This window comes from Pan troglodytes, chromosome 11, assembly GCF_028858775.2.
Source record: "Pan troglodytes isolate AG18354 chromosome 11, NHGRI_mPanTro3-v2.0_pri, whole genome shotgun sequence".
NCBI lineage: Eukaryota > Metazoa > Chordata > Mammalia > Primates > Hominidae > Pan > Pan troglodytes.
In genome coordinates this window covers 48,729,952-48,801,817 of record NC_072409.2, presented here as the reverse complement: position 1 = coordinate 48,801,817, position 71,866 = coordinate 48,729,952, and the positions used below count along the sequence as shown (strand labels likewise).

Below are 71,866 nucleotides of genomic sequence, written 5' to 3'. Positions count from 1 at the left end.
CCTCCTAGTGTGCCCTTTCTTAGCATTTACACCCCAGTGTGTACATCCAGTACACATGGTGCGCACAGCCCCCCGTGAGCAATCCTTTCCCCAGTGTGCAATCCTTCCCCCAGTGTTCACATGCTCCAGTGTCCACAGCCCCTGGCCAGCCTTGTCCAAGGCATCTCTGCAGGCTCAGCCTATGTAGGCACATGAGGACAATGCAGCAGAGTCAGAAGCTGCCTGTGCTGAGATGATGATAAGGACACGATGCGGAGCACATGGCCCCCGCTCTCAAGCACCTTCTAGTCCCTGGGGTCAGAGTGCTTAGACTGGGGAAGGCTGCTGGACAGGGCTGAGGGGGTCTTAGCTGAGTGAAGATGCTCCATCAGTGAGGGCTCCTGTGGGGACCGAGAAGGCAGCGCTCCCCTCACTCTGGGTCAGCTGATCTGGTGAGTTCATTGCACAGGGCTTCAGGGACAGGGCAGTGTTGCTCATGCTGCTGATGGGAGGAGTCCTGGGCTTGCAGCGCCTGCCTTCCCCGCCCAGCAGGCAGCTCGGAGTTCTGCCCAGCAACCAGGCCCCCTCCATCTGCCGTCTGGGATAATGAGCTGACCCTGAGGCTGCTGGCACAAGCCCACTTTGTGTCTTCTATTCACTGGGATTACCTTTCAGCTTCCCATTGTTCTTTGCTAATGGCCTTAAAACATGCCTGCCTGTTACCTTCCCTAGCCCTGCTGGCTGCTGGAGGAAAGCCTCATCTCCTCCAACTTGAAAGGCCTCCTCCACTCCATCCTGGCCTGGGCGGGTGGTAGGAATGCCAGCCTGGGCACAGGGATGTAAGCCGGCCACCCAGCCTTCAGCTGCAGCCATTAGCCAGGCCTCAAGTGTCACAATATTTTATGGGACGCCTCTCCCCGCCCTTGGTGAACTGGCCGGGTTGCCACATGGCCCAGCTTCTGTGCTTTCCAAGCCCTGCCTCCACTGAGAGCGTGGCTGTCCCCGTGTCTGGACAGATGGCTGAGGTGGGCTGGAGACTGCTGGCCTCTGGCCCTGGCAGGAGCTCATTCACTGTGATTATCCAGTCGTCACCCTGCAAGGGCAGAGGGGACAGGGCAGCAGTGGCTGCATTGACTTTTAACCCTTTCCAGAGTGAAGGGCTGGATCCTTGGGGGAAAGAATTCATCCAAATTGGATGAGCCCTTCACACTCGGCCTCATTATTATCCACGTGTACAGCAAAAAGGGGGAGCCAAATGTCTCCGGTTATTTACACTGCATCTGGCAAAAAGATAATTCGCTTCTTTTGGAGGCGTTTGAAAGCTCAACCGTAGTGGGCTTTCACCTAATGCAACCATCAGCATTAAGATGAAGCAGCATATGACAGCGTTATTAAAACATGGCCACTCATTTCCTTTTTGCTTAGCTTTAGAGATGATGAAAACATACAGTGATTCCTTGTTTGAAAAGGAAATGTCAAAGAACAGATGCTATCAGGGTCTGATTTATAAAAGTGTGGGCTTTTATAAAGTGTCCAGGTTTCCTGGGCAGCATCTTTAGGGGACTACTGGACACAGCTCAGGGGGCTGACCCCCTGGCCACTGCCAAGCTACAACCTTCTCAAGGCCCTGAGTCACAGAAGACAGTCTGCGGGTGGCAGTGTCTGTCGCCCGTGTGTGCACATGTGTGCCTGCTCCTGTACAGGGCCCCGGCACGCGTCTCAGACGGGCTGCCGGCTTTGTTGTTGGAGGCGCAGGCTTCTCCAGATTGGCTGGTCTTCAAAGCAATGACATGCCGTGTCAGATCTGCCATAGTCCAGGCACGTGGCAGGCGTCCAGCATGCAAATGAGTCGGACGCTTTGCACTGGCCTGGAGCGCCCTAGACAGCCGCCCCACACCCCTGGGAGGCCCAGCAGGTGCCCATGAGGCAGGTGTGCAGCTTGCCATATGCTCTGCTGAGCGTCGGGTTTCTGCCAGCATCTTTCAATGACCTACCAGGTGAGATAAAGTGAGTGGAAAGGGGCCCGTGCCAACCTGTGGCTGCACAGGCCACTTCTGGGTAGGGACAGCCCTGAAACCTGGGCAGGGCAGGCAGAGGAGGGACAAATGTCAGGGTGGATAATTGCTTTAAAAATCCCCTGCATTTTAGAAACAGGGAAGGTTTATGGCTAAATTAGATATATACCTTCCAAATGCACTGTCTGTCTCTGCAGAGCCCAGATTTGGAGCTGGAAGCCTAAGAAAGGGCCCCAACTTTTCTCCCCGTCATGGCCACCTGGGGAGCCTTAAAAACCCCCATGCTCAGGCTGCTATCAGAGCACTTAAATCAGACACTCTGGAAGTAGAACCCAGGCATCTGAATTTTTTGTTTCTCATGTGATTCAAAGTGTGAAAACCCATCATTTAGAGCTGTGCTGTCTAATGCAATAGCCACTAGCCAGATGTGGCTATCTTAATTTAAATGTATTAGCATTTTTAAAAGTTAGTCTGTTACGTGTGCAAGCTGCATTTCAAGTGCTCAGTGGTTGTGCTGAACAGTGCAGACCCTGTTCCGAGAACCTTCTCATTATTGCAGAAAGTTCCATGGAGCAGTGTGCTGTGGAGGGTCCCTTCAGCCCCTTGTCCTCCTCCCTGAGAAGGTGACCTGCCTTGCTCCGGGGCACACTGGCAGTGCAGGGCAGTACTGTGCTATTCTATTCTCATGCCCTAATGCCTTAGGCTGCTGGGGGCACAGGTGTGCCCAGAGAAAGGCTCCAGAAAATCAAGCTACCACGTGCTTTTCAGCAAAGACTTAGCATGCAAAAATGAGGTGTCCCCCAAACACCTTCATGGAGACCCCTCCCGGGTGCCAGGCCAACTTTGGTTGACTTCGGTAATGTGTATTTCCATGACATCCTCTTGTCCCCTGGTCATGCATGCCGGAGTCCCAAAAAGCATGGATGTTCCTAAACAGCCCCTGCAGCCCTGCCTTCATGAATGTCAGCGTGGGGGGCTCCGGCAGGCCCACGTGGGCATGTGCCGGTGAGTGTGAAGCCTCTGTCTGCCTGTCTGGGTCCCCTGTAATTCATCAGATGCATGTTTGTAACAAAAGGATCATGCCACACGCCAGGGATCTTTGAAACTGAAAGTTTGGTTCTTAAATGAGCCCAACTGCAAACCAAATGGTGTGTGGAGTGCTGAACGGGTGGGGACAAAAATCGTGGTGGGGGAGGTGGCTTTTCTAGCAGGGCAGCATTTCACAGCACGTGCTGCCAACTGTTGCAAAAAGAAAAAAAAAATCCTAAGAAGAAGAAAGAGAGAGAGAAATGTACATATTCCTGCAGCCCTGCAAGTGCCCTTTCTTCTTCATTGTTCTCTGGAGCAGGCAGCAGGCCCGGCCAACAGCTGTGCATTGCGTGTATCACTAACAGCTGCTTTTTCCTGGGGTGAAATTAAAAGATTAGGGGATATGGGCACGTGCTGGCCTCAGGAGCCCAAACAATGCTTGATTTAGGGTGAAACTTGTCTGGGGAGACTGACAAAGGAGGAGGCTCCGAGTTGGCCAGGGGTCAAAGAGGGGAGCTGGCTTTGACAGAGACAAAAGGAGGGAGGGGGTGGGAGGCAGAGGGCTAGGGGAGCCAGGCCAAGTGAAAAGAGGCCTCGCAGCAGCTGCTCCTGCCCCAGAAATTTGAGACGGGTCTTTTCACAAACACAAATGCCTGAGAAGAATAGGGGGCCACGCTTAGCTGAAATGGCTCGTTTGCAAATGAAAAGGAGATTGGGAGCCCTTACATTTTCCAAGTTTTCACCTAAGAGGATGGAAAATGATTAGTGTAGGCAAGAAGTGTGCAGAGGAGCAGATGGGCCAGCCACCCTGGAGCTGCGCTCTGTGTTTACAAAACAATCATGCCCACTGCCGGGGTGCAGAAGCCCAGGCCCCCTAAATGTCCAGCAAGGACACTGGCACCCCGGAATTCGATCAGTGCAGTTCCAGCTGGGACTCCACAGGACGTCTTTGCTACAGCGTGTGTGGATATTAATTTATGTGCTGGGTAAATTAAATACACTTATAGCCATGAAGCGGCAAGGTGATTGCAGCAGGAGGCAGGCTGGCAGACAGCACGCCGGTGTGGTTGTTGTCCCTTGGCAGGATGCCTGACTTCCCAGACTTGCTGTTTCTTCTTGGCCCCTGCTGAGAACATTGGAGGAGAACCCCTGGCCTGCACTTCACCGTGTGTGACGAAAAGGGTTTTAACCATGAGCAAACACAGGGTTGGAAGCCAGTCCCCCAAATCAGGCAGCACAGGAGGAGGATAGCAATAGCCATCTTAGTAGGAAAAGCACCTGCCACACCTCAGGAGCTTCCCATGTGCCTGGTGGGGTCCCACAGCAGCTTCGTGGGTTTGCAAGGGTGCCCAGAGGGCAGCGAGGCCTCGATTCTAGAAATATTCCTGACAAAAATGCACGACCTGAGATAATCTTGAGAAAACATCTGACAAACCTACATGACCTCTGCTCTGAGTTGGATGCCAGGGTCCTGGAAGACAGAAATTTTGGAGACAGAGAGGCAGGCCAGCTGTGAGCAGCACACACTTGGGATGCTCTTCTGTGGTAAAAGGCATTGTCGAAACAACCGGCAAAATCGGAATCAGTTCTGCAGATTAGACAATACAATTGCATCCATGTTCATTTCCAGGGTTTTAGGACTGTACCGTGGTTACATAATAGAACGTCTCTGATTTTTTTTAAGAAAATAAACAGTAAATATTCAGAAGTAAAGAAGCATCATGCCTACAACTGACTCCCATATGGTTCAGAAAAAAATTACAACTCTCTCTCCTCTCTCTCTCTACATATATCTACATTAAAGGGTGGCGGAGGAAGAGAGAAGGCAAAAATGGTACAACGTCAACATTTGGGAAATCCGGGTGAAGATTATGGCAATTCTTTGTACTGTTCTTGCAACCTTTTTTCTAAGTCTGAAATTATGTCAAAATACAAATGTTAAAAGGGCCAAATGGGGCAGTGGAGGTGTAGACCATCTGTGTGGTCATCCTGGTTCCCCTCCCAGGTAGAGACACATCTGGAAGTCGTTAGTTCCGGGACATTTTGGCACCTCGCTCAGCAATCCCCTGGGCCCAGAGCGGCCCTGGCCCAGGCCTGGTATTCTTATCAGCTCCTAGTACATCTGTGATGGACAATGCCTGCCACCTGGGATTATGTTGTCCAGTGTTGAGTGTGTGGAGGAGGAGACAGGGCTGCTGTTTTGGGCACGAACACTCTCCTGGGCCAGCCTGAAGGATAGAGTGTCCTCCCAAAGTTGACTCAGTTGGAGAGGTCTGAGTCTCTGCTCTGGCTGTGGGAGGCTGTCGAGTCACCAGGTGGGAAGGTTTCCCCGGGGCCAAGAGGACAAGTCTACAGCTGACCTGGTTGTAGTGGCAGAAGAACAAGGGGCTCAGCCAGCAAACAGGAGAAAGGAGGCCCACTCCCAGAGATGTCCCCGGGCACTGTGGTGGTGGCCACCTCTAACATGCTGGTTTTTTTTTTTTACGATGAGCTGCTCTTTTCATACACTGAGTGATAACTGGATCATTGCATTAAATTGACTGCTTCTCCTGCTAGGTATTAGCTGATATTTTTTTCTTTTGGCCCTCCCTCTTGCCTACACATCTGTATCACCTGGAGAGGTTATTAAGAGTTGCCCAGGCCTCATCCATCCCCAAATAGCTGTATCAGAATCCCTGGGGATGGGAAAAATGTGGAAGCTGGGTTTTATTGTGCTGTAAAAAGTAATGATAGGGATTTTGAGTGTGTTTTCAGCATCGCGAAGGGCTGCCTGGTAGGTTGGACTCAAGGACCTAGCTGTGTTCTCAAGAAGAGTGTGGGCTGGGCACTGTGGCTCACATCTGTAATCCCAGCACTTTGGGAGGCTGAGGTGGGCAAATCACGAGGTCAGGAGATTGAGATCATCCTGGCCAACATGGTGCAACCCCATCTCTACTAAAATACAAAAAATTACCCGGGCGTGGTGGTGTGCGTCTGTAGTCTCAGCTACTCAGGGGGCTGAGGCAGGGGAATTGCTTGAACTCGGCAGGTGGAGATTGTAGTGAGCCGAGATCGCACCACTGCACTTCAGCCCAGCAACAGAGTGAGACTTTGTCTCAAAAAAAAAAAAAAAAAAAAAGAGTATGGATACAGGTACCTGCACATGCACCTTGCTGCCAGAGAGGTCCTGGGGGCCAGAGTCAGGAATGGGGACATGCTGACCCGTGGCTTCAGGAGACAATGCTCCCACCTCGGCTGTCGAGAGGCTGGTGTTATTTCAAGGTCTCTATTCCAACCCTGGTGGCTGGCCAGGGCCAAGGAATGCATAGAGACCACGGAGCTCGCATTGCAAGCAGCAAAGGGTGAAAGCACACACACAAGACGTCGATCGCAGGAAGGTGAGTGTCTTCTTAGATCATGATGGTGCAAAACCTAGAGATGTCCCACAACTCCTGTGAACACTCATCAGGGCCCCATGGGTAGGGCTGGCATAGATCAAGAGCCACAGGAATGCTTCATGGACCTGTGCTCTCAATTGAAAGGGCTGGCCACAGTTATTTCAGCAGTCAAGTTTCAATCACTTCCTTTCAGGACTTCTGGGGTATACGTGTGCCATCTTTGCTTTCTGTTCAGAATGTGCATGATGCATAAAAACCTACCACTTGCCGTACGTGTTTTTACACAATGTCAGATGCAGCAGGGCTGTTTCCAAAGCATAGACTGGAACTCAGGAGACTTGAGATGTCCTGCCAATTACTCGGCTAATGTTAGTGGCAACAAGTGCATGCTCCAGCTTTCTGGGGACTGCAGGGTCACCCAGGTGTGTCTGGAGGGGCTGTAAGGACACTGCCTTGGAGTCATTTATTTAGAAAGGAACATATCTGAAGGCATCTGCATAAGCTCTGTGCCTCCTCTAGGGGAACTGGTCTGTCTCTGGTTCCAGAATTCATGGAAATGCACTCTGTCTGCAGGAAGATGAAGAGGCGTGGCTGTTGAGAAGAGCATCGAATAACAATTGAGGTCCCTTGACTCAGCCTTGGACCAAACAATGAAAGGGGCTTGCTGGATGGGTTCCCAACTGCTCTTCATGCAAAGAAGCTTAATTATATATATGATATATTGTACCATATATATATGATATGATATACGACATGAGTATATGCATATGTATTGTATGATACATATGATATCTATGATATGATTAAATTTATATATATATATATATATATGAAGAGGCAAGTGAAGAACAGAAACCCCGAGAAGACTGCCTGCCTGGTCACATGTGCCCCCAGCAGCCCACTGGCTCCAGTGTAAGCTCCAGAAGGCAACATTGGAACTCGGCCTTCCAAGGGCCAGTGGAGCCGAATGTCAAGTACAGGAGATGTGGGAAAAAGTCGTTGGAGCTGTTCGCTACCAAAGTGAAAAAAAGTTAAGAAAAGTTATGAACCAGGAGAAAATTATTTGGCTGCTCTTTGATAATGTCATTTCAATTTCTCTGAAGGCTTTTGGTGTCATAGAATACATGGCATTGAAGTTTTTCTGGGTTCGATGGCCAGCCCTGGTCTCTCTGGAATTCCTTTCTTGCTGAAATACTGCTTGAACTGCTGGGAGGAGTTATGTGCCCAGTGTGAAGAGTCAGCCTTAAAAAAGAGGGAAAGCCTGTCATTTGCGACAACTTGGATGAACCTAGAAGACATTATGTTAAGTGAAATAACCAGGCACACAAAGGCAAATGCTGCGTGATCTCACTTGCAGGTAGAGTGGAGAAGTGGGACTTGCAGAAGTAGGGTAGAATGATGGTTCCCAGGTGCTGGGGGCCAGGAGAACAGGGAGATACCGGTCAAAGGATATAACACTGTGCTTAGACAGGAGGAATTAAGTGCAAGAGATCCATTGTATATCATGGTGACTCAAGTTCATAACAATGTATTGCATACTTGAAAATTGCTAGGAGTAGTTTCAAGTGTCTCACCACAAACAAAACAATTATGTGAGGTGATGGATATGTTAAACAGCTTGATTTAGCCATTCCACAATGTATCCACATATCAAAGCTATACATCACGTTGTAAGCTATAAATAGATACAATTTTTACTTGTCAATTTAAATAAATAAGTAAATTTTTAAAAGAGAAAAGATGGCTGGGCACAGTGGCTCCCACCTGCAATTTCAGAACTTTGGGAGGCCAAGCCGGGAGGATGGCTGGAACCCAGGAGCTCAAGACCAGCCTGGGCAACATAGTGAGACCTGCTCTCTATTTTAAAAAATAATAATGATAATAAAATAATTTTTAAGAAGAATGGGAAGAGCTAATGCAGACAAAGTCTTTCCCCAGTCAGCTCTCCACCACGCCTCCACGGAGGGGTGGCTTTGGTGAGAAGCAGGTTTCAGGGTAGCAAGCAGCAGTCAGTGACCGTCCTGGTCGCTTGGCACTGGCATCTGCCTCGTGGGCTGGGGGAAGGCAGCCGGGGGTCAGGTGCTTTTGCGGATCACAGGGCACCAGGGGCCTCCGGCACAAAGGCCCAGCTGCTGGGGATAACACGGCCGGCCGGAGGCTTGTTTGTGATGCTGTGGTTTCTGGCGTCTTGGGAGGCAGGTGAGAAAGGCTGACCCGAGGCTTGTTCACCCCCAACCATCATAGGGTGCCCCAGCCATAGGGGGGCCCCCTGACAGAGTAGCTGCTTCCAGTCCAGATGTGGCCCGAGGACGTGTGCAGCGACCTGCCCTCTCAGCAACAGCTTCTTCGCAGTAAAAGGGTTGCTCCGTAGGTGGCTTCCCCCATTTCATTCTCCATCTGAATCCAAACTTTCTCTCTGTCCCACGATATTTGTGCCGCCTGAAAGCTTGGTTGCGTGCTGTCTCATTTTGTGCTAGTAACCCTGGAGTGAGTCCGCATACTCAATGTAAAAATAAAAAGCACAACTGATAAAAGACAGAATTCAGAAGTGGCACACTGTCCTGCAAAGTCAGTGAGCAGGGTGGCCCAAAGCAGGGAGGGTTACCTGAAATTACATGCCCTCTCTGAGCTTCAGTGTCCTCATCTGTGAGCAGGAATAGCCTCACCACCATGTGTGAGCACCTGCAGGGTGCCTGGAACCATGCATGGCTCCTCATGGCTGCACATGCTTGTCTGCTGAGTATAAGAAAAAGATCTGAAAGAAATCATTGCTGTTCAGAACAATCTTCACTCAGCACATGGAAACAGGCCGGGGATATGCTCATGTCCATACATGTGTCCATGCACATGATCTGTGCTCAGGAAACTGGGGAAAGAAACTGAAAGTAAGCTAAAAAAAAAAAAAATAGCATGTTCTCAGGGCACACTATCACACACACCCGAACTCAGCTGACTCCTGTGTGGCTTGCTTGTGGCCCAAATCACCTGTTTTCCTCCTACTTCCAACCTTCCCGAGGTTGGAAGGTGCTAGTGAGAGGTGACACAGTGCTAGCAGTGCTAGCAGCCCTCGCTCACTCTTGGCGCCTCCTCGGCCTCCGCGCCCACTCTGGCCGCACTTGAGGAGCCCTTCAGCCTGCCACTGCACTGTGGGAGCCCTTCTCTGGGCTGGCCGAGGCCGGAGCCAGCTCCCTCCGCTTGCGGTGAGGTGTGGAGGGAGAGGCACGGGCGGGAACCGGGGCTTTGCGCAGCGCTCGCGGGCCCGCTAGATTCCCGGTGGGCATGGGCTTGGCAGCCCCGCACTCAGAGTGGCTGGCCCTGTCGGCTCCGGGCAGTGAGGGGCTTAGCACCCCGGCCAGCAGCTGTGGAGGGTGCCCTGGGTCCCCCAGCAGTGCTGGCCCACCTGCGCTGCGCTCAATTTCTCACCAGGCCTTAGCTGCCTCCCGCAGGGCAGGGCTCGGGACCTGCAGCCCGATATGCCTGAGTCTTCCCCCCGGCGGCCGCCCCCGCCCCCCTGGACCCCCCCGCCCCCCCGGGCCCCACCCTGCTGCCGCCGTGGCCCCCGCAGCCGCCGCCCCCCCTTGCCACCCCGCCGCCACCGCCCCCCCATGCCGCCGCCCCCGCCCCACCACCGCCGCCCCCCGCCACCGCCCCCCTCCCCCACCATGGGCTCCTGGGCTGCCTGAGCCTCCCCAACGAGCACCACCCCCCCTGCTCCACAGCGCCCAGTCCCATCAACCACCCAAGGGCTGAGGACTGCGGGTGCACCGCAAGGGACTGGCAGGCAGCTCCACCTGCGGCCCCCCTGCCAGACCCACTGGGTGAAGCCAGCTGGGCTCCTGAGTCTGGTAGGGACTTGGAGAACCTTTATGTCTAGCTCAGGGATTGTAAACGCACCAATCAGCACCCTGTCAAAAAGGAACAATCCGCTCTCTGTAAAACAGACCAATTGGCTCTCTGTAAAACGGACCAATCAGCAGGATGTGGGTGGGGCCAGATAAGAGAAGAAAAGCAGGCTGCTGGCGCCAGAAAAGAGAATAAAAGTGGCAACCCGCTCCGGTCGACTTCCATACTGTGGAAGCTTTGTTTTTTCGCGTTTTGCGGTAGATACTTCTACTACTCACTCTTTGGGTCCACGCTGCCTTTATGAGCTGTAACACTCACCGCAGAGGTCTGCAGCTTCACTCCTGAAGCCAGCCAGACCAGGAACCCACCGGGAGGAACAAACAACTCCAGACGCGCCGCCTTAAGAGCTGTAACACTCAGGGCGAAGGTCTGCAGCTTTACTCTGGAGCCAGCGAGACCACGAACCCACCAGAAGGAAGAAACTCTGAACGCATCTGGACATCAGAAGGAACAAACTCCGGACACGCCGCCTTTAAGAACTGTAACACTCACGGCGAGGGTCCGCCGCTTCTTTCTTGAAGTCAGTGAGACCAAGAACCCACCAATTCCAGACACACTGGTAGAGAGTCGTTTTAGCAAAGTGTCATTGCCACACAGAGGGTCCTGTGGGCAGTGACGTCTTGGGGAAGGCGCTGCAGAAAGGTCAGCTGTAGCTTGCTTGCTCCTGGGTTTTACCTCTTCTTCTGCAGAGATTCAGAGCTACAAAAGTCAGACTCCTTGCCACAGGTTTCAAGTGCCGTGGAAGTCCTGCTTGGGGACAGGCAGGCTCCCTGTAGTGCAAGGCCTCATGACATTTTGGGACACAGCCCTTGGAGGTAGAGGGAGAGGCCACAGACACCCCCAGAGAGAGCACAGAGCCCTCGGCAGCTGGCCTCACCAGGCTCTGGAGGAGGTGCCTCGGCTTGCCTCTTTCGAACTGGTGTCTTTTCCAAGGCCCAAGTGACTTGCAAATCCACTTTCATCTGCCATAGCATGTTAAAAGTTCTCAAAAACCACAGGGCAGGCCGGGTGCAGTGGCTCACTCCTGTAATTCCAGCATTTTGGGAGGCCGAGGTGGGCAGATCATGAGGTCAAGGGGTCGAGACCAGCCTGGCCAACATGGTGAAACCCCGTCTCTATCAAAAATACAAAAATTAGTCGGGTGTGGTGGCGCGGGCCTGTAATCTCAGCTACTCGGGAGGCTGAGGCAGGAGAATCCCTTGAACCTGGGAGGTAGAGGTTGCAGTGAGCCTAGACTGTGCCATTGTTCTCTACCCTGGGTGACAGAGCAAGACTCCGTCTAAAAAAAAAAAAAAACAAAACAAAAACATGGGGCATCTGAAGGTACGATTTCCAGATAATTTAGCAAAAGAGAAAGGTTTCAGAGTAGGAATTTAGCTATGATTTTTTTTAAATTAAATTTTTTAAAATGTGAAAGCACATATTGTGGTGTCTCTTAGCCCCAGAGCCAGAGGGCAATTAGACTCTAGTGTCCTCATTGTACCCTAAAGCAAAAGCTAAGCGTGCTCCTGGCAGGCACAGGCCGTAGCAGGGCCTACAGGCTGCCCCTTTCTTGGTAGTGCAGTGATCCTAGCCAGATCCAGACATATATACTTGGCCCACGGTGAGGGGCTGGCAGGGTTGTGGGAGAGGGTCTGTGTGGCACATGCTGAGTGGTGGATTGTTCTCAGAGTGAAGTGTGTTTTTCTTCTCCAGCACTGCCTCTCTGTAGATACACGCCTGGCCAGCAGCAGAAGCTCCAGCATTCTTTGTTATCACCTCTCTGGACTAAGTGAGAAGAAGTCCACCCGTCCTATCCCTCTTTACCTTCCAGTTGGGGTTGGGGCCAGCGACTGCTGCATACTGTGGGTGGCAGTTTTGAGATGCACCCACACATTCTTCAGCACCCCTACCCCTGAGGGGTGAGGTCTGCCTCCTCCCCTGGGACCCAGGCTCATCTTCAGGACTGGCGGATCCACAGTGTCCAGCAGACAGTGTGTCTGCTGGGATGGTGTCTGACTCCTGAGGATGAGCCCTCAAAGGCACTGCAGCTTCTACACTGAGCGCCGCTGGGAGGTTCTCGCTGGAGCCCTGAGTGTTAATAACACCCAACAAGTCCTGCCACCTGTGGCCGCCATACTGCCAGGAAGCACAAAATATCCCATGGGGAGAGAGCACATGGGAAGGGTTGAGGCGGTATGATGAGATGCCTGGCCAGCCCCTGACAGCTCCTGTCACTGTCTGACTACACCGCAGAAAGCCCTAAGCCAGAGCCACCCAGCTGAGCCTTCCTGACACCAGGAGTGAGCATAAAATAATTGTGGTTGTTTTAAGACACTCAGTTTGGGATGATTTGTTACACAGCAGTAGACAATGAGGATACCTGATGCTCCCTGCTATTACCCTTCTCGCTCCAGACTGGGAAACCCCATGCTTCCTGGACAGCCCATGGATTCTTAGAGAGACGGCCCAAGGGTTCTTCTCCTGCCATTTCCAGCTCTCGGCCCTCAACAAGGCTGCTTCAGATGACGAGGCACAAATCCCAAGCCTTATGCTTGCTTACTTACAAGTGCCTCTGCTAATTTACTTTTAATTCCTCCCTTTCTTTCAAAGGGCTTGCAGGTGCCTTGGCATGCTCCCACAAGGAGTTAAAATGAAATCAAGGACATTGGCAGACTTTAGTAGAAAAGTGGGGAAGAGAAATGAATATATCAGGAATCTAAGATAAAGTGGATGCTGGCATGGAGTTAATACTTAACTCTCATTTCTTGACAGCTAAGGGTTTTTTTTTTTTGAAGTGCCAGTTTAAAAAAAAAAAAAAAAAAAGAAAGGTAGAATAGTTCCTCCAGAGAGGCAAGTTATTTTCCTGGCATTTTTGCCCAGAAAAATAAAGTATTTAAATATACAGCATAGGAAATAACATAACATTTAATGTTTCCAACAAAATGTGTTTTCAGAGAAATAAAAGTCTCTTTCACGTGGTAATTTTTCGTGTCGTTGCATAATAAAGTCCTTGGGCAAAATGTTTTGTCCTCCTCTGGGCACAGCCTATCTTTTGGCAGCTGGACAGAGCTCAGAAGACCCGGGAGACAGAATCTGCCTTGGCGGGCAGGTCCCTTGTGGACATCGGCAGCCCTTGCTGTGCTTTTAGCAGGAACAGGGTGATGTCCCACCAATGCCAGGGGCAGATATTCTGGGCCGTTGAATGAGGCCAGATCCACATGCTCTTGAGCTTTCCAGACAAAGCAAATGCTGACATTCTGTTCCACAAGTCCTGTCGGGACCTCTGGCTCCGGTGGAGAGCCAGGGGACCGTGAGGGCCAGTCAGCGCCTGCTTCTCCCTTAGAAGGTTTGTTGGGCTGGAATATCTGGACGGCACTCCATGGACTTCTCTGGAGCATGAGACAATCTGAATAGGGACAGGTGGTGCCTTGGATGTCTGCTGTGTGAATCAAGCTGCAGGCTGGAGGTTCTTCCTGGAGACAGCTCGGGCTGCTGTCCTGCTATAGGAACTGGCCAGGCCTCCCTCTGCAGGCACCAAGTAATGGCTTTGCGTTCTTGTTGGTCACGGCTAACATGTATTCATGCCACACAAAACACAGGCACGTGCGGTGCGTGGGTTTTTATGCCTTATCGCCTGTACCAAAAATAAATCTTCCTTGTCAGGCCTGACTCCAGAGCATGGGAGTGGGCACAGCGTCAGTCGTCTGGCACTGCCTCCCTTGTCATCCTGTGGTTGCCATCATGGAATGGAACTGCTCTCTGTCTGCTTTGTCTTACTCCTCCACTCCAGTGTGTACCCACAGAGAGGAATGGCACAGGGGACACAGATTTCCCTGGATGTGGGACATCTGCAAGGGCTCTCTGTGTGTCCCTCCAGCAGGAGGGCTGTGTCCTGTTCTTTGGGGGAGCTGGGGATCTGGTGGGTATAGATGCTCCACCTCCGGCTTCCAGCATCCTAACAGAGGCTGCGCCCATTTGGGCAGAAGATTGGACCCGGGGCAGGGTCCGTGAGCACTGGGAGGCTCGCCAGTGGCTTGGCCCTGCGTAAACCTGGACAACTTGGACAAACTCTGGGGCAGGGTGGGGAGAGGCCCAGGAACTACCCTGGTGGAAATTCCCACCCATGTGGTGTGGGGGATCCGGCTCTTGATATGTAGGGAAATGAAGAATGTGCAATTTTCTGCTCACCTGAGATCCACGCTGGCCATAAGAGCATTATTGTTTTCTGACAGGACAATAAAAATGCTCCTTTCTCTTACCATCTAGCTCTATGCACTCCAGTTAAATCACACCTAGCTGGCTGCTGACTCAGCCTCTTGCAGGACGTCCAGACAGATGTTCCAACATTACCTGGTCACTCCTGCCTGGAGCTGCAGCCTCCCTGCTGGTTCCCATCCCCAGGGAGCCGGCCTGCTCTTCCTGCCCTGACACCTGTGTTGCTCCAGGCTCAGCCCTCATCCTCGGGGAGCATCAAGGTCAGAGTCAGCAATGCTCTCACGTGGTTCTGAACAACATGCCCAGGCAGCTCCCAAGAGCAGCTCTGCCAGATTCTACCATTCCCATTCTCCTGTTGGTGACTATATGCCTTCTCTTTTTATAAAACTATTTTCTTCTCCTTTATAGGCAGCTCACTCAGTTTCCTTATGCCTGAGTTGCCCCCTTGGTAAGTGAGATATCAGATGTAGGATGCCTAGAAGCCCCTCTACAAAGGACACTGATGACTATGATACTGATGATGTACAGCTTTCTAGAAGCATTGGTGGACCCTGCTATGCACTCTAGACTCCCTTCCAGGAAGACCTTGCTGCCCAGCTGCAGGGATGTGGTCAGCAGACAGCCCCCAGCTGGCCTTCCTCCAGGCTCAGGGTCACCTCAGCTTCCTCAGCCACTGCACCCATCCCAAGTGGCCACCTCCAGCGCTGGGGTGCAGTCCAGGAGGCAGTCGCACAGGGCCGGCAGCTGCCTAACGGGCAAATCTTCAGTGGTATCCCTGACCTACAGCCCCCTCGGGGCCAGCCCAGGCTGGCAGGGAGCCTGCATCTTGCTGTCCTGTACCCTGCCCTGCGCTATGGATCCCAGGGTGCTCCTTCATTCAACCCTGCATGCCAGCTCTGTGAGAGTTGGCTAGGATGGGCACAGATGTCAAAGCTGGGGGGCCGGAGAGTTTACTTCCAGCTCCCTCTTTCAATAGGTGAGGCGCAGCACGGCTGACCTGCAGCTCAGCCCCAGCCTCTCTCTGCATATTAATTGGGACAGCAAACAGGAGGCCAGAGAGCCAGTGCTTCCGACAGAAGCCAGGGAGGCCTGTGGAAAACTGTACCTTGTGGTTTATACAATGAGAACACTGGTGTAGAGTTCCAGGCCCCTCCACTCTGTAGGGCATTTTATTTCTTGGCTTCAGTGTCAGAGGACAGAATGACATTAGCCGCATTCAATATTTCTTTCATGCTCTCAAGGGAGGCTGCAGGGCTCCACCTGCCCATCCTGTATGTCTGTAATTTTTGCTCCTGGTTTATTACTTACCCACATGTGCAATGTAAACACGTGCCTACTGAGTGGCCAGGCCGGTCACAGCACCCACCTCCTGAAACCTGTCAGGAGGGACAGGAGGGGCTCAGAGCCACTTGTGTCCTGGGAGCACAGGACTGGGAATCAGATGGGCTTAAAGTCTCCCCACTGACTTTTATCAGAGCCACATGACCTAGAGGGCTGTCTTAGTCCATTTCCCATTGCTTGTAACAGAATACCTGAAACTGGGTAATGTATAAAGAAAGGGAGTTTCTTACAGTTCTGGAGGCTGGGAAGTCCAGGGTCAAGGGCGTGCCTCTGGGGAGGACCTGCTTGCTGGTGGGGACTGACGAACATGCTCAGCAAGGCATCACATGGTAAAGGGGCTGAGCGTGCTTTCCTTTGCTCATAAAGCCACTGAGATAACCCTTTAATCTGTTAATCAATGAAGAGATTAATCTGTTCCTAAAGGCAGAACCCTCATGATCCAATCACTTCTGATAGGCCCCACCTGAGTCTCAATATTGCCACATTGGGGATTTAGTTTCAACACCAGCTTTGGAGGGAACATTCAAACCATACAAGGATATACACATTCCCGGTCCTCATACATAAACTGGGCGGGAGAGCCTCAGGAGCTGTAGTACTGCCCCCTCAAGTTTCCCTAAAAGCAGCTGCCTTTCTTAGAGCTCAAGGCTGAGGGCACAGCACGGCCCAACTAAAGCTTGGCTGCCCTATATTCTGACGGATCCTTATTGATAAGGCCTGGAAAAGAGATATCTAGGGGAAAAGAACCCAATAGGAAAGAAATTGTGATTCAGGGCCTGGAACAATTTTGAGACTGTAATCAAGCCAAATGCAGAAGGAAAAAACCCACAAAAACAAGGTAACTAAAAACAGGGTAAAATGATAAGCACCCTAAGAGAGTTGTAGTGCAAATACGAAACCAATAAAAAGATGTTATGAAATGAAGCCATGAGGAGCTATAAGACAGGAGGAATTAGTTGATCTTCATGCCGGGAATATTGTTCCTGGCCTGCAGGATGGGAGAATGGCTCTGCAGAGAAGGAAGCTCATTCCTAGGGTGGCTCTACTTGGGTCAGAATTGAACAATAGTTCATAGTTATAATAATGTGAATGTAATCCCGGCACTTTGGAAGGCCAAGGCAGGTGGATCACCTGAGGTCAGGAGTTCAAGACCAGCCTGGCCAACATGGTGAAACCCTGTCTCTATCAAAAATACAAAAAAATTACCTGGGTGTGGTGGTGCATGCCTGTAGTTCCAGCTACTTGGGAGGCTGAGGCAGGAGAATTGCTTGAACCTGGGAGGCAGAGGTTGCAGTAAGCCGAGATCGTGTCACTGCATTCCAGCCTGGGCGACAGAGCAAGACTCCGTCTCTGGAACAAAAAATGTGAATCATGTTCATTTGTCTCTAATTGTTAGAAATTATTTATAAACAGAGCACATGCTGTGTGTTTGTCACTAAAGTGAAGATGGTCAAAAGTAAAAGGCAGGGGAAAAAGGGACATTTAGAAAAAGGTAGGAAAGTCAAGCAAAGGTGGGAGAATTGCTATTCTCATTGCTATTCTTTCATCTTGGAAAATAAGGTGTCAGGAATTACTCCTGAAAGCTGATAAAACAGATACTGAAATATATTCTTAGAGTTCCAAAGATAACAAATAAACTAGCTAAAGTCATAAATATAAATGCCAGACATTGGGAAAAGAGGGTAGCATAAGTTAGCAAAATATCCACTTTCCCCTTTTTTTTTTTTTTTCTGAGACGGAGTCTCGCTCTGTAGCCCAGGCTGAAGTGCAATGGCACGATCTCAGCTCACTGCAACCTCCGCCTCCCAGATCCTGGTTCAAGCAATTCTCCTGCCTCAGCCTCCTGAGTAGCATAGGCATGCTCCACCAGTTATTTTTGTATTTTTAGTAGAGACGGAGTTTCACCATGTTGGCCAAGCTTGTCTTGAACTCCTGACCTCGTGATCTGCCCACCTCGGCCTCCCAAAGTGCTGAGATTACAGGTGTGAGCCACCGTGCCTGGCCACAAGATATTCACTTTTCAACTGGAAAGTCAATTGGTGTTTCCCACAGCTGATAACTTGTCAGAACAGAGGCATCTATCACAGGCAATCACAGATGACTGAATCCAGGAACAGCTATCAGATTTTCCCCGGAGAGGTGGAGAGGGGAGAGTGTAAGACCTTTGCCTTGCATCATAGCCTCTTTTGTTGTTGGTTTTTTCCCCCCTTTGGCTATCAGGTGATGTATTACATGGTACAAATAAACATTTTTAAAAAGCAATATGTCTTTGCAGAAAACTTGGAAAATATAGAAAAGCAAATAGAGAAAAGTAAAATTACTGGCAATCAGGGATAACCAGTTAGGATTCTTATTGTTGGTAGATTTCATATTCCATTATGGTCATTTTTCTTAAATAATTATTGTGTACACATTTTTGACATTTTCTTTTCTTTTTTTTTTTTTTTTTGAGATGGAGTTTCGCTCTTGTTGCCCAGGCTGGAGTGCAATGGCACCATCTCTGCTCACCAAAACCTCCGCCTCCCGGGTTCAAGAGATTCTCCTGCCTCAGCCTCCCAAGTAGCTGGGACTACAGGCATGCACCACCACGCCTGGCTAATTTTGTATTTTTAGTAGAGACGGGGTTTCTCCATGTTGGTCAGGCTGGTCTCGAACTCCTGAACTCAGGCGATCTGCTTGCCTAGGCCTCTGAAAGTGCTGGGATTACAGGTGTAAGCCACTGCACCCGGGCAACAGGAGCGTGTGATAAGTTTAGATTTCTTTGAAAATGAAGTTTTAAATATTATGTATTAATATTTACATATTATCCTCCATCACCTTATGTACCACAACATATAATAATTCCCCTAATATGGGATATTTGGGTTGTTTGCAGTATATGTTATGACAAATTCCAAGGTAAGCTTTTTTTTAAACATAAATCTTAGTATTCTTAAAGGTTTCCTTAGGATATATTCTTAGGGGATTACAGGGTCAATATGTATAAAGATGTTTAAAGCTCTATGTTGCAAGAATGCTTTCAGTAAGACTCCACTTAATTTCCTTTTCTTTGAAGGTCTACTAGTCTACCCATTGTCATGATTTGTATCCTTTGGACCTATAGGTTATACTGAAAGTTAACATGTAATTATCAGAGATTTGCTATTTATCTGGGAGAAATTCCATTATTATGTGGTGTTGGTAGCACACTGTAAATATTGACCTCTGTAGCTAGGTGTAAAACCATAGGATTTGTGAATTCAAACCACTAATGAGTCCTGAAAATAGCAACTCTAAGAACTGAGTATAGGGCTGACTATCGTGCTGAGAGCAGGAGGGAAGTATTGCTGACTGTGCGAAGACTAATGAGGTTTGAAGATCAACCTCAAACTTTACCAGCTTATATCTTCCTCCCCTCCTCTCCCTTCCCCTCTGTCCCCTCCCCTCCCCTCTGTCCCTCTCCTTCCCTCCCCTTCCCTCTCCTCTCCTCTCCTCTTTTCTTTTCCCACGATCCCTCCATCCTTTCATCCATCTGTCTATCCCACCAAGTTTTTTTTTTTTTTTTGAGATGCTGTCTCACTCTGTTGCCCAGGCTGGAGTGCAGTGGCACAGTCTCGGCTCATTGCAACCTCCGCCCCCTAGGTTCAAGCGATTCTCCTTCCTCAACCTTCTGAGTAGCTGGGATTACAGGCGCCTGCCACCGCCCCTGGCTAATTTTTGTATTTTTAGTACAGACGGGGTTTCACTATCTTGGCCACACTGGTATTGAACACCTGACCTTGTGATCCACCCGCCTTGGCTTCCCAAAGTCTCATCAAGATTTTAAAAAGCTTCTTCAAAGTACTACTGCAGGCCAGGTGTGGTAGCTCACGCCCACAATCCTAGCACTTTGGGAGGCCAAGGCAGGAGGATCTCTTGAGTCCAGGAGTTCAAGACCTGCCTGGGCAACTTGGAGAAACCCTTGTCTCTACAAAAAAATAAAAAAATTAGCCAGGCATGGTGGTAGGCGCTTGTGGTCTCAGCTACTTAGGAGGCTGAGGTGGGAGGATTGCTTGAGCCTGGGAGGCAGAGGTTGCAGTGAGTTGAGATTGTTTCACTGTACTCCAGCCTGGGTGACAGAGTGAGACCCTACCTCAAAAAACAGAGAAACAAAAAAACAAAAAACAACCAACAACAACAACAACAACGACAACTACTACTGCAGCAATCCCTTTCAGTGCTTCAAAAGATCAGAACTTTACCACGATTGACTCCTATGAAACTGAAGCTCTATGGGGCATTTTGACTTCAAAAGCAGCCACACAAAATATACCTCAAGTAATCCAAGGACACAAGGACACAGACGATGTTTGTGGGGAGGCTCAGAAATACTCCCCAACTTCTGAGAACATTAGATATTTTTATCTAGAGTGAAGAAAGCAGAAAATGACAAAAGATAAAATTCAGATACCAGAAGTTTAAGAGCACCATATAGACCAAATCCATTTTGTTCCGGGTGGGGCAGAGAGGTGCTTTTATAGAGAATTTGAAGGCCTCTAGAAGCTTCCAGTAACTGTGCAGGTTAGAATTTGAAAAAGTGCAAATAACTGAGAGGGAATCCATCTTAAACTGTAGTGCCTTTTCAAACTTTTTGTGGGTGCTCTGGTTCTGATCTCTCTCTTGTGTTGGTGACAGCTTTGCTGAGACAGAGGCTTTCTTCCTGTCTTGAGAAGGGAGCATCTGCACCATTATCAGTTCCTCTGAGTTGCTAATTACCTTTTGGTTTTGTGATTCTCTCAACAAAATAACATATCAAGAGAGGATGCTGCCAAGGCCTGGCTTTACAGTTGCATTATGAATCTTCTTGGACTGTCCTCTGAAGTTGGCCAGGCTCATCAAATATTTATAAACTCAGTACCTAATTCCACAGGGCACCTCGAAACATACACCATGAATGAGGCTATGGGCCTGGAGGCTGGGATCTTCAAGCTCACTGAAGCCACAGGGTGTCCTTATGAAAGAGCTTCATAAAAATGAAAATTAATAATAACAGTAGATCATCACTTATTCAACCTCCACTTTGAGGATCGTGGGCCATAATTAGGAGAAGTGCCAAGAACTGAGCCCCAGGAAGTTTGTAACTTTTTTTACTCTGGGGTCTAAGGGACATCATGGGGGCTTTTTGAGTTGAAAAATAAAGTGAAATTTGTGTCTCACACTACACCTACAGTTCCTTCTTGTCTCGATTGCCAGGAGGAAAGACTGAGATATAATACCTATCAGAGAATACTGACTGAAAAATAATTCACATTAATTCAACCTATTTATCCATCATGCCATTTTAATCATTAAAACACGGAAGACTTGGCCGGGAGCAGTGGGTCACACCTGTAATCCCAGCACTTTGGGAGGCCGAGGAGGGTGAATCACCTGAGTTCAGGAGTTCAAGACCAGCCTGACCAACATGGCGAAACCCTGTCTCTACTAAAAATACAAAATTAGCTGGGCATGGTGGCTTGTGCCTGTAATCTCAGCTACTCGGGAGGCTGAGGCAGGAGAATTGCTTGAACCCGGGAGGCAGAGGTTGCAGTGAGCTGAGATCACGTCACTGCACTCCAGCCTGGGCAACAAGAGTGAGACTCCATCTCAAAAAACAAAACAAAACAAAACAAAACAAAACAAAACAAAACAAAACATGGAAGGCTAGAATGTCAGAGGTAAAGTTTGGTGAAGTTACTGGGTCAGCTCTGTACACTAAAAAAAAAAAAAGGCTTGAAAATCATCCAGGATGTCTGCTGGGCCATCTGCAGATGGAGGTGGTGTTCTTTGGCAAGTGGTAGTCAACACAGCGGGAAAAAAATAGAGGAATAAAATGGATGGTGGTACAAGATGATGGCCTACAATTAATGGAGAGGGGGCGACACTGAAAATCTTTGGGGGGCGAGTAAATATTAAAGGTGATTGGATTTTTTAAAATGAGAGAAAATGTAGAAACAAAACACAATGTGAGGTTGAGTAAGATGGAGATGATAAGATAGAAGAAATCTGGGTGGGGACATGAAGCTGGAGCAGACGAGGGGAGTGCAAGGCCCAGAATGTGCTTTGGAGATGAATGGAGAACTTAGGGACAATAAAGACTGTGTAGAGAGAGAAAGATGGAGTAAGAAAAAGAGAGGGACTGGCAGCTGCAGTGGCACATGTGCACTGAAGCAAGCTCGTGGCTACTGCTATACCTCCATCTCTCTGGCTCTCTCTCCTCCTCCCCAGCCTCCAAGGGGCCAGCATGAAAATGCAGAGGACAGAGATGTGTGCTAAGCACGGCACTCATATGGTGTACCCCCAGTTGGGAGACTAAAGCTGTGCTAGTAGGGGCATAAGATAGCTGAGTGCGCTCTGGTGTGAATTTGGGGTAGAAAACTAACCATCTGACATAGCCGTAGTAGGTACATTGGTCGCCTTTTCCTTCGTGTGCTTGGAGGTAGAAGGGCGAACTGTTTCTGAGAGTGGAGAATGCCCTTTCCATCCTTTCTCTACCATTGCATGACAGGGCATGGGCAATGCTGTTTTCTTAGGCAGGAAGTCTATGTCCAGGGAAGGAGCATGAGAGAGAAGGGGACTCCTAAAGGGAGGCCGGAAGGAGAGGATTCTGGGGTGGGGAAGAAGCAGACGCCTCCATCGGGCTGTATGCCAGCCCGAGGTATGAAAGGCTCACCACAGGGTCATGCTCAGAGGATGGCCGGTCCTTACAAGGGCACAGAGCTGCTGACGGGGTACGCTGCTATGTGGGAGGAATTTGCCAAATGACAACCTTGGATGAAGAACTGCTCAAGTCTTTTTTTGGTGTCCCTTGTGAGCTCACACAGAGGAAACCTACCTACCAATGCAGAAACTGGATGAACAGGGGAGAAGTCAGAAAGCCCTTTATTGTGGATCACGGGGCAGTGAGGGGTGCCCTACCCACACATGGGCATCCAGCAGGCAACAGTACCCTGACCTTCCTCCCAAGTTGTAGCTAGACATCCCTACGGAACAAATAAGAAAGGGCTCTCACATGGCTATATATTTAGACAAATACACAGATCAATTGACGTATTCATCAATGGATGCACAGATGGGCACATTCATACCTGGAACCTAGTGGGGCACACATTTTGAAAACACATTTTTCTGTAAGGTGATCTTGATAACATCCAGTGGTCACTGAGGGCCTACTTGGACATTATGTTGAATACTTCACATTTAATTGGCACAATACCCCTTTAGGTAGAAACCGTAAGTTGCCCCATGGTCTGGCTTGGGCAGTGATGCACTAGAGTTTGAGCTCCTGCTCAGGGTCTCACCACCGGGCATGTAGCCAGATACAGGGCTCTAGCCCTCAGTGCTGCAGGGCCTACCCCGGAACAAACCACCCCCTCTCCCAGTTTAATGCAAACAAGGAGAGCGGCTGGAGTGAATGGAAAGCACCATCACACTTTGAGGAAGATGAACCTTGATGAAGATGAGCAATGAAATGTATTGTGGGAAGTCAGTGATGCTAAGGAGCCGTGGCTGGAAGGTTCTGCCGAGGCAGCAGGTGTGGAGGCTGAGGCACTGAGGGGCCACACCTTGCACAGGCTCCCCAGTTTGTCTCCACTGGATGATGTACCCCCTCTGTAAACCTTGTTTTGAACACACCTCTCCACGTAAGAGATGAAAAAAATATTAAGAGAAGCTCTAGTATGTTCTCCCTGCCCCCGCGGCCCTCCTTGTGTGTCCCGCCTCACACCGGGGCATCTGGGAGCTGCAGAGACGGGGAATAGGAAAAGCGATTTCGGGTCTATTGGCTCAGGCTTAAACAGTGAAAGAGAAGTTGGATAGGCGGAACTTGTATAAAAAGGTTTAAGGGCTTTCTCAGTAAGAGGCTTAATGAGGGCTAATATATGCCATCTAATATGGAGCATCTATTTTTAGGGAAGCTTGATTTTGCTAAGTGTCTCTGAGATGTTAGGATTCAGATGGTAGGGCAAATGACGGCTTTGGAATAAGGTGTTCTTATGTAAATCCCCAGGCTCTGCAGCCAATGAGATGACCCATTCCAATTACAAGGGGGATATGGGAGGGGGTAGAGGCCCCAAAGGGTAGGATCAGGGGCCGGCTGTGGAGCCAGCTCTGCCCTGAAGGGGCTGAAGCCCACCCGGCCTGCAGCTGCTCCCTGCTGCAGGACAGCCCTGGAAGGTCTGCAGCTCCCGTCAAAGGTATTGTCTCCCTCCGTGTCCACTTTGCTAAACTGTGATGTGATCAGCGTAATCAACCTGAAAATCTGCAGACATATCATGCCAGAGACACAGCCTGCAGCTTAATTTTAAGAATGCTTCACTCCATGATTCCTTTGATTCAGCTGGGGTGGGAGCTGCTGGAAGGTGATATGCAAATTTATGCAAATGAGAAGCAATTCAGAGTAGCTCAGAGTCCAGATCCCTTTTGTTCTTGGCTGTAGTGGGATTGGGTTCCTGGGCTGAGGATAGCAGGACTGTCTTATGAACATCTTGCCCCTGAGGGTAAATGCTATAGTTTCTCAAACCTCTGCTAGTTGTTAAATAGTCTGCAAGTATTTTGACCTGGTTGAAGCTAATTTGAATTTATAACTAACTGTAACAGGGCACTGAAAAATTAAATTAATTGCAACTAAATTGACTTAAAAAAGAATTCACCAGGTTTTAGTTCCATTTGGACGTTCAGTCCTATTTTGATCCGGTGTGACCTATAGTCTCTGTCACTTTTGGTTTTTTGTTGTTTTTTGAGACGGAGTCTGGCTCTGTTGCCAGGCTGGAGTGCAGTGGTGCAATCTCGGCTCACTGCAACCTCCACCTCCCAGGTTCAAGTGATCCTCCTGCCTCAGCCCCCCGAGTAGCTGGGACTACAGGTGCGCGCCACCATGCCCAGCTACTTTTTTGTATTTTTAGTAGAGATGGGGTTTCACCATGTTGGCCAGGATGGTCTCGATCTCTTCACCTCATGATCCGCCTGCCTTGGACTCCCAAAGTGCTGGGATTACGGGCATGAGCCACTGCACTCAGCCGTCTCTGTCACTTTTAAAAATGACACCTGGGACCTTGACAGGCTGTAGCCCTGAGGCAAGTGCCATACCTTTAGATGGTCTCCAGTTCTAGGTTCTACTAAAAGAAGACCGGATAAAGTGGCTATATTTTAAATTCTGGAAAGCCTGGCCACCCCACGAAGTCCCTGGTGAAATCTGCATGTCACTTAGGTTGGCAATGCCTGCGCCCTCCCTAGTGGTGCCAGCAAGGCAGTCATTTCTCTAACTTACCAGCTGCTCCTGTGAAAAGGGAGCATTCAGTGCAGAAAACTAGGAGGGAAAGGAACTCACCTCCACTTCCTGGGTGCTGATGAAAGATGCTGACATCTCCCCTTCCTCTAGGTGCAGAGGGTGCAGGCCCATTTCACAATGGGGAAGACTGATGCTCAGAGAATAGCCACTATGCTTGATCATACCGGTGGCATGTGGCAGAGAAGGCTGAAGTCCAGGTTCTACTGTTGGCAAAGCTTGGGCCCTTTCCACTCTGCTGTGCCTTCCTCACCACCACAGTGACCTGGACATGAAAGGCCCTCTTGGATGAACTGGTAGTGTCACTGGCAGCAGCTGCTAGGCTACCAGGCCGGGCTGGCTTGCCATCCTGGCTTCCCCACTGGCCGGGTATGTGGACCTGTGTGATGGTGGATTGTATGTGCCAACTTGGCTGGGTCATGGGGTGCCAAGATATTTGGTCAAACATTCTCCTGGGTGTTTCTGTGAAGCTAACTTTAAATCAATGAACTGTGAGGAAAGCAGATTGTCCTCCCTAATATGGGTGGGCCTCATCAGTTCATTGAAGACCTGAATAGAGCAAAAGGCTGATCTTGCCCGGGAGGAGAGAGTTGCCTTTGGACTTCTCTGCACCATCAGCAGACAGCCTTCAGATGCCTGCAGTGTCAGCTCTCCTGGGGCTCCAACCTGTGGCCCACCATCCAGAGTTTGGAACTTGCCAGTCTCTGTATTCATGTGAGCAAAGTCCCCTAGACTTTCTCTCTCTATACACACTTTGCTGGCTATTTTCCTCTGGAGAGCCCTGACTCATACAGTTGCACTGAGCTTTTTGACTTTTTGGATCTCCCACTTTTCTGTGCTCTGCAATAAATCACCCTTGAATCACAGAAATGGGATGATGAAGGCTGGTGGTCTTTAAACTTTAGCAAGAACCACAACCATTCAGAGGTTTCTTAAAACTCAGATTGCTGGGTCTCAACCCAGGAGATCCTGATTCAGCAGGTCTGGGATGGGGCCTGGAATTTGCATTTTTACATGTTCCTGGGTGGTGCTTTGAAAACGATTTCTGTCAATGACAGTTCGGAACAATGACTGACCTGCTCTAAGCATCTGATAAACAGTGGCTACTGTGCGTACTGACCCATATGTTCTGAGAAATGTTTCTGTCGTGGGAGGGCTGGCAGTCTTGTTGGGATTATTTGGTGTGGACGCAGCTCCCAGGTATCCCTGAACTCATTTGCAGGAGTGGTGACTTCGGGGAGACTATAAAGGAAGAACTTGGTACCCACAGACCCACCCTAATCAAGCTTGTCATGGTCTCTCCCTGCTTACAGCACAGATCTTCATGGATTGCAGCATTCAGGACCTGAGTCCATGCCCATGCAGAGGCCCATTGCAGTGTTTGCTTAGCATAGCTGCATTTCCAGAATGCAGGCAGGAGAAGCTGTAAAAGATTCTCACCCTGCCATGCACACTGATGGCTCACATTCTAAACAGTCAGGTGAGTGAAGTTTAATTGGACTTTGAAGACTGAAAAATTTTTATGTTTGGTACTTTTTAGAATAATTGAGTGTATTCTGAAACTCTGATCAAAAATCGTGGCTGGTTTAAGGGATTATGCCAATCTGGATTCTATCATTTCAAAAAGGGAAGAAAATCAAAGAGGCTAGTCTGAATCTTCAGACTCTTTGGAGATTGAGAGCCAGGGCCTATGGTCCCAAATTTGGGAGAAAATTCTTTTGAGATGACACATTTTATTTTAAGGTGCCTTTGTCAAATTCCACAGGGCATCAGGAGCAGTGTTCTGCACCCTGAGGGTGGGGCGTTAGCTGTGCCTGCTGCTGTGGGATTCCTATCACAGGGGACTGGGTCACCATGGAATGACTGATGAGCTCCTTCTCTCCTCTGTGTCCGGAACATAGGCAGCAATGGCACTGCATACACAAGGGTAACTCACACAGCTGCCTGCGACCACCTGCCCTTCACAGCCCAGATGAGCCATCATTTTACATTAGTAACTGCTTTACTTCCCCACGCCAAAGGCAGCACTAGAGTGCTGAGCTGCAGCAAGTGACCCCAGTCCCATCCAAGCCCATGGGCGACTCAGACGCGGGTGGGCCTGGGCAGCTGCTGGCCTCCACAGTGAGGAGAGGGACAGTGAGCGGGTATGGGCAGAGAGCCCGTGGCAGTCCAAGGACCTCAGCCCAGGGCAGCTCCCTTGACTTCAGGGTTTTTAACTGAGCCCATTGTTGGGAAGAACCCTGGGACAGTTGATGGACACAGCCTTGGTCAGTGGCTGCCCAGCTCAGAGGCTCTGTGGAGGCTCCTGGGGATGGGCAAGGCTGGGCTGCTCGTGCCACGCTATCAGGGACTCAGGAGGGGTGTAGACCGGGATTAAAACCCCCTATTTGATTCCTGCTCTCTTCCCAGGCAGGAGGAGCTTGGATATCACTCAGGGTCGATTATGTTTAGGATTAAATGGGGATGCTATAGTCTTTTGGGGAGCTGGCAAGAATGAGGACTCTGACGCAGCAGGTCTGGGGTGGGGTCTGAGGGTTTGGCTTGCTACCCAGCTCCTGGGAGAGGTTGTTGGTTTACAAGCCACACTTTGAATAGCAGGGTTCTAGTCTCCATGGATGCTCCTCTTGATAGAGACAAAAGCCAACTTTGTAATCCTGGATGTAAATTCGAGTAGGGAAAGTCTCTCCTTGTTTTCTAACTTCCGTTGGCACTGATTTTCATCTCTTAATGGCAAACTCTGTACTGTTAGGGGCCATATGTATGTGTGGCTTCAGCAGTGCTTGGCAAAAATGTCCCTGTGTACATGAACTCTTGATTGGCTGAATGAAAAAGGTCAGTGATGTCTCCCACTAAAGCATTTATAGGAGCAAGGCACATTTTCCAGTTTGGTAAAAGAGGAGGTCAACCTTTGCATGTGGGTCTCGTGAGAGATTTCCAACTCGTTCCAGCGACAGGCCCTGGATTCTTAGAACGTCTGCCTGGTGACTTACCAGCTTGAATTTCTCAGGCCTGCCCTCCAGGCTCTCCTAGTCTGACGCAGAACATGTCACCAACTTCGTGGCTACCATCTCCATTAGAGGCATCGATTGCTTCAGATGCTCACTCCTGATGGAAGCCAAGGGTCATAGTCCCAAGTCCATACTTTCTCTCCTCTCTCAGTGACAATCCAGTCCCAGTAGGACGGTGACCCTGGGACTTGAGCTGTGTTCAGAGTCACCTCTTTTCGCTTTGATGTGCTCACTTTGCCTGATTTGAATTCACTCAGTCTTCCTCTTTCTCTGGCACATTCAATGCTTTGGGTTCAGTTCGTCTTGCTACCCAATTCCCTCCAGGGCCGACCATTTCCAAACCTTCAACCCTCACTCCCTTTCTCCCAATCCCACTCCAGCCTCACCTACTCCACAGACCTTTCCAGGGGACGTTCAGCTGCTGCCCTTCTCTGTCCTCCCATGGACATACATTACCTTCTTCAGTTGCAGCTGAGGTGTCTTCACATTGCACTGTTTTCTCTAGTGTGTTTGTTCACGTGTCTTATTTTTGGCTTTCTTTATTAGCTGGAAGGGCCCTGGTGCTCCCACATCCCTCTCCAGAGAGTTCTATCTGGTGATTTGCACATGTGAGGCCAGGAGAATTGCCATGTAAGGTCTGAGTGTCCACCTCTAGCTCTTTCTTGTCTCTTAAAGAAACAAAATACAGGGGCCGGGCACAGTGGCTCATGCCTGTAATCCCAGCACTTTGGGAGGCCGAGGCAGGAGGATAGCTTGAGCTCAGGCATTCGAGACCAGCCTGGGCAACATGGTGAAACCTCATCTCTACTAAAAACACAAAAACTAACCAGGTGTGGTAGCACGTGCCTGTAATCCCAGCTACTTGGGAGGCTGGGACACGAGAATCACTTGCACCTGGGAGGCGGAGGTCGCAGTGAGCCGAGATCATAGCACTGCACTTAAGCCTGGGTGACAGAGCAAGACCCTGTCTCAAAAATATAAAATTAAATTTAAAAATAATAAAATAAAATAAAATAAACAAAATACAGGGATGGGGGTGTGTGTTGATCCATGTGGCACCTCTTCATTGACAGTGAGACTGCAACAATCCCTTGATCCAGAAATAATCCCTGCTTCTTGCCCCTACATCACAATTTACAATATGGCACAATTTTTCTGTAGCATTTGCATGTTAAATGGGCAAGAAAACTTAAAAAAGAATTCATTGAATGTCTCTGGTTAGAAAACAAAGACTCACCTCCTTTGTCAGAGAAGTGACCTTTAGAAACCAGGCTTGCAGATGATACAAGATAAACTAAGATAAACTTAACACCTGCCGTTTACACTGACATTCACATTTGCTAGCCTTAGGGACTCTCTCCAATGTTGTGAGGCTTTTCACATCACTTGAAAAGGAGCAAGAAAGACCTAGAATTCTTGAGTTTCATTAGGAACCTCCAGGGATGGAGGGGGCTGAGTATTTCTATCAGCCTGGTGGCTTGGAGCCCTGAGCTAGTGGCCCTCAAATATTTTAAGGTGGATTTGTGTCTGTCCTGAACCTCATTCACATGCAAATTCTTTTTAAATAGAAATTTGTAAATGGCGTGCACACCTCTAAGAGCGCTGCAGCTACTTGTCCAGTGTCTTGCCTTCTTTCTGAGTTACTGTTGGAGCCACGGCCAAAATTAGAGAGGCGTTTTCTGTAATGCTGAGAAAAGCAGGAAGCGGTGAGACGCTTGTAGCAGAACACGCAAAACTGTTTGGCGGTGGCCCCCCCTCCACCTCCCACCCACCGCTCTGTAATTTCCCCAGGCAAGGCTGAAGGAGCCTTTCTTGGAAAACCCCTGATAACGTTGCTACACAAAGGTTGGGAGAGTCCCTGACAGCCTGTGAGGGACCATGTGGGGCTGGGGGTGGATAGGGGAGCTTGACTCTGCAGTCCCCAGGGCAGTCTGAGTCCCCAGTGCCTGGCGTGGGTGAGCTCAGGGCTGCTCCATGTGGGGGCATCCAGGCCTGGCTGCTGATGCCCTGTGGCTGAGGACACCTCCATCTGCATGAGCCAGTTTGGAAGTCCAGCTTGCCCCCCAGGCAGTGGAGGCCAGTAAGGGCTTCTCCCCAGATTGACCACTCAGATCGAATTGATCCAGGTGTTGAGCCAGAATTGGCCCCATTTTCTGCTAATTTCCATTCCCTGATTGTGCTGCCTGCTACAGGAGTCATTTTGGATTTGGGCTGACCTGGTAGACTTCTGAAAGACAGTGCTCTGGGTTCAAGTTGTTCTCAGGTAAGTTATTACCTAATTGCCTCCAGCAGCATCCCGTTCCAAACCCTCACTCCCTCTTCTTCCTTTCCCACTCCAGCCTTATCTTCTCCACGGTCCCTCTGCAGGTTGCGTCCAGCAGCTGGACTCTTCTAAGAGTGTGGTATCAGTGCAAGATGCTATTTGGTGCTTCCTAGGTAGATACTGTAGTAAGTCCAGGTTTTATGGGCCTGATGCTGGGGTGCCTGCTATGAGAAAGAACACAGAATTACAACACAATTTACATTCCCCCCACCCCCACCTCTAGGAGGGGTTAGAATGTGAACTGCTGGCAGACTGAACCCACTGCAGTTCAAACCCCTTACTTTGTCAAATTTAAGAAAAGGTATAATAATGGTTATCTGTTGCTAAGGCACCTCTCAATACCATGAGTGGCCTGTGTAGGTGAAGGGTCTTTAGGCCTAGTCATCATCAAGGCATGGAGGGGTCCGTGTCATAGCTAGTAACATGGTTCTAGAGCATTTCAGAAGCACCAACACCATGCTTTGGCCATGGCATTTATTTTAAAATAGTATCCCCATATGTGATAGCAATACTAGAGGAAATACGTAACAGAAGGGATCTTCCCACATTCCATCATTCTGGCAAAACAGCTGCTCTCTTCTCAGTACGAATGCATGTTTTTAAACAGTTGTAATGACAACCTTGGAGTGAGGAAGGCCTTTCTAAGAAAGACACAAAAACCTGGAAAAGATTGACACACATAAAAATAAAATAATGTGGGCAACGCATTTCCAAGTCTAAAGACAAATGGAAATGTGGGAAAATATTTGCAACTCATATCGTAGACAAGGAGCTAATTTTCCTAATTTATGAAGAACTCCTATAAATCGATAACAAAAAGACCAATAGTTCAAAAGGATTAAAATATATTAATAAAAGTTTTCAGACAAGGGAATACAAACAGCTTTTAAGCACATGAAATATGTAAGAGCTATATTGAAATTTTTAAAGAGCAGGGTTTTTTAAAATTTTATTTTTATTTTTTGAGACAGAGTTTCATTCTATGGCCCAGGCTGGAGTACAGTGTCGCGATCTCTCAGCTCACTGCAACCTCCACCTCCCGGATTCAAGCAATTATCCTGCCTCAGCCTCCTGAATAGCTGGGATCACAGGCACCTGTCACCACTCCCAGCTAAGAGCAGGGTTTTTTGTTAACGTAGGAAGTCCGAAGGCCCAAATTCTTTGTGGAAGAAGAATAAAACTGGACTACTCACTCTGTCCGAAGGAAAGATCTGTTAGAAAGCTAGAGGAATTAAGACGGTGTGATGTTTGCACACGAATGGACAGATCAGTGTAAAAAAAGACATTGCTAACTTAAAAATCACACAATCTATAAGTTTGGAAAAGGAGACTTGATGGTTACAGCCATCAACGTGGCCATCCCTTAGGCCAGGAAGCTTGCCTTTGGCCAAAGCCAGAGACAGGCACTCTGAAGGAGAGATTAGGGCAGCAGCTTTGTGCTAAATGGGTTGGATAAACATGCATATTCAACAGGTTATAGGAGGAGCTAGGAGTATTCATGAGGTGGTCCTGATGCATGTGTGCTGAACCCACATGTATGTAACATACAACTTATGTCTACCTTGGGGTGGAGACTGAACATTTAAATGTATTACAGTCAGGCCCTATACGTCAAAAGGTATTTTCAGGACATGAAGGGATTCAAGTGCGCAGCCTCTGTAAACCAGCCAGAGCCATTGCTGTAGTTGTGGCTGGTGGAACAGGCGTTCAGTTACTCAGCCTCGGTGAGCTGGATGGGTTGTAATTGCTTTAATATTGCTTATCTCAAGGCTGGAGCTTGTTTAGCTGCTAGAGAAAGAGAAAAACCTTGTGGCAGTTACAACATAGTTCATTCTTTTTTCTTTCTTTCTTTTTTTTTTTTTTTTTTTGAGATGGAGTCTCGCTCTGTTGCCCAGGCTGGAGTGTGCAGTGGCGCATCTTGGCTCACTGCAACCTCCGCCTCCCCAGTTCAAGCAATTCTCCTGCCTCAGCCTCCCAAGTAGCTGGGACTACAGGCGCCCGGCCACCGTGCCTGCCTAATTATTTGTATTTTTAGTAGAGACAGGGTTTCACCGTGTTAGCCAGCATAGTATCAATCTGCTGACCTAGTGATCTGCCCGCCTTGGCCTCCCAAAGTGCTGGGATTACAGGCGTGAGCCACCGTGCCCGGCCAGTTCATTCTTTAAGTGGAGCGGGTATGTGACTTAACCCTCGTCTGGCACGGCCTTAGGTCCTGTTTATAATTTGGTATTTTATTGCCACAAACAGTCTATTCTGTGAGTCTTATGATCTCTATTTTAACATTAGTGCTGGTCAGTTTTTGTGTCTAAACCCCAAAAGGAAGAGAGTTTAATGAGGCGTGTCTGACCACCTGTCCCATCATGGAACTTAGTTTTTAAGGTGTTTCTGGGGTCTCCTTGGCCAAGAGGGGTTTGTTCAGTCATTAAGGGGTTTAGAATTTTATTTTTAGTTCCCAAAAATAGGGTCTAGGAACAGTTATGTATGGTTATTTGTATGGATACTTGATTTATGCAAAAAAGATACTATAGTACAGAGGGAACATTTTCTTCCCTCAATAAATGAGGAATAAATTTTCTATCCATATAGAAAATAGTTCATCTGACTCCCACCTCCTTTCAAACTCAGAATGAATTGCAGTTCTAAATGCAAAAGGCACAAACAACAAGACTTTGAAAAATAGAATATTTTTATGACCTTGGAGCAGGCAAACATTTCTTAGTCAGGACACAAAAGGTGCAAAAAGGGGAAATGTTGATAAGTAGGACTCTATTAAGATTGAGCATTTCTATTCCTCCGAGGATAACATTACGAGATTTAAAAGGTAACCTCAGAATGGAAGGAGATATTTGCAATACATAAATCTGACAAAGAACTCTTAATCAAAATATACAAAGAGCTCTTACAAATCAATAGGACAAGACAAAAAAAAAAAATCAATGTGAAACATTGGCACTGCCCAGAAAAGGAAATCCAAATGTCCATGAGCGAAAAGAGGTGTTCAGCTTCATTAGTCACCGGGGAAAACCACAAGGTGATATCCTCATGTACAGCCACAAAATTGGCCAAAGTGAAAAAAATCCCAAAACTGACAAGGGCCAGTGTTGGTGAGGGTGTGGAGCAGCCAACCTCCATCCACTGCTGGTGGAGGGTATGCACTGGTGCAGCCAACCTTGAGGCTGTTTGGCAGTTTCCACTAAAGCTGGGCACACACCTTCCCTGTGACTAGGAGAAACAGTGTCTGGAAGGAATCAAGAATGTTACGTGAATGGGTTCACTTTGTGCATGCCTCAGTATGTAGGATATACTTCAATAAAAAGTTTAAAAAAAAAAGACTAATGAAAAAAATCAAACTTTGCAGAAGTTTCAGAAATGTTTTAAAAATGTAGTAACACTTGTGTAGGGAAATAGGCATTCCCATATATTGCTTAGTATAAATAGTTTAAACAAAAACACTGGTCACTACCCACTAATATTTAAAATGGGAGTTTAAAATGATGCACCAACTGAGAAAGGTCATTTGGCATTCTCCATCAACGTAACAAATGCAGTTCGACCCCTAGTTACCTCTAGAGAGACTTGTGCAAAATGATGTTGAGGAAGAGTCCAACTCTGTAAAATATTTGAAGAGATTTATTCTGAGCCAAATATGAGTGACTGTGGCCTGTGACATGGCCCTCAGGAGATCCTGAGAACTTGTGCCCAAGGTAGTCGGGGCACAGCTTGGTTTTACTTTTTTTCTTTTTTTTTTTTTTGAAACTGAGCTTCGCTCTTATTGCCCAGGCTGGAGTGCAATGGCGCAATCTTGGCTCACTGCAACCTCCGCCTCCCAGGTTCAAGCGATTCTCCTGCCTCAGCCTCTGTAGTAGCTGGGATTACCGGCATGTGCTACCACACCTGGCTAATTTTGCATTTTTAGTAGAGACGGGATTTCTCCATGTTGGTCAGGCTGGTCTCCAACTCCCGACCTCAGGTGATCTGCCCACCTCAGCCTCCCAAAGTGCTGGGATGACAGGTGTGAGCCACTGCGCCGGCCGGTTTTACACATTTTTGAGAGATATGAGACATCAATCAAGTGCATTTGAGGTGTACGTTGGTTTGGTCTAGAAAGGCGAGACAACTTGAAGGGGTTGGGGGAAGTGGGGAGCCCTTCCAGTTACAGGTAGATTTAAAAGTTTTCTAATTATCAATTGGTTGAAAGAGTTTATCTAAAGACCTGGAATCAATAGAAAGCAATTGTCTGGGTTGAGATAAGGGATTGTGGAGACCAAGGTTCTTATTATGCAGATGAAACCTCCAGGGTAGGAGGCTTCAGAGAGAATAGATTGTGAATGTTTCTTATCAGACTTAAAAAGGTGCCAGACTCTTAGTTGACTCTCTCTTGGATCAGGGAAAAGGTCTGGAAAAGGGAAAGGGCATTCTTTATAGAATGTAGATTTTTCCCCACAAGAGATGACTTTGCAGGGCAATTTCAAGATATGGCAAGAAAATATATTTGGGGTTAAAATATTTTGGTTTCCTTCCTTGTTATGTGTTGTTATGCCAGAGTCAGGTTGCAAAGTAAGCCACCACGTTATATAGGGTTAAATAAAATCCCTCTGATGAGACTTTATGGTTTGTAGAGTGTGACTCTCCAGGCCCCTTGAGTAGGAATTTGGGCAAAAGAAGAAAAACAGTCAGCGTTTAGTCTTCAGTGATGTCACTTTGTGTGTAAAGCAAAACTTTGAAAACAACTTCAAATGTCTCCTGTTAACTTAGGAAGATTCATTGAATAGTTCTTCATTTTGCCCCTACATGGGAAGAGGAGCTGAGCTCAGTGTGTATAGTATGGTTTTTGGGATAGATTTCCTGTAATCATAAATGTCTTGATTCTCTGGGTTCTTTCCAGTCACTAAAGGCTATCGTGAGTGTTAATAATTTTGAAAATAGATTAGTTGTGTAAATGAAAATATGTAAGCCAAACAACTTGGAAAGGGGTGTTTGAAAAATTTAACATATATGCGTGTGTTATGTTGCTAAAAAGATTTTCCCTTCCTTGTAAAATGACATAGAATTTTCAGAGATATAAATTGATTATTTTTGAAATTAAAAAAATCATTCTTATATAAAGTTTGGTCACAAGAAATTGCATTGTTTTAAAATTTTTTAAAAAGTCATCTGAGGAGCAACAGAACATTACATCTTGCAGAAGATTTGAAAAGCATTTGGTGGACATGCATTTGCTGAATTGTCCCCAGGGAAGATCTTGGGGAAAGCACTGACTATAAATCTAGGCTGCAGTTAGTTTCTGTTGACAAATTTAGCCCTATTTGCTACATTGAAAATTTGTCTTCAGTGCCCCCTTGTATTTGCATCTGGATTGTGTGCGGTGAAATGCCCATTTTCATATGTTAAACTTCCCCAGGGAAGGGTTGAATCATGAAAGGCAGAGCTGGGAGGGGTGTAGATTGCTCTGGGGGTTCTACCTGGTGCCAGTTCTGTGACAGAGGGCTGGGAGCTGGGGCTGGTTTTGGGAAGTCCCACCCTCCTGCTTCTCCTCTTTGGGTTAGACGACACTAGCTTGATCACTGGAGGAAGAACATTTCCATCTCCTTATTCTTCCCGGGGCCCAAACCAGGGGGAGCTTATCTGGCCCAATGGTGAGGCACAAGCACAGAGGGAGGTGAGGGCTGGAGCGTGGGCCAGGTGCCTCCCTGAAGGCCAGGTCTTCCATCCTTCTCATCACTGTGGGCTTCAGGAACAGGGTTTTAAACTTTTGGTTCAGAGCCATTAGTGGGAAGTGACCAGTGTTTTTGTTTTTGTTTTTTTAATGTGTGGGAGAACAGAGCAGAGTAAACACCAGTGCATTCTGCCTGTGGGAAGTCCGTGTTTTGAGCCCTCTGTCCTTGGCGGACAGCCATGTCTGGAGGTGCCGGCTGACAGGCAACATGCATTTCTTTCTTTCTTTCTCTTTCTTTCTTCCTTTCTTTCTTTCTTTCTTTCTTTCTTTCTTTCTTTCTTTCTTTCTTTCTTTCTTTCTTCCTTCCTTCCTTCCTTCCTTCCTTCCTTCCTTCCTTCCTTCCTTCCTTTCCTTCCTTCCTTCCTTTTTTTTTTTTTTTTTGACAGAGTCAAACTTCAGACTCACCTGAGACTCACCCTCTGTCGCCAGGCTGGACTGCAGTGGCGCGATCTTGGCTCACTGCAACCTCTGCATCCCGGGTCCCGGTTCAAGCAATTCTCTCATCTCAGCCTCCCAAATAGCTGGGATTACAGACTTGCGCCACCATATCCAGCTAATTTTTGTATTTTTAGTAGAGACGGAGTTTCACCATGTTGGCCAGGCTGGTCTTGAACTCCTGACCTCGTGATCTGCCCACCTCGGCCTCTCGAAGTAAGATGCAATTCTTTATGGGGCCAGAGAGAAGTTCAAAAGCCACTGTTCTAGAAAGAGTTCTCCCTGGCATTTTATTGAAGCAATTGCAAGTTTGAAGTCAGTGCTAGCAGTGTTTGGTAGTCAGGCCACCAGTGAGAACTCAGCTTCATCATTCCGGAAGCCTCTGTGCTTTGCTCCCCTCCATGGAAGAGCCTCACCAGTGAGCCATTTGGGTTCTCTTAAAATGAGACAGAACGTCATTGCTTGGTGTTGATCAAGGAACACAACTCTGTCCTTCCTCCCAGGGAAGCAGTCGCCATAGGCTGGCACAGACTGGTGGGGTCAGCCCTGCATGGTGAACAGTATGGGTACCCACCCAGTGCCCCCGCCCAGAGGCCTGTCATCAAGAGAGATCAGCCTCTGAGCAGCCAGTTCAGGGGACATTGGTCATTGAGGAGATGAGGTGCCACTGCCACTTCCCCACTCTGCACCTGGGTGGCCTCCCAGCTCCCACCTCCTTCTTTACCCTCCAGACCTAATCCATTCCCCACTGGGTGTGTCCATTCCCCACAAAGCCTCCTGCTTAAAGCCTTTCGCAGGCTCGCCACTGCTCCTAATGCCTCCCGGTGAACTCCTTGCTGCTGTCCACATGGCCAGCTCCCCTGGCCCCTTCTGACCTGCTCACTGTCTCCCCAGCTGCCCACCCGACCCCAGGCCAGCTCATGCCGCCTGAGCAGCTCTGCCACACTGCTTCTGCACGCTTCTCCTCGCCTTTGCATGCCCGGCTCCTGGTCACCTGCATTTCAGCTACACAGTGCCTCTTTAGAGAGCTTCCCTCCTCCCATCACTCCTGAAGTCCTGTCCTCTCACTGACTTGTTGTCCTGTTGACGCCCTCTTCACTGTTCTGGCTGACTATGGCTGCATTTAAAAGCACCTCAAAGCTCAGTGGCTTAGAACAACAATTTGTTATTCACTCCCATGGTGCTGTGGGTAGATTGGGCTTGGCCACACCATCCTCACAATGGTGAGGCTTCGGATCCAATCAGACAGTGCCCAGACCTGGAGTCTCTGAAGCCTCTGCTGAGCGGATGTCCAAGATGGTGCCTTCATCTATGTGCCTGGCCAAAGATGTTGGCTTTCAGCTGTCCTCTCGGCCTGGCATCTCAGGAGTGCCCATATGAGACCTCTCCACTCAGCCTCTCCTAGCATGGTGGCCGGGTCCCAAGAGGGAGCATCCCAAGGGCCAGGTCCCAAGAGTTGACAAGGAGCTGCAAGGCCTCTGGATAGTCTGGGCTTGGAAGAATCAGAACTTGTATTGGTTGACAAAGTCACAGAGGTTGGCCCAGAGTCAAGTGGGAGAGATGAGGCCCTTGAAAGGGACTGGCAAGGCCACACCGCGGAAGAGACAGTGGGATGCTAGATGTTGTTCAGCCGTCTTCGGAAAATGCAACCTGCCGCTTCGGACTCACCTGAGGTCATTGCTTACACTTCTTCCACTTCTTTTTCTTTCTTTCCTTCTTTCTCTTTTCTTTCTTTCTTTCTTTCTTTCTTTCTTTCTTTCTTTCTTTCTTTCTTTCTTTCTTTTCTTTTCTTTTCTTTCTCTCTTTCTTTCTTTCGCCCACTCCAGTGGATTGGAAGCAAGAGCCTTGTCTAAATAACCCACAGTTGGGTTCCATCACCTGGAACATCCATGCTAAAGTGGAAAAAAAAAACCATGAAACTTTCCTGTTGAGTTTGACAGGGATATAAACTCTATCTGATTAATATCAAAGCAATACGTCTCTCGGCCTTAGTGCCATCTTCTTGGAAACCTCTGCACCGCAAGAGCCAAGTGGAGAAAGAAGCAAAAGCGCAGACTGAAGCTCAAAGGAAGAAAGATGAGGCAGAGGTCCAAGTAAACCGCTAGGTTTTTGCACCCATGGAGGTGCCAGGAGCAGAAACATGAATGCCAGAGGCTGGGGATGCTGGTACAAGTTGTTGGACTGCATGCTGCTGTCTAGAGCTTGTTTCAATGCATCTAGAACTTCATTGCCATCTGATCACCAAGACCACCTCTGAGACCCACCTTGCTCATGTCCATAACTGTCCATGTTAGTCCTTTGCCCTGGACCTGTGACACTCTGGACTATTTCTGTGTTCACTTGTGGCCGAGTGTAACAACCATAGACTAAATCACCTCTTCTGCTGTCTTAGCTGAAGAAGCAATACGTTTGGAAGGAGAAGCCTAAGTAGCCGGGATTGCTGTTAAATATTTAGGAGCAGATTGCGTCTGTATCCTCATTCATTCTTTTCACTCAATGCATAGTAAATGACATTCCTACCACATGCCAGTAACAGCACTGGGTTCTAGGGATTAAAACAAATGTGAAAGAGCCCCTTTCCCACCCCTGTTCTCTCTGTTGGTGAATCTCATGTGACCTCCATTAGTGACATTACTTACCCTTTATCAAGCATGTGCTCCATGCCAGGCATTGCACTGAGATGGGCATGCACATTGACACTGGTTTTTTGAATTCTGACAACGAGCTTGTCAGTTGGTTGTCAACATTTCTTTATAGACATGGATCGTGGCCTTTAGAGAGGTTGAGTGATGAGCTCAGAAATCTACAGCTCATTTTCTTTACGTTACAGCATGCTGCCACCAAGTACTGGTACCCCCGTCAATGGTAGCTGTTAGTGTTATCGGGCCTGCTGAAGTCACGTGGCCTCTGCTGCTACCCTGGGCCATGCACGCCATGTTCGCATGGTGGCTTGGTGGGGGTCCCGTGGGCAGTAGGTCCAGTGCAAACTCATCTTATTTCAACAGTCAAGAGTCAAAAGAAAAGAGTCCGAAAAGGAAATCCAACCTATGACTAAGAAGTCCACAAAGTCCGTCAGGGGCTTTGTGTGAAAAACTAACCTGCTTAGTGTCAAGCTTGTTTATTCTTGGCTAAAAATGACTTCCTGTTTCTAAGAAAAGAGGCCTCTGGTGGATAGAAAACATTTCTTACAAAACAACTTTTGCTGAGCTCAGGCCCAGTGACTCAATGCCATGTGGATTATATTTCCTATAAAATGCTCTGGGCTGAAAAATCAAGGGTAAAAGTATTGGACAGGGGCTTCTGGAAGTGGGTTGTCCCCAGTGTAGACGGGGCTGTTTCCCCACACTCCTTCCTGGGGAGATGGAGTGCCCGGTCAGGGGAGTCCAGGCAGCGAGGATGAGAGGCCTTGCTTTCCCTTTGCTCTGGGGGCCTGGGGTTGTCTTCATCTGCTAGGGTCTCTGCAACGAGCACCACGGACCATTCAAGGCAGCTTAAACAACCACGTCACAGCTTAAACATTCATTGTCGATCGATGCTGCAGGTGAGATCAGGTAGGGGCTGGGGCTCTTACTGAACTTGTACCCTGGCCTCTTCCCCTTCCCTGCCCCGCACCTCTCCCTCCATTTGTGCTATCCAGGAGCAAACCCTTTAGAAATCACATGAATCCATGCTTGAGCTCTGCTTCCAGGAGCTGGATTTATGGCACCAGCGTGATGCCGGGCACAGAGTAGGTGTGCAGGAAGTTCCTGTGAGTGAACGAGGAGGGGCACTTGCTCTCTCAGACACCAGGCAAGCTTCTCCCCACATGAGAGCTCTCGGATTCCCCACAGGTCCTGCAGGTGAGCAGTTTGTCCTCACATTACCAAGGAGGGGTAAAGGAAAGGCGAGCCATTTGGCCAGGCTGTGGCAGGCCAGGGATCTCAACACAGGTCTGTGTCACCACACCAGCTGTATAGCTGTCCCCATGGCCTAGGTGAGGGACTTCACCTCCTTGTGCCTTGGATTTCTCATCTGTAAATTGGGAGCATTGTTTGTTTGTGACGATTTAGTGCAGAACACATAGCCCAGCAGTGACTGCTAGCCCTGAGCGATGGCTCAGCACGCTGGGGAGGACTAGACCAATACCTCTGTACACACGCACACATATGCGCACACACGCCACTCACTACACACCCATGTACATACCCCCCATGCACACATGCATACACACACACAGGTACATCCACAATACACCCACATATGCATATATATGCACATCCACACACACTACACACCCACACACATGCCCAACCCCCATGTACATGCATGCACCTACACACCCATTCACACACCGTCATACATACACACATTCAGCCACATCCACACATACCTATGTACATACCCACATATATACATGCATGCACATACACTACACATACACACACACATACATGCACACAATGCATATACACTCACACACATATGCACATACAAGCACACCACAGAATGCACATGTACACATGATATGCAAGTACACAGTACACATATATATGCACACACATGGACACCTACATATCTCTATACACACATACACATAGAGGCAGCCACTCAGAACACTGGCATGTGGGTTCAATTAATTCTGGCTCGTGGCAATATTGTTTGTTTAAGGAAGCTTACGGTGAAAAACAGTGTCACAAAGTCCCTGGGCTCCCTCCTCCCTCCGCGGCCAGAGCTACTGTTGGAGCACACATGGGGCAGAAGCACAGCTCCATGCCCATGCCTAACAGAAGGTGAGCAGGCAGCTCTTTGGAGAACTTGAGGGTTCCCTGGGTGGCCCTGGGCATTAGGTCCCCTCTGTCAGTCCTTGCCACATGGCCATCCCCTCTTTGCTGGTTGCTGGGGACTCACATTGAGCACTGAGAAAAGCCCCTTTGCTCCAACCCTGTCTAGGGAATGCAGGGACTTTACTCCTGCTGGGGCATTTCAGGAGCCTCATTCAGGGGGAGAAACTCTGGTGGCTGCTCCCACTGCCGGATCACAGTTGGTGCTATAGTCCTCCAACCTGGCCTGGTCTAGAGCCTCATCTGGCTTTTTTGAAGTGCCATCTTCAGCTTGAAAACAGAGCCTGAGGCAAAGGCTCCTGTGATGACTGCAGGGAGTGGAAGCCCAGGAAAGCAGGGTGAGGGGCAGGGGCAGGGTGGGGTGTCCTAGGAGGACAAGCAGCCACATGGCCACAGGCACCTGTGCCTCTTGTGGGGCATTTCAGATAGGCCGAGAGAACAACTGGGCTTCAGAACAGCCCAGCAGTGGGGCAGGGGAGGGAGGGAATTCCCTACCAGGCATCTCTCACCTCATCAAGACCCCCATAGCATTAATTCTCCTACACTCACCCTGGGGAAGCCAGAGCCTGCTGGGTTCAATCTGGCTGAGGGGTCAGTGTGCAGGTGCGGTGGCCCCTCTCTGCTAGTGGACACATGAATGGGCTCTGAGATCCCTAGTGACAGTGACATTGCTCTCAGGGACCAGGGAGGCATGGCATAGGTATAGATCCAAGGTGTCATGGTAACAGAAGCCCTCACGGGAGCTATGGGGAGCTATGGGGAATCAGAAGCCATTGCCCTCACCTCCATTCACAAGCAGCAGTGTCCATAAGAACCATCTTGGTCCTAGTCTGGGAAGGTCAGGACCACCCCTTGAACCTCATTTCAAATAAGCATTTCCAGTGATGTGGATTCCTGGGGGTCACAGGTGAGACTGGTCCAAGGTCATTACTTGTACCCAGGTAATCCCCTATTCCCCTGGAAAGTGGGATGTTTTAGTCATCTATTTCTGCTTAACTAATTATACCCCAAAACACAATGGTTTGAAACAGTAGCACTTATTACCACCCAGTTTCTGCAAGTCAGGGATCTGGGCATATACAATGGTGCACAGGCTTACCTGGGTCCCCTGCTTCAGGGTCCCTTGTGGTGTTGACTGGGACTGTTGTAGTCTTTTTCTTTTTTTGAGATGGAGTTTTGCTCTTGTTGCCCAGGCTGGAGTGCAATGGCGCGATCTCGGCTCATTGCAACCTCTGCCTCCTGGGTTCAGGCGATTATCCTGCCTCAGCCTACTGAGTAGCTGGGATTACAGGCATGTGCCACCATGCCCGGTTAATTTTGCATTTTCAGTAGAGATGGGGTTTCTCCATGTTGGTCAGGCTGGTCTCGAACTCCCGACCTCAGGTGATCCGCTCGCCTTGGCCTCCCAAAGTGCTGGGATTACAGGTGTGAGCCACCGTGCCTGGCCTGTTGTAGTCATTTTAAAGCTTGAATGGAGGAAGCTCTGTATCTCCGTCAGTTCAGGCTGCCATAACAAAACATAGCACAGACTTGGTGGCTTAAAAAATAGACATTTATTTCTTACAGTTGTGGAGGCTGGAAGTCTAAGATCATGGTGCTGGCAGATTCAGTGCATGTTGAGGCCCCGCTTCCTGGTTCATAGATGGCCATGTTGTCTCTGTGTCCTCTCATGACAGAAGAAATGAGAAAGCTTTCTGAGGCCTCTTTCATAAAGACACTTAATCCCATTCATAAAGACTCCCCCCTTATGATCTAATCACTTCCCAAAGGCTCTACCTCCTAAAACGATCACGTTGGCATTAAGATTTCAGTGTGTGAATTTTGGGGAATGCAAAGATTCAGTCCATTGCATACTGCATCCTTACAAGCAGGTTCAATTCCTCCCAGCCTGTTGGACCGAGGGCCTTGGCTCCTCATTGGCTGTTGGTTGGAGGCTGTCCTTGGCTTCTTGCCCTTTGGATTTCTTCAGCATGACAGTTTGCTTCAACAAAGTGAGCATGTGAAGGAGAGCAAGCTCAAGCATGAGGAAAGTCACAGTGTTTCATAGCGCTGTCTTGAAAGTGGCCTCCCATCACCTTTGCTGTGTTTTGTTCATTAGAAGCTACCCACCAGGTTCAGCTTCCTACCTCCGCAAAGAGAAAGGGTCATTAGAGTGTAAACTCTAAGAGGTGGAGACCCCTTGGAACCATTTCGGGAGCTGCCTAACTTAGGCTGTTCCTGGCTCTTAATAATTTATGTCCTACAACGTCCCCCCAAATCTCATTACATTACAGCACCAGCTCAAAGTCAAAAATCTCATCATTTAAATCAAGTCCAGGGGATGAGTGAGGCTCCTTAGATGAGGTTGCCTAAGTACAGATCCTCAAGTACAGCACTTTTCAGTCTTATACTCATGAACTCAAGACAAAAGTTATCTTCCCCTCACTCACTCTACATGCAATGGAGGGACAGGCATGGGATAAACAGTATAATCTTTTCTGTTCATAAAAGGGGAAATGGGAGGCACACAGTAGGCACTGATCCATAGCAATTCTGAAGTACAGCTGGGCAAACATTGGAATTTTTTTGGTTAGGTCTCAAGGCCTGGGAATCATTCTCTGTGGCTCTTGGCTCTACCCTCTGGGCTCCTACTTTTGTCCTTTTAGTATACTTACTTTTTTATGAAAGACAAAATGTGTTTGCCTCTGAGCAGTTCTCTCAGCCTCCTTCCTGCCAGTCAAACGTTGAGGTCCAATTGCCTCTTTTCATTTTGCCCTGGCTCTGTCCCTTTTAGTTCAAGCTGGAAGTGCTTTTGCTGATGTAGTTTTTTTCAGACAATTTGTGGGTTTTCTATGAATCTCACTGGAACCCACTTCATTAGATAAGTTAAACTGTGGCTTCAAAGCCACAGTTACCTATCTCTTTGAGATGTGTTCCTCTCTAATTTGGACTTCCACTGAGAAAGGTTAGGGACAACACCCTTATGCTTTTTACAGACTCCATGACTCAATAGAGAGGAATTGTGGGTACACAATTTTTTAAAAGGGCCCTTCAGGTGTCTCAACTGTGCTCTGATATTATGACTGTTCTGAGATTTTAACAAAAGATTGCACAATCACCTATTGCCTTTATTTCTAGACAATTTTGAATGTTGCTTAGATATTCTTAATTTTAGCATCTTTTGCTATTTGCAAAGGATGAGAATTTTCTGTGTCATCAAGTCTTTCTAACAGTTCTTTCTTCAATTTCACTTTCCCCTCTCACATTTTATTATAAGCAGCAAGAAGAACCAGGTAATGCCTTCAACATTTTCCTTGAAGTTCTTATCTAGACTACACAGTTTGCTAGGTCCAAGTTCTGCACTCCACATAACTGCAAGCAGCAGTGTAGCTAAACCTTTTGCCACTATGTGATGAGAATCCCCTTCCTCTAATTTTCTATAACATGTCCCTCACTTCCTCTTGAACCTTCACTGGCAGTGTTCCCAAAGCTGAGATTTCTGCTAACAATATGTCCAAAGCAGTTTAGGCTTTCTGTATCACACACCTGAAAATCCATTCACTTTCATCCACTGTCCAGTTTTGCAGCCACTTCTGCATTTTCAGGCCTTTTTTTTTTTTTTTTTTGAGACAGAGTCTCTCTCTGTTTCCTAGGCTGGAGTGCAATGGCACAAACTTGGCTCACTGCAACCTCCGCCTCCCCAGTTCAAGCGATTTTCCTGTCTCAGCCTCCTGAGTAGCTGGGATTACTGGCATGCATCACCACACCCAGCTAATTTTTGTATTTTTAGTAGGGATTGGGTTTCACCATGTTGGTCATGCTGGTCTCGAACTCCTGACCTTGTGATCTGCACGACTTGGCCTCCCGAAGTGCTGGGATTAAAGGTGTGAGCCACCGTGCCCGGCCTCAGGCATTTTTTACCACAACATTACATTGATACTAAAATCTGTCTTTATTATCTATTGCTATATGATGTATTAACCCAAAACACTGTATCTTAAAACAATCATATCTATTATCTCAATGTCTGTAGCTCAGGAATCTGAGCAAAACTTAACTGGATCCTCTGCTTCAGGGTCTGGAACAGGCTACAGCCAAGGTGTCAGTCACAGCTCTGTCATCTCAAGGCTCGACTGGGGAGGGATCTACTTCCAAACTCATGTGGCTTCTCGCTCATAGGCTGTTGAACAGAGGGTTTCAGTTCCTTGCCACATGGGACCCTCCAGCATGACAGCTTGCTTCATCAAAATGAGCAAGCTGAGAAGGCAAAAGACAGTGAAAGCAAGATTAAACTCAGTCTTTTACAAGGTGACCTTGGAGATGACATCCTGCCAGCTTCGTCATGTTTTATTAATGTTTATTCATTTCATTTATTTGTCATTCACTAGGTCCAGCTTATGTGCACACACATACATGCCCACACACAAACACACATACATACACTCATACACTCACACATACACACATATACATACCTGCACACACATACACTCATATGCATTCATACACACACTCTCACGAACACATACACTCATACACCCATACACATATTTGCATACACACTCATTCATATACACACATATAATCATCTACACACATACATGCACATATACCCACATACATATACTCACACACACAGAAATATAGTCTCACACATACACTCATACACATACATATATGCACATTCCCATGTACATCCATACACATTTACACACACCACACACATTCATACACACATAGACACCCACACACCCACACATGCATAATTATACACTTACATACCTAGTCACATACACATAGACACACACACACATAGACACACACACATATTATATATATACACACACACTCACATACATACACACATATATACCTCCCCCACACACGTGGTCACACAAAATATGCCTAGATGTATGCATATATGGGGAAGGTATGAATTTTTGGAGCTAAGAATCATTGTGAGTCATTTCAGAAACTGCCACAGGGCCTAAGACATAAGAGGTCCCCATGGAGATGCCTCCTCTGCAGTTTTTGGGGCAGGAAGCGTATACTACTTTGTTTCATTTCTTTGGGGGAATGGAGCCTTCCCCATACCTGTGGCAGTAGCTGTGGAGGCTTCACAAGGCTTCATGTCCAAGAGGGCACCCTCTCCTGGCTGTAAGTTGGTGCTGGCCGTGGCTGGGAGCTCAGCCAGGGTTGTGCCACAGAAAGCCCCTCCTTGTGCCTCTGTGAGCCCTGGGCTTCCTCACAACATGGCAGCTGTTCTCTCAGAGCAAGCGTTTTGAGGGAGTGAGCCAGGCTAATGCCTTGGCAGGCATGGCAGGCCATGTCTGCTGAACCCTGTTGAGGGAGGCAGGCACAGAGGTTCCCTCAGGTTGGCAGCAGGACCTGGGTTCTTCCTCTTGAAGGGTGAGTGGCAAGTTCACAGTCAGAAGAACATCTGAGGTAGGGTAGGCTGCCAAGATCCGGTGGGGAATACACTGTTTCCTACTAGCTAATGGAATGATGTAATCCCCCCAAAAGAGTGAGCCGGTAACTCATTACTTTCGCTCCCAAAGAGCACATGTACAACCTACTAGGTGGGTTGGGGACTTGGACTCAGGAAGGCCTCTAAGGGCAGGGGTCTGGCCCCAGGGAAGTGTTGTGGGCAATTCTTTTAGGGACACAGAAAAATCAGAAAGAGTTTGGTCAGCACATGACCACACTCACCCCACTTCAGTGAAGGTAACTGACTCACCTCTGAGACTTGCCTTCAGCCAGGGTGTTCAGGGCAGTGATTGACAAGTGGAGAGGTATCCTCAGGGGACACCAGGACATTGGGGTGGGTTACTGGGCAGAGCCATCAGAGTGATCCTGGTCTCCTCCACTCCCAGAGGTGCCAAGGTTGCACCCTCGCTGAAGACAAGGCCCTGGGGCACTTGGCTGAGGCCACTGTACTGGGTTTTGTGGACATTCCATTACATAGAGGGAAGAGAGTCCTGTCTCTAGGTTGTTTCTGAGCATGACAGGGGCCACGTTCCTTGAAGGTTGTTTGCAGATTCTAGCAGGGAGAAAGCTGTGCTGGGTGGTCCCTGAAGGCCTGGGAGGCAACGGTGGACATCGTGAGAGCAGCTTGAGCTGGGGTGTGGGGCCTGAGTTGAGAGCAGCAGAAGGGCTGCTTTCCTCCCACATTCCAAGTCTGCAACTTCAGGGCTGGCTATCACTATCTGGCCCTCTCCAAATCCTCAGGGGCATTAGGGTCATTGCCTGGTGTGTAAACCATTAACAAAATGTAATAGGTTGCAAAAAATGGCCTCCTCAGCATTTCATATTGGCTCCTTCATATTTCATGTTTCCCAATATCTCCCAGCTGACTGCCCTGCCCACTGGCTTCCTGGCTCTCAGACCCTCTGCTCCAGCACAGGCCTCTTGCTGTGACTCTTCTCCGGTACCGTCTTAGCAATGGTTTTCTCCACAAACTGAGCAAAAGCCTTTATCTGCTTTCAGGAACTTTGGGAAACTCCTTCAACTGGCTGGGGAGAATATTTTCTGGTTTTGATCTTTTCCCTAGCAAGCTTGGTGTGTTCAAACAACTCTCAACATCTCACTGTGCTCTATCTTCCTCTTTTATAAAATGACAATCATGCTAACCAGCCTCTCTATCTGCAGGGCTGGATGATCCATAGCAAATATCCCCTGATGGATAAGCATTGTGCTGAGAGACTTGCCTCCATCAGCTGTGTAAACCTCAGGATGACCTGCACACAGGTATACTAACGCACACAGAGACCAGCTCGTAGTCAGTGACAAGTAACTTGCCAAGAGCGGTGGTTTAAAAGCATGTCTGCAAATTCTTGGACACTCTTGTCGTCCAGAAATAGAGTCTAACCCTCCTCCCTTGAATACGGGCTGGCTTCAGTGGTGGAAATGACAATGTGTGAGTTTGAGGTTTGATTAGAAAAGATGACACAGCCTCTGCCTGCCTCTCAAGGCCCTTGTTCTTGGACCTTAGCTGCCATGCTGGGAGGAAGCCCAGCAGCCACACAGAGAGGCCACGACAGCCGAGGTCCCAGCCAAGCCAGCATCAACTGCCCAACACGTCAATGAGTGATCCTGCAGAGCCTCCCATCTCCTAGCCACCGCAGCTGATGCTCTGAGAGCGGAGGCAAGCTGTCCTTGCTGGGCGCTGCTTAAACTGCAGATGTATGAACAAAATAAAAATGGTGGTTATTTTAAGACACTACATTTTGGGTCTCTAGGTGTTTGGGGGTGGTTTTTCTCTAGCAATAGGTCCCCAGTCTTGTGCTTTTAGGGTCCTTGTCAAGAAGAAAAGTACAATGAGGAGGCGAGCCATGTGCCCCTTACTCTATCCAGGTCTGCTGCCTAATGTTCATCCCACCCACCCTCATAAAGCTGGAGCCTGAAGCAGGCTCTGAGGGCTGCCTGGTGCTAAGTGCTGGTATTTCTGGTGCTTGGTTCACTGCTGCTCCCTGGCAGTCACTGGAACTGCTTAGCTCAGTGCACTGAACCCACATCATTAGAGGAAAGGAGGTGGCTAAGGGCATCTCACCACACCACGGGGCCACTAAAGCCAATGCCTGGGCTTGGAAGGCAGTATTATCTTCCTGCCCTGACCCCCAGCATCTTACAAGTATTTTCATCTTCACAAGGGAGCAGGAGGAAAGCAGGGACGGGGCTCAGTTGTCGCGTGGGGATTCATTGTTGCAGCTCTTCCCTTCCTGGCTATGGGGCTTTGGGCTGAAGCATCTCAGCCCCCTGTGGGAGACAGATCTCAGGTCTTTAATCACTGTCACCTGAAAATTCAGGGACAGACACCTGCAAATATTAGCTGAAAGGCTTTCTGTGTTGCTGAATTCCACACCAGCAGTACCCGGACTTATCAAGGTGGGATTGTTGGTGTGTGCAGTCCAAGAGCTGAAGGACTTCAAGCACTGTTGATGGCAAGTATACGACGGATCATATCATACATTTGCAATGTATTTTTTCTTTTTTAAATTGTAGTGAAAAGCACACAACATAAAATTTACTATCGTAACCATTTTTAAGTGTACAGTTCAGTACTGTGAAGGACATTCACATTGTTATGAGGCCGATCTCCAGAACTTTTTTGTCTTACGAATCTGAAACTCTATACCCACTAAACAGCTACCCCCTGTTCCATTTTTGGAAACCACCATTCCACTTTCCATTTCCCATCTCTGTGAATCTGACTCCCCTAGGTGCCTCCAGTAAGTGGAGTCATAGAGTATTTGACTTTTTGTGATCTGCTTGTTTCACTGAGCATCATGTCGTCATGGTTCATCCCTGTGGTAGCATGTGTCAGAATTTCTTTCCTTTTGGGATGGAGTAATACTCCATGGTGTGGCTAGACCACATTTTTTTCATCCATTCATCAGCTGATGGACACTTGTATTGCTTCCACCTGTCATCCACTGTGAGTTACACTGCTGTGAGCATGGGTGCACACATGCAATGCATTTTTTGTGGTCTGTAGGTCTCTGGGGATGGCCCCTTCCCCCTGGGCAGACTAAGGGCACTGTGGGCCCCTAGCCCTCGGCCCTCCTCGGGAGTTTCCTGGCAGGACAGACGTGCACGAGGCCTCTGGCCTCCCTGGTAGGGCATGCTGGAGCAACCTGGGCAGACGATGGCTCCAGCAGCTATCAGATTTCCTCACATTTAGAGGCCCAAGGGCCACTAGATACAGTCCATGAATTACTCCTAACGAGTTTCCTGACAGCCATGGTTGTGGTCCCACCTGTTGCGAAAAGGGAGTTTTGGGATTCCCTGGCCAGGTGGAGTCTGAGGGTGTCCAGGGCCAGTGTGTGTAAGGGCAATACAGGGCTCACTGCTCTGGCCTCCCCTTGGACGTCTACTAAATCTGCAGTGTCAGACCCAGCTGATTTAAGAAATCCTAAATGGAGCAATCCAAGAAACCACTTCATCAAGCCAACTTTACTGCAGACAGATATGAAACTGCCGACTTCTGGTCTGGCTGCACAGCTGTGTAAAATTGTTTAGCAACCTGGGTCAACAGATACTAAGCAGAGTGAAGAACGGGTCGTAAAATTTGATAGGCTGGTGGGGCTTGCAAGACAGATGGGGTGAGGTGGGGTGGGCTGGGGAAGGTGGTGGAACAGGGCCCAAAGGTTATGATCTGGGTGACTTTCAGACCTGCAGAGCTGTCTGGGCATTAAACGCATGATAGCCCCCAGGAGTTCCTTCCAGAGGAGAAATAAAGAAAGGCCTGATTGCAGAATGACTGTCATGATAAGCCAGTGAGATGATGGGGCGGGGTCATAAATTTGGGGATTTGGGTGTTAGGATGCAAAGACCAGTGGGGAAAGGAGAAGAGTGTGATTGCATTTTCCATACCATATTTTTTAGCTCCTAAATCAATCTCAAATTATGTGTTTCGAAGTGCCCTGGAAACCATTTGTAGCCCCAAAACAACATTAAACAATTCAGAGATGTTGTCAGAGTTATCTGGACTAGAGGGCCTCTCATGAGGTCAAGGAAGATGGTTGTGGTTCTCAGTCAGTCCACTCCAGGGGCCCTTGTGCTGCAGGGCCCTGCAAGCAGTGGGCAGCTGCCCTGGCTGCCGGCTCCCACTACTTCCCTGCTCCGCCGGGTGGCCCTCACTCCACTTTCACTCAGCGTGCTCTGCCCCCAGCCTGCCAGAAAGGTGCTGATTCTGCTGCCCAGGGAGGGCTTTTCCCTACTGAGTGGCCAAGAGCCGCTGTCAAGGGCTGTCCGGCTTTGCCTTGATTTGGCCTGGTTTGGTCCTCTGCCTGGTGCCTTTGAGTTAAGCACCCTAAACCAGGCACAGGCACCAGGGCCACCTGAGGCTGTCTTTGTGTTCCTGACATCCTCTTCTATGAGTATTGCTCTGGATTTAAACTGGTTTAAGCAAGAGAAGACAGCCCAGAGGCGCCGCAATCCTGGCTTAGTTTTCCTCTAGTTGGATTTGCACAAGATTCGAGGTTACTTTTGTATAGGAGAGGAAATCAAAGCTAAAGGCATGGTGTTTTGATGTGAACAGGAAGGGCAGAACAATCAGAGCTGATTGTATACAGCCAGGTGACTCTGGGAGAAAATATATAACCTAAAATCATTTCATAGAAAACATATATGATTCAAAAGATTTGAACGAAGTACTTAACCCATGAAGCTAGATAAAAAGCAAAGTAAGCCTAAAGAAAAGGAAAGAAGCAAGAAAAACAAATGCAGTAGTATTTGAAATGTCATGTTAAGTGTAAAAGAAATGCAGTAGATAAGGTCCATGAATCCTCAGTCTGGTAACCCCTCCCTCCCCCAGTAATCACACAAGCACACACAACCTGTCTCATAAGCCCGATCAAGTAGGATAAGGGAGAATACAGCCTTGGAGGTGGAAAGAGTCCAATTATAGGCCAGGTGCGGTGGCTCACGCCTGTAATCCCAGCACTTTGGGAGGCCGAGGCTAGCGGATCACCTGAGGTCAGGAGTTCAAGACCAGCCTGGCCAACATGGCGAAATCCTGTCTCTATTGAAAGTACAAAAATTAGCCGGGTGTGGTGGTGGGTGCCTGTAAGCTCAGCTACTCAGGAGGCTGAGGCAGAAAAATTGCTTGAACCCGGGAGGCGGAGGTTGCAGTGAGCTGAGACAGCACCACTGCACTCCAGCCTAGGTGACAAGAGCCAGACTCTGTCTCAAAAAAAAAAAAAAAAAGAGTCCAATTCTAAGAGGTTAAGATGTCCTTTTTAAATCAATAAATTTGGAGATCCACATAGAATTGATGATTTTCTCAGAAAACACAATCACACTGCCTCAAGAATGAGAAGAGTTCTGAGTGTACCAAACATTACAGAAGAAATAAAAATGTCAAAGTTCTACTTCCATAAAAGGCATCACACACAGTTTTATAGACTAATGAAGTGGTGGCCAATTCCCACAATATTTAAAATATTTTTCAGGGGATTAAAAGGAAAAAACAAACCAAAACCCCAAAAACCTTTGCATGTAATTCCACAAAGGGAGAAACACATTTAAGAGTAAGATTGAATAGAACAAAAAAGAAAAGTATTTCCTAATCTTACTCATGAATATGGCCATGCAACCATCCCAGCCACACCAGCAGGAGTCGGAGATGTATTCTCAGCAGAAATGGAATGACAAGACTCTGCACTAGGAAACCCCAGACCCAGCTGGGGAAAGTGAGAGGAGAGTCTGCCCAGTACAGGGAGAGATGTTCTCCATTCTGCTTGGCTCCCATACACGGGGCTAGGCATGTACTTGCCCCCTTGAAAGAGACTGGAGAATTCTTATCTGAAGAATCTCATCCAAGAGGAAGCACACCCCAGAGACTCTGACATGGCAGGCTTCCAATGGAATGGCCAGGTCCTTGATAGATTACTTAGAATTCCATCTGTTTGGAAGCTAAACACCACATACACACACACACACACACAGAGTTTCTAATCCCTATGTGTATAAACTTTGAAATGTAAATATTTTAAAAAGTGCATAAAATAGACATACAGTAAGTATCATATTTAATAATGACATTTTGGAAGCATTTCTCTTATTGTCAGAAAAAATACTGATACTGACAACGAATTTAGACGTTTTACATTGTCTTAAGATCACTGCAAGAACAGGGAAAAGGACATAAATATTTAAAAGTAAGAGACACAATTTTAATTATTTATTTGCATGTAAAAAAATACAAGATAATCAAATTTATTTGGATTAATATGACATAATTTGGTAGTCAGATCCAAAGTAAATTTACAAAATGTAAGCATTTTTCTAAATGCCAGCAACAGGAAGATGTAATTTTAAGAACAATCCAATTCATACTATTATTGAAAACTCACAATATTTTGTAATACACATAAAAAGACACGTGAGGTGGGCATGGTAGCTCATGCCTGTAATCCCAGCACTTTGGGAGGACGAGGCGTGCAGATCACGAGGTCAGGAGTTCGAGACCAGCCTGACTAACATGGTGAAACCTCGTCTCTACTAAAAATACAAAAATTAGCCAGGCGTGGTGGCAGGTGCCTGTAATCCCAGCCATTCTGGAGGCTGAGGCAGGAGAATCACTTGAACCCGGGAGGCAGAGGTTGCAGTGAGCTGAGATTGCGCCACTGCACTCCAGCTTGGGCAACAGAGACCCCGTCTCAAACAAAAAAAGACACATGTGATACGTATTGTTATGGATTGAATTGTGCCTCTACCACATACAGATGTTGAAATCCTAGTCCCCAGTACCTCAGACTGTGGAAGTGGAGTCCTGTCAGTTGTATTTAATTAGCTAAGTTAGGATGAGGTCATACCGGAGTAGGGAGGGCCCCCTAGCCCAACATGGCCGGTGGTAACCTTATAAAAAGGGAAAACTTGGACACACACCAGCACAGAGGGAGAACCCCACATAGAGATAAAGGTAGACCTTGGGTGATTCTTCTACAAACCAAGGAATGCCAGAGACTCCTGGAAACCTCCAGAAGCTGAGAGAGAGGCCTGAGACCACTTCTCCCTCATAGCCTGGGGAGGAGCCAGCCCTCCTGATACCTGGATCTCAGACTTCTGGCTTCCAGAACTGTGAGACCATACATTTCTTCTGTTTAAGCCACCCAGTCTGTGGGACTTTGCTATGGTACCCCTAGTGAAACGAATACACCCATATATAGGACACTAAAAACCTTTACTGAAAGATCTAAAAGAAGACTTGTACAAAGGGAAATGCAGGAGACTCTTCGGTAAAAGGCTAAAACTGTTCATATACCACACTCCCCCAAGTTAGTCTACAACATCACTGCAATAACACAATGCTTGCTGAAGTGGTCACTTTCACATACTGTTTGCAGAGGGCAATTTGTCAAGAGTCAACACATTTGGAACTTTGCCCACCTTGTTTGCCTGTCATTCCACTCAGGATTCCAGCTTTTAGAAAGAATTGCATCTGATTGTAAAAACCCAAGTTCAAGAAGTGAACTTGGTCTATAATGGGAAATCATTGGGGAAAACCCATAACTGAGTGTCAATGAAGGATTGGTAAATAAATTATGGTATATACAAAGTCTAGAATTCTATTCATTGGTTAGAGTATTGAAGTGTCTGTATATGTGATGGTGTGGGAAGATAGCTAGGATAAACTTTTTTTTTTTTTGAGATAAGTCTTGCTCTGTTGCCCAGGCTAAAGTGCAGTGGTATGATCTCGGCTCACTGCAACCTCTGCCTCCTGGGTTCAAGCGATTCTCCTGCCTCAGTCTCCCGAGTAGCTGGGATTACAGGCACTTGCCACCATGCCCAGCTAATTTTTGTATTTTTAGTAGAGATGGGGTTTCACCATGTTGGCCAGGCTGGTCTCGAACTCCTTACATCAAGTGGTCTGCCAGCCTCGGCTTCCCAAAGTGCTGGGATTACAGGGCTAATCCCTACCGCGCCTAGCCTAGGCTAAATTTTTAAGTGACAAAATTAGGTATGTTGGAATACAAATGCTGCCATGATTTTTTCAGAGCATCAGCTTGAGTCCCCAGATACAGACTAATGGGAGGTCCTGTATCCTTCTCAAGATGTTTCCTTACTCCCCAATCACCCAAACACCCCCAGGGGTTATGCAATCCAAACAAGAGATTCTCTGCCTTTCCACTGCCAGGCAGGGGTGGATCCCAGTGTCTGTTCCCTTGCAGCTGTCTCCTACAGCCTGGCAAGCTTGGTGTCAGGGACTATGTTTGCCTTGCCTGGCTTCCTGCCCCAGATGTTCTGGGAAGGTCTTGTGACTCCACTTCTCCTTAATAGGTGTATTAGTCTGTTCTCACACTGCTAATAAAGACATACCCAAGAATAGATTATTTATTTATTTATTTATTTATTTATTTATTTATTTATTGAGACAGAGTCTCGCTCTGTCACCCAGGCTGGAGTCCAGTGGTGCGATCTTGGCTCACTGCAAGCTCCACCTCCCTGGTTCACACCATTCTCCCGCCTCAGCCTCCCGAGTAGCTGGGACTACAGGCGCCCGCCACCATGCATGGCTAATTTTTTGTATTTTTAGTAGAGACGGGGTTTCAGCATGTTAGCCAGGATGGTCTCGATCTCCTGACCTCGTGATCCGCCCGCCTTGGCCTCCCAAAGTGCCGGGATTACAGGCGTGAGCCACCACGCCTGGCAAGAATAGGTAATTTATAAAGGAAAGAGGTTTAATTGACTCACAGTTCCACATTGCTGGGGAGGCCTTGCAATCATGGTGGAAGGCGAATGAGGAGCAAAGTCACATCTTAGATGGCGGCAGGCAAGAGAGCTTGTGCAGGGGAACTCCCATTTATAAAACCATCAGATCTGGTGAGGCTTTTTCACTACCGAGAACGGTATGGGGGAAACCACCCCCATGATTCAATTACCTCCACCTGGCCCCACCCTTGACACGTGGGGATTATTACCACTGAAGGTGAGATTTGGGTGGGGACACAGCCAAACCATATCAATAGGCTCACCTGCAGCCTTGGGACTAGGTTAGGCTACTTGGTTCTTGGGGCTTCCAGGTTCCTGCCACTTGAAGGTTGTAGGGGAGGGGGTTCTTTCCTCTCATATCCCCACCTCTTCTCCCTGGTGACCCAAACCAGGGCACACAGCCTAGGGCTCTTTCTGTTCTCCACCTCTCAGCCATGGGACCCAGACTCTAGTTTCTCTCCCTGTCTGAGACATGTAACTTCATTCCTATCATGGGCTGAATCTTCGGAACATGAAAACCCGTTTATATTATACACTGCTTTCAGGCCAGCCCCATCTCCTGGCAATTTCTTTCTTTTGGAGGTCTTAGGCACAAAAAGCTGGAACAAGTGAGTGGCTATATATTTTATTCTCATGCCTCCCCCTGAGTCATGGAAAACTTTCGCTTGAAAACTCCAGAGTTTCTCTTGCTAAAAGCAGGAAAAAAGAAAGGCAAAATATAAATTGCATATTCAGTCAGTCACCTTGTTATATATTTATTAACAAAAAACAAAAAAGCCACCCTCCTCAACCCACACATTTTAAATAAGTGGGAAAAGATCTGAGAGGATTCACACCAGAGTGCTACCAGGAGTGACCACAGGCTGGCAGGGGGGTGTGGAGGGGAGGTGGGGTGATTATAAGGGAGACGTCTTTTTTGCTGTGTAAATTTAACATTTGATGTTTTACAAGCATGCATTACTTTTGCAGTTTAAAAAGTCAATAAAATCCATAGATTTGTAAGCACTTACGAGTTTACCTAGTGTTTTAAATTCAGTAAGTACTGTGTTTGTTAAACACCTACCATGCACAGTACTAGTCTAGATGCTGGGAACGCAGTAATAAATGAAGCAGTGTCAGCAAAGCCCCGTCTTCCTGATGCTTCCACCATACACACACATAGATTTTTCTACTGATTTTTTCCAAGAGGAAAAACCAGAATTATTGTCTTTTTAATATTTTATTTTCTTTTATTTTTAGCTAAAGATTCACATCTATAAGGATTGGTAGAGTATACAAAATTTTGGCTGGATGTGGCGGCTCACACCTATAATCCCAGTCTTTAGGAGGCAGGTGGATCTCTTGAGCCCAGGAGTTCTAGACCAGCCTGGGCAACATGGAAAAACCCCGTCTCTACAAAATATAAAAAACAAAAATTAGCCAGGCATAGTAGCTCATGCCTGTGGTCCCAGCTACTCAGGTGACTGAGGCAGTAGAATGCTTGAACCTAGGAGGCAGAGGCTGCAGTAAACTGAGACTGCACCACTGCACTCAGCCTAGGTGATAAAGCAAGACCCTGTCTCTAAAGAAATACATAAATACATAAACAAAGTTTTATGACATCTGCAATAATTTTAATGAGCTGCTCAAGTAATTGTGGCTTCTGTGGTGACAAAATCACAGCTATCCCAAATCCTACTGTGAAGGTACTTACACTCACAGTGAAGACAAGGCTCAATTCCAATTAGAGGTTGGTTGGAAATAAAGATGGAATTCTTTCCCCATTCAAGTTCTCAGACTCTTTGACTTCCATCCACAGACTCCTTGGATAAATTCTTTCAAGTGAATTTGTGACTTTGGTGAATTACTCCAGGGTGGAGTTTGGTGAGCTAATTTTTATTAAATTAAACAGGAAGGTATATATACACTGAGATGGGTTTTGAAAAATCAGTGCTGCCAAAGTCAAGGTGAATAGAAGAGACACTGCCTAAAAAAGTCATCGTCTTCATGTGCTCCCCAGAGGACATGGTGAAGGACTCTTCAAACCCCTCCGGAAGGCCAAGGAGGGGAAGAAGGGAGAGGAAATTGCCTTGGAGCTGCCGGGGAAGGCTGTAGGAGGGTGCTGGTGTCTCCTGGGGCCCTGCAGCCCCTCCCTGCAGTAATTTAGGGAAACAGGACATGTTGGTTCCCCACAATTCCTGGACCACAGCAAAGCTTTGTCCCTGGAAGTCCCCTCCTCATCCCACTCTCACTAAGCCTCCTCCCTTCAAAGGAAGAACAGCTTCTGTCTCTGAAGAAACCTTCAGAGGAGGGGGACGGAGCATGGGCCCTTTCCATGGGGTGAGGGAGCTCGCAGCTCACCCCTGGGCCTGTCCCCATAGCTTCCGCAGACTGGGAGGGAGGAATGTGGCCCATCCTTCTAAGATATTGATGGGATGAATAGACCTTTTGAAAAGTCAGGGTGGAGAGTCTGGTCCTGGGGAGTTTTAATTACATCACCCTCGTTATCAGTCTTTGCCTTGACATGGAATTTTTTGTTGCAAGAAGGGAAGCAGGCAGTGCAGGGCCAGGTGGGGCTGCCCAAGGGTGTTGTGAGGCTCAGATAGTGCCTGGAGAGCCCTCCTGGCGCTTGGGACTGATGAGCTCACCACAAGAAGGGCCATGACCTCATGACTGCGGGACATTGTTTTTTTTTTGGCCTCTGGAATTGCCAAGATTAGCTACATGTATATATTATTTTCTTCAGGAACCATAGGCATTCCTGAGATAGGAGGATTCTGTACATTTGCAAACCTGTAGGGTTTGAGACTCACAGTGACAATCCCCAGCTTCTAGGGCTGTCATGAAAATGGCATGGGATGCTGACCCACATGGGGTGCTGTGCATGACACACTTTGCTGTTATCCACTAAAGCTCCCCTCTGCCTGCCCACTAATCAAAGGGGTTTAAAGGTTTGAAGCCTGGCTCATGTAAAAGCTGTGACTCAAACTTCAGGATTGGGTGTTAAAATGGAGGCTACTACGCGCCACTTCCTAACAATTCTAATACAGGACTCGTGTGCGTGTGTGTGTGTGTGTGTGGTGGAGAGGGTGTATAATGTGTGCTGTGTGGGGGGTATATAGCTTGTATGGTGCATATAATGTGCGTTTCTGTGTTTCTGTGGTGTGTGTGTAGTTTGTGTTGTGTGTATGTGTGTGTGGGTGTGTATGCTGTGTGGGGTGTATAGTTTTTGTGGTGTGTGTAATGTGTGTAGTTGTGAGTGTGTGTTCGTAGTTTGTGCTGTGTGTATGTGTGTGTAGGGTGTATATTGTGTGTGGTGTATAGTGTGTGTATGTATGTGTGGTGTGTGTGTAATTTGTGCTGTATGTATGTGTGTGTGGGATGTATGTGTATATGTATGGTGTGTGTATGCATGTGTGGAGTGTACTTGTGTGGGTTTGTGTGGTGTGTATGGTGTGTGTGTGGTATATGGTGTGGGGGGGCATGTGTAGGTGGCATACAGTGTGTGTGAGATGTACAGTGAGTCGTGTGTGTGGTGTGTGTAGGTGGGGTGTGTGCTGTGTGTGGTGTGTGTGGGTTTACAGTGTGCGTGGTTCGTATGTGTATGGTATGTGTATGATGTGTGTATGGTGTGTGTCTGGTGTGTGAATGGAGTGTGTGTGTGTACATGTGTGTGTGGTGTGTGTAATTTGTGCTGTGTGTGGGTGTATATGTGTCGTGTGTGTATGTGTGTGTGGTGTGTGCTTGTGTGGGTTTGTGTAGTGTATGGTATGTGTGTGGTATGTGCTGTGGGGGCATGTATGGATGGCATATAGTGTGTGTGAGATGTCTAGTGAGTGGTGTGTGTGTGGTGTGTGTAGGTGGGGTGTGGGCTGTGTGGGTTTACAGTGTGTGGTTTGTATGTGTATGATGTGTGTATGATGTGTGTCTGGTATATGAATGGGGTGTGTGTGTGTACGTGTGTGTGTGGTGTGTGTAATTTGTGCTGTGTGTGGTGTGTGCTTGTGTGGGCATATGTGGTGTGTATGGTGTGTGTGCGGTATGTGCTGTGGGGGGACATGTACGGGTGGCATATAGTATGTGTGAGATGTATAGTGAGTGGTGTGCGTGGTGTGTGTAGGTGGGGTGTGTGCTGTGTGTGGTGCCTGTGGGTTTACAGTGTGCGTGGTATGTATGTGTATGATGTGTGTATGGTGTGTGTCTGGTATGTGAATGGGGTGTGTGCTGTGTGTGCTGCATGTGGGTTTACAGTGTGTGTGGTTTGTGTGTGTATGGTATGTGTATGATGTGTGTATGGTGCGTGAATGGGGTGTGTGTGTGTGTGAGTGTGTATGCAGGGCAGGGAGGAGCCAGGAATCTTCATGATTCCCCAGTGGTTGTGCTGCAGATGTTGCAGAGATCATACTGCCTCCAAACCCTGGATCAGGGCTAGCCCAGGTATATTTTTATTTGCAGGTTGTATACTAAATACAGTTAAACAGTGGGGAGAACAAAACCAGCCTGGATTGTTTAAAAAAAATAAATCCCACGTACCATAGGATGTTAGATCTTAGTAAACTTCGTCCGTCCTGCTTCCTGCAGTCTCGTGAGAAGGCCAGGACCCCAGGCTTCCAGCTTGAGTGTGTTTACCCAGCGAGCTGGGGGTGGTGGAGCGGCGGAGCTGGTGGCTCTGTCCCGCCTCTGTGGCTGGGGCCCAGTGTCAGTGGGCAGCATGCTTTCTGGCCTCCACCTGCCTTTCGGTCAACATTGGAACACGTGTCTCCTGCTGCTCTGTGGTGCGGCCTGTGGGCGGCGTGGGAGGTCCTAGGTGAGCTGAGTAGCGGCCAGTCTCGGTGCCCTTGGTGAGCTCTGCCCTCCGGTTGTGTCAATAACTCCATGTCTAGTTTGGCTCAATAAATGTTTCTAGTTAATTTATAAAACAACGTGTCCCCCTTTGACTCTTGCAAGTAGCTGAATTCTGTTATCTAGCCAAATTATTTTAGTCTAAGAAAGTTCCAGTTGTAGGTGCTTTAAAGATTTTGGTCTGTGGAAATTCATGGTATAATATTTGAGTGTGGTGCATGTGGGTCCTGGCTCAAGACCTTCATATGAGAGATGATCTTTTTCGTTATGATAGATATATATATCCATCCAACTATCTATCTGTGTATGTGTCATATATACCATGTTACCCAGTTGGAAATAAATAGAATAACCTGATCTTTCTCCCCACCCACATTTTCCTTTCATTTTCTCCTGAAGATGTCTTCTTCAAGTGTGAAGTACTTCTCAACAATCTCTCCAATCTTACGATTAACGCTTAGTAATAGAGCTCCCTTTTCAGCAGCCTGTGGTGTATTTGACCGACCTGATCTCTTCCCTAACACGGCTCTTGCCTTTTGGTGCCCACTCAGCTGCGTTACCTGCGTTACCTGCGTTACCTGCATTACCTGGAGCATGTCCAGTTGCCCTGGTCCCGGAGGAGCTGTCCTGGCTTTTGCCTATTCTGTGTTGCTGAGGCTTCCTGCCCTCCGTGCCACCTTTTGCGTGGCTGCTTTCTTGCCAGCTCAGCACCTTCATAGCTGCATGCCACCCCGCCAGCTCCCTCTCTGGGTCATCTCTCTCTATAAGGAGATTACAACTCTCAGGAAGGAACAGGTTTCCCCCTTCCCTCCGGCTGCCCCTAGTGCCTCTAGGTCTCACCCTAATGTGGATACGGCATCTCCAGCAGGCTGGGCAGGAGGCTGCTCAGCCCAGTGCTCTCTGTATGGATGGCAACCATACAGGACAAAGTGACAGAATGGTGCATTCATCTGAGAGCCCCAAGGGCCTGCTTGATCAACCATTTCTGTCACTTTCAAACTCCAGTTTACCAGTGGAAGCAGTCTAAATGCCATTGTGCGCAACAGATAAAGGCAGCGCTGGTCTGGATGAAAGAGAGGCCAGTCTCAAGGTCCCCAGCTTGGGTGGTGGGTTCCTTTACATTCTCACAGCCCCCCGTAGCATCTCCTAGGCAGTTTCAGAAACCCCCCTGGGACTTGGGGACAATCAGGTGTGGAGTCTCAGGACTTTGTCTCTAATCATTCTACAAAAGAGCTCAGGATTTTTGTTTCCTTCTGGGGATTAAGGAAGCAACATTTGGATAAGATTTTAGTTGGAGAGGAAAGAACCCTTTAGTAAAAATATATTTTGTGTTCCCCCTTCCTCTTCTCAGTGCTTTCAGGGAAAGTTGAAAAGGAAGCAATAATTTTCTATTTTTGATGAGCAACTTTTACTGTGCAGGTGGAGGAAGGACTCTGCCCATGAACTAGGCAAGTATGTAAACAAACTGTCCTGGGCTATAAATAATTCCTTTCCTGTCATGACTCAGGGGGGTTGCGGACAAGCCTCCTTGAACAATTCAGAGATTTACAAATCCCACTTTTGTTATAGAAACATTGCAAAAGTAGCTTGTAATTATTTATCCTCTTTTTAAAAAATGTAGCCTTTGGGAGAGAATGGGCCGTGTTTTCTCTGACGGGGCATCCTCATCCACATCAGTCTGCTCTGGAACATTGTATGTCAGTCTGTTCTTGGAATCCAGATGTGGAGTGCATGGAAACCCGTCCAGCTGGGCAAGCCCAAGGTCATGGACACGCGGGGTCTAGCTTTTAGAGTCTGAATGCTCTGCCCTGACCCCCACACAGCACACACAGCTTGTTTACTGGCAGGTGTGACCAACAATAACAGGAAAAATGACCCTCTCTTCTGAAAATCACGATTATTAATGGGGAAAGGGTGTATTATGTGGCTGCAATGTGTACTTGCCTAGAAATTTTAAATTGAAGGAAGAATCATAGGAAAAATTCTTTTTCCCCTCCATGAATCAATTTTTGGGAATTCATTTTCCAGATAATTCTGCTGTCCTTGGGGCTTTTGGAACAAGGAGAGTATTTAGTGCTTTCCAAGGGCTTTTCTCTCCTCCCCTGGCTGTGGTCCACATTCTGTTCAGGTTTCCTTTCACTGGCTCTACACAGAGCAGAGGAGGCTTGGAGGTGGGCTCAGATGGGGCTGTGGGCCTCATACCAAGGACACTCCATGTCAGGAGCTGACCCTGGGGCAGAGACTGTCAGGTGGGCTTGGAAAAGAATGTCTGGCTGCAGAGGAGCTTTGCGAAGTTTCCTTCCGACACTTTGGTGGAGGTCGGGTCCTAATGGCCTGTGCGGGGATGCCCCTGGACCTGCGGTCTGTCTGGGTCTGAAGGTCACGGACAAGTTGAACCTATCGTCCTTGCCTCCTGGCCCCTTGCTGATGAAGTGAAGAGGGGAGGACCCCACTGTCTCTTCTCTCTTCTATCACTCTCCCTTTTTCTTCCCTTCTTTCCTTCTTCCCTCTTCATTTCCTTCCTTCTCCTCCTCTTCCTCTTCTTTCTCTTATCCAGACAAAGGTGCATGCACACAATGGGATGCCCAGTCTTGGGTGTCTCCACGGAACCAGGTCCAGAAGCAAATGCTGCAGACTATGTCATCCTGCTTGGGGACACGGAAAAAGACACCACACGGTCTTGCAAGACCACGGATAAAATCCAGGGGATTTGTGAACATATATGAGGAAAGATTCTATCTTGGTTTTCACTAACATCTAACTGCACTTCAGCATTTCCATCCCCTGTATTGATGGCACCTCTGACCTCTGGCAAAAGCACAGCTAATGTTCTTTCAGGGTGGTTGTTGCAAACGTCTTGATAGTTCATGTATGCTCAGCACTACTTCAATAGGGCAGTGTATAGATTACTGCTATTTAGTGTCTTAATGAAGAAGAACACACCAAAGTTTTAAGAAACATTTTTTATAGTGCAAGTTTACTGTACAGGCATACCTTGGACACATTGTCAGTTTGGTTCCAGACCACTGTGATAAAATGAATATTGCAATAGAGTGGGTCACATGGATTTTTTGGTTTTCTAGTGCGTATAAAAGTTACGTTTGCCGGGTGCAGTGGCTCACGTCTGTAATCCCAGCACTCCCAGAGGCTGAGGCAGGCGGATCACTTGAGGTCAGGAGTCCGAGACCAGCATGGCCAACATGGTGAAACCCCATCTCTACTAAAAATACAAAAATTAGCCAAGCATGGTGGCAGGCGCCTGCAATCCCAGCTGCTCGGGAGGCTGAGGCAGGAGAATCGCTTGAACCTGGGAGGTGGAAGTTGCAGTGAGCCGAGATCACACCATTGCACTCCAGCCTGGGCGTTGCAGTGAGACTCCGTCTCAAAAAAAAAAAAAAAGAAAAGAAAAAAGGTTTGTTTACACTATACTGTAGTCTACTAAATGTGGAATGCTATTAAGTCTAAAAAAGTACATAGCTGAATAAAAAATACTTTATTGTTAAAAAATGCTAATGATTATCTGAGCCTTTTGCGAGTTGTAATCTCTTTGCTGGCGGAGGGTCTTGCCTGGATATTGATGGCTGCTGAATGATCAGAGTGGTGCAGCATTCCTGTGACGAGGTCACTGCAGCTGGTGGACCTGGAGGGCAAATGCACATGAGGTCACTGCTGCGTGGCTGCCAGGAGCAGTGGAGAGGGCTGCAAGCGCCCTGGCAAGGGCCCTGGGGAAGTCAGCATTCCCAGGCATACCCGTTCCCTTGACAGTTGTGATTTTAGTTTCCGTAAAGAAGAACACTTCTAGTCATAGTCACTTTAGACATTATTACGGTTTTAAAATTTCATAATCAGAATGTGCAATACAGAAACACCGGACGCTTTCATGGAAACAGCAAGAGCAGAAGCAGCTCCACCTATTAACAACCTCCCTGGCTGATGCAAAGCCGGTGTTGGGAAGCCATTGGCAAACGCTGTCAATTTTGTTAGTTTCCTATTTTTCCTTTGGTTCCCTTTGTGATATTCTAAGCCTGATAGCTTCTTCGGAGGCATAGCAAACAAGTAAGGGTTTCTTAAACTGCATATGCCCAATAACAGGCCAGCGTGGGCACTGAAGCCCTCTGTCACAATGTCTGTGGCTCTGGCCTGGGCTTTAGCACTGCTGCTCAGAGTCAGCTTTCTTACTTTTCGTTTTGGAGATGGTCTTGTCTTTGGTGATCTGCTTAGACATTCTGGATAGTTACCTGGCCCAGATTTTGTGGTCAAGACTCCATCCACCTGTGAGCCCAGCAGGGGCCCAGAAGCATTCATAGGTGTCCGTTTTTAACACGCCAAGATCCACGTTGCTTACGCTCAAAAGACAAAACTCGTATTCAGTTTAGTGGATATTCAGCCTTTCTTCGTGCTTCAGAGACATTTCTGACTATAGTGAAATGGACCTAAAGATCCTGTGGGATGAGGCAGCTCCTTACAGACCAAAAACAGGGAAGAAAGGAGAGGGCAGGGCTTGGGTCTGACTCTGGGGTCCTGGCAACCCTTTTAAGTGGGACACGCAGGGATGGAGAAGGATGTGGTAGGAACACCCAGCTAGGCTTGCGTTGTAGGAATATCCGTTCTGGTCCAGCACAGTCTAGCAAGCCTGCAAACCACTAGGAAAAGCCTGAATGCAACTTGGGCCATATCTGCTGTGACACTGGGCAGTACAATGGCAGTGGCTGGCAAGGTGTGGGTTGGCCAGCTTGGTATCTAGGTATCTTCAGAGGCCCTGCTCATTCCGGAGAGATCCCTGAAAACTCCCAGTCTTTACTGGGACCTGGAGGTTTTAGGGGTTACATGAACTAGAAAGAGCCTGGGTGTGGTGCAGGATGATACCAATCTAGCTAGGCTGCAATGACATTTTTCCAGAAGGCCCTGGAATATTAGTTTTCTACTGCTGCAAGACAAACTAAATAGGGTAAAACAGCACCCACAGTTTCTACAGGTCTAGAGCCCAGGCACGGCTTGACTCAGTCTTCTGCTCAGGGTCTCCCAAGGCTGCAAAACAGGTGTCACAGGGCTGAGGTCTCATCTGGAGGCTGGAGGTTCAACTGGGAAAGAATCTGCTTCCAAGCTCACTCAGGTTGCTGACAGAGTTCACCTCCTCTTGCTGCCAGACTGAGGTCCCCATACTCTTGCTGGCTGTCAGCAGGGGCTGCTCTCGGTTCCTTAGGTCTCCGCAGGTCGTTGTCCCATGGCCCTCTCACATCATGGCAGCTCTTTCTGCAAAGCCAGTGATGGGGAGAAAGTCTCTCATGTCAGAAAGGGCCCTGATCCTTCTCTTGAGCACTTTCATCTATTAAGTCAGGCCCTCCCAGAATAATCTCCTTTTTGATAAGTCAAAACCGGCTGATTTGGGACTTTCATGACAACCGAGGACTGCCTTAATTATTGCCATATACTATTGGTTAGACGCAGATCTCAGGTTCTGCCTGCCCTCAGGGAAAGGGGCCGACAAAGACATGGGCCCAAGGAGGCACGAATTATTGAGGGGTCCCAGGCCTGCGTGCCACACACAAGATTTGGGTGGCAGCAGTGAAGCCTGAGCCCTTTGCACTTGAGGCTGGTGAAGGGTGCTGGGTGTGCACTGTGTGCCAGTCCCTTCTCAGCTCCCACTGAGCTATTGAACTATAGCAACACTAGGCTCTACACTAGAGGCAAGGGCAGCAGCCTTGCAGACACTCTTCCATTGGCTCCCATCATTGTGAGAGCTCTGAGCACCGTGGTCTCTTGTCCCCACTAGTCTCCACCACTCTTAGTAGGTCTGTGTCTGAGTGAGTCATGCTGGATGCAGGGGGCCAGCGTCCAGGATGCTCAGACCTGGGGGCTGTGTCCTCATCCCATCAGCCCATGGCAGGAAGTCACTGCTGGTCCCTGCCTGTTTCAGGACATGGTTCTCCACCTTCTTTAGGGTTTTGCTGTTTGCAGTGAAACACTTGCTAGGGAAACTGCATTTCCCATGCAAAGATGAAGTGTAGGGAGGGTCACACTGGGGAGAAGTGGCCACCCAGGCTGGCTTCAAAGCCCCCCTGGTGACCACTAGCTGTGGCACCCCCTAAAGCACAAAAGGCTCAAGGAGAAGTCCCCCTTCCCCCAAGTCCTCCATTTATGGCACTTCAGCATCCAGAATTCCTGTGCCATCAGCTGGAAGGGAGCTTCCAGGCCTTGGACTTTGCTAGAGAGCTCAGGGGTTCTCTCCTCCATAAAGCCTTTCTTCCCCACCCCTTGACCCTCTGCAGCCTTATGTCCTCTTTCCTGTGTTCCTTTGCACCTTGTGTAGAATTTGTACAAACCTCCATTAGAATTGCTGATTTGCAGGCCTGTCTCCTAGCTAGCTAGTGAGCTTTCTGAAGACAGGCAGCCCAGGATGTTTATCTTTGCATCTCTGGCACCCAATGCATTACTTGGTGCATCATGGGCACTTGGTAAGTGTTTGTTGAATGACTGAATGAAGGAAAAGGAGTACCCGAAAAATGAAGTGATTTACTTGCTCAGAGACACAAAGATGTGAGTGATAGGGATGGAATAAAACTCGGGTCTCACTGATTATCCATTGAATAAAAACTTTGGCCCTAACATTGTTACTCTTGGCCACTTCTAAAAGGAAAGAGCCTTCATTAGCACCGAACATGAGAGCAACTGGCTCCCCGGGCTCTCTCTGGATGTTTCTGAATCTTCTAAGACTTAGTCAAGGTTTTTCTCATAGGAACAGGAGGCAAAGGCATAGACTGAGCCAAAGGCATAGACTCTGGATTTGGTCTCACTGAGGTTTAAATCCTATTTTTGTCACTAGCCAGATGTTTGGCCCAAGGGAAGTGATCCGACCTCCCTGGGTCACCATTTACTCATCTGTAAATGTGGAAACAATAACGATGCCCGCAGTCAGGGTGGCTGTGAGCATTAACCCAGAGAGCACTGGTGAAGGCTGCCACCTATTCACTTATTCAGCAAATATTTATTGAGCTATTATGTGCTGCTTGTTCCAAGCTAGGTCCAGGCTATGACGAAGACCCAGGGGAGCTGAGCTGTATGGGGAAGCCAGATGGAAACAGAAGATTGGAATGCCAAGGTGCCCCAGAGGGTAGGCCAGAAGACTTATGGACCATGGGTGGCAGAAGACCCAGGTGTGTAGTGGGAGTGACAGAAAATCAAGGAAGGCTCAAATAAAACCCAAAAGCTGGGTTTCAGCTAAGTCTTAAACATAGGGGTGCTGGTAGCTGCTCGGTATATACTAGGCTTGCCTCACTCGTTGTCATTCATTTATTTATCATCAAGTACAGCTAATCCCGTGCTTATGCAACTGTTCCATCCCCAAAGGTCTTTGTCAACTTGAACTATGCATGAGAAAAAGATAACCTACTACATGTTTTTAAATGTTGCTTTGCATTTAAAGTTACAGATCTCCTTATGAACACACACCCCTCTCTATCTGCATGTCATTTCAAAACCCTTCTCCTTGAGGTAAAACCAAGTGGAGTTTGCATGGCTGGGAGGGAGGGTTTGGCCTTGTTCACACTTTAATCCAACCATTTTGTCTTCTAACTTGATCTCTCATTTGTGGCTTTCCCAGCTTGGTCCCTTCCAGTCGTGTCCAGCAGGCAGCAGAATGTGTGTGTACATGCGTCACTGAGAGCAGCAAGGATGGGACTGGTGTCAGACGAAGCCCTTGAAAGGCACACGCCAGCTTCTGGGGAGCAGCTTTCCCGGCACTGTCTCTGCAGCCTCAGCCTGGCCCAGCTCTGATTATGCCTCCCTCTCTTGGAGACCTTGTCACATGCCCTGCTGGGGATCTTGCCGATGTCCTTCCAGGACACTCTTCCCTGCTCTCACCTTGCTCTGTGCCTCAGAGGCTGCCCTAGATGAACTCTGTCAGACAGCTCCCCTACTTGGGCCTCCTTTTGAGGTTCCCTCAGTGGGGAGCATCCTATGCCTGAGCTGCAGGGTCTCACGGAGGTCCTGCCTCCACCTCACATACCTGGCTCCTGCTTTATCATTCTTTGAAGTTCACAGTCCTCCCTGAAACTCCATCATTCAGTGCACTCCTGTTTCCCTGTAGATAAGCTCAGGAAGAGCAGGAACCTTTCTGTCTTGCTCACTGATGAATCCTTACCACCTAGAGTAGTGTGGCTCCTTGTAGATGCTCAATACGTACTTGCCCACTGAATGAATGAGGAATGTTTCTGTTTGGCTCCATGATGTCAAGTATTACAGTGATTGAAACCAATGAGTTGGAAATATAAATGAGAACACTATCAAGACCCATGTTCCTCAAATTAGCTTAATTTCTCTGAATTTGAGACTGTCCTTTCTCTTTTTGCTGTTCTTGCTGGCAAGCCCTGGGAAGGGGCAAAACAAAAACAAAAACAAAAACAAAACAACACAAAACCAAACAGTCCAAGTTTAATGAGGGATGCAGAAAAACCAGAGAGGAAGTGGAAGCCAAATGGCTCCATGGACTTCCAGCCACAGTGGCCACTTGCAGGAGAGCTTCCCTTAGGCTGGAGGGCACTGTCCAAGCATTTAACTCGTCTTTCAGTTTTCCTTGATCATCTCCAAAGTGGCACCCACATCCTTTCTTTCTTTCATTTTCTCCAAGCCGCTTGAGAAATTCACAAGAGTCATGGTTAGCGTCTGAGCGAGGAGAAGCTGGGGCATAGAGGAGGAAGAGCTTCCAGCTGACCTCAGCAACTGCAGGGTTTAGTGATCTTTGGGCTGATTTTGAGTCAGAGGTGCCTTTCCTCCTTAATGCTAGAAGATGGTTATCACATGCATTGTTGTGCATGGGTTGACTGTTTTTGCAAATAACCCAAGAAAGAGTACAATGAAAAAATCTGAAAAACTGGTCATCAAGGGTTCTAGTAATGACCAGTATTTTCTTTCCTTGAAAGACCTAATCTTTATCTATGTCCTTATTTCTCTGACTTCTGATGATACTGCATCATTAATATCTCCAACAAGCCCAGAAGGGCCACGGGGGTGCTGTCCTCACCTTGGAGACAGGGATCCACGTGCTGGCCCTGGTGGTCAGACAGGCAGGTGCTCAGTGGTGGAGTGGCAAAGGGGACCCGGCCTCAGAGGTCACTGTGCCTCAGTATTTTGGGCTTGTGAGTAGCTTTTTGTGTTGGCAAAGGGCTCTCAGTGCACCTGATATGGCTCACTCCCTGTCTGTAATCAGAGCCACGCTGCTAGACCCGAGTCATTTTCTGCTTCAGGAAAGGAGCCATGGCTGGGTGGTGGCTATCAGTCTAGAAACAGGGTTTCTGATTCTTTCGGCCAAGAATGATGGAAAAAATGGAGCTGGGGGTGAGAACTTAGCCCTAAACATCTTCTGTGAGTTAAGACTATTTTGTATTTCAACCCTTGATTTTGGTGCTACCTCCTTCCTCATTTTCTGGGGGAAAAAAAGGTTCTAACTGCACTTTAAATATATCTAGGCTGCTTGGGGCTTGGACAGACACTGCTATGTCGATGTTGCTAGCAGCGTTATTTGCAATAGCCAAAAGTTAGAAACAGCCCAGGAGGCAATCGATGGATGAGTAGATAAACAACATGTGGTCTATACATATGTATTAATTAGGTTTTTAATTTTTACTATTTCCTGACGCTGTGACATCTGGGACCTTGCTGACCCTGGAGGGGCTGCTCGTTCCAGGGACTAGCTGATTTCCAGTGAAGTTCCCCTGCAAACATCCCTTTCATAAGCAAACCAGCCAGTCCCAAGCCACCCCAACTACCTCCTCTATGGGGCTCTCACAGTCCAGGGCACTATCTCCCTGCACTCATCACCCCAGGGCACGTACGAGACACCTAGGGACAGCCCCTGCACCCTAGAGCCTGCTGAAATCATGCAAACCAGCCAACCCTAAGCCTGCTTACCCTGCCTCGCTTGTTCCTTCCTGCGGAAACCCCAATAAAGGCTCCTGCCCACGTCTGCACCCCCTGCCCCTGTCCCCGCCCCTGCCCCCTGACCCACCCTGGTGCTTCCTTGTGCGGCCCGGGGTGTGGTGTGCCCTGCCTCCTGTGTCCAGAGTCTGTGAATATTAACTTTCTCCTTCCTAACAGTCTTTTCTGTGTCTGAATTTCTTACTACACCTGATTAAAACAAATCCCCAGCACATTTTAAAACAACATACATGGAGTGTAATTCAACCATAAGAAGTAATGAAGTTCTGTTCCATGCTACAACGTGGATGAAATTTTGTGTGTGTGTGTGTGTGTGTGTGTGTGTGTGTGATGGAGTCTTGCTCTTTTGCCAGGCTAGAGTGCAGTGGCGCTATCTTGGCTCACTGCAACCTCCGCCTCCTGGGTTCAAGCGATTCTCCTGCCTCAGCTTCCTGAGCAGCTGGGATTACAGGTGCATGCCACTGTGCCCGGCTAATTTTTTGTATTTTTAGTAGAGATGGGGTTTCAACATGTTAGCCAAGATGGTCTCGATCTCCTGATGTTGTGATACACCCGCCTCAGCCTCCCAAAGTGCTGAGATTACAGGCGTGAGCCAAGGTGCCTGGCCACAACACGGATGAATTTTTTTTTTTTTAGAGACGGAGTTTCGCTCTTTTTCCCAGGCTGGACTGCAGTGGTACTGTCTCGGCTCACTGTAAGCTCCACCTCCCGGGTTCATGCCATTCTCCTGCCTCAGCCTCCCGAGTAGCTGGGATTACAGGCGCCCGCCACCGCGCCTGGCTAATTTTTTGTATTTTTAGTAGAGACGGGGTTTCACCGTGTTAGCCAAGATGGTCTCGATCTCCTGACCTCATGATCCGCCCGCCTCGGCCTCCCAAAGTGCTGGGATTACAGGCGTGAGCCACCGCGCCTGGCCACGGATGAATCTTAAGGATGTTATGTTAAGTGAAGCAAGCCAGGCCCCCAAATGCTCCGACATACCGTGGCACACAACTGAAGGGTAAGAAAGAACAAACTATTGATCCCTGCGACAACTTGAATGAGCCTCCAAGGCATTAGGGTGAAAGAAGGCAATCTCATATCATCCATGTATATGATATTCCTGAAAAGGTGACCTAGGGACAAAGAGTAGATTGGTAGTTGTAAGCGGTTGGGGTGGAGGGAGGTTGTGAATATAAAGGGGAGGTACAGGGAGTTTTCTTGGGGGATAGAACATCTCTGTATCCCAGTTGCGGTGGTGGTTACACAATCTATACATGTCTTAAAGCTCATAGAACAGTACACTGAAATAGTTATTTTTATTATTTATTAATTGAAAAAGGACAAAAGAGGTAAAATGACTCTATCAATTCAATTGAAATGTCATTATTTTTATTTTTATATTTATTTATTTATTTATTTGAGATGGAGAATTGCTCTACAAGGCTGGAGTGCAGTGGTGAGATCTCGGCTCACTGCTCTGCCTCCCAGATTCAAGCGATTCTCCAGCCTCA

At 48.0% G+C, this 71,866-nt stretch overlaps 1 long non-coding RNA gene across 1 annotated transcript; it reads left to right on the top strand.

Moving 5' to 3' along the window:
• The first annotated feature begins 30,255 nt into the window (after nucleotides 1–30,255).
• LOC104007923 (uncharacterized) lies at nucleotides 30,256–48,624 on the top strand. The gene is made up of 3 exons (XR_682298.4): nucleotides 30,256–30,395; nucleotides 48,054–48,152; nucleotides 48,397–48,624. It is a non-coding gene; the product is annotated as an uncharacterized LOC104007923 (long non-coding RNA).
• The last annotated feature ends 23,242 nt before the right edge of the window (nucleotides 48,625–71,866 follow it).